Genomic DNA, 72,089 nt, shown 5'->3' on the forward strand with positions numbered 1-72,089 from the left:
GCGGGGGTCGAAGAACAGTGAGGGTCGCCGCCTATGGTGGGGCGCCCCAGGCCGCACTCTCCACGCCGTCCTCGCGCACCTCGAGGGCGGCAACAACCCGCCATTGACGTACCCCGCCCGCCCCAGTCCCCCGCAGGAGCGGCGACCAATGGATGCCACACCGGGCCGACTCCTCTTCTTCCTCCCCCCGCTCATCCTCCCGCTCCTCTGGCTCATCCGCGTTGCTCGGCGTCAAGGCCGAGCCCGCGGAGACCACCGAGACGTCGCTCGGCCGGCGCACCCACAATGCCGGCATCGTCATCAACGAGGGCGGGCGCGCCTCCTTCTCAGCTCCTCCCCGCTTCGTCAAGCCGAAGACGGAGCTGGGCCTCGCCGTCGTCAAGACGGAGCCAGGGCTCGCCGACTTGAAGGCGGAGCCAGGGCTAGACGATGAGACGACCTTGAAGTGGGCGCGTGAAGACTGGGCGCAGACGAAGCTGGAGCGCCAGCGCCGCACCTTTGAACAGTACGCCGCTCGGTGCCGTGGCCGCGACGAGGGAGGCGTCGTCGTCCTCGACGACGACAGCGGCGACGACGCGCCGCGTCCGCCGGTCCGCTAGGGCGACCCGGGCAGGGGTCCAACAGTGGCGTCCGCGTAAAGGAGGAGAAGGACGACTACGACGGCAGCGACCTCGCCTCTCTTAGCGCGTTTTTCGGCCGGTAGTCGCGGCCCTGTTTTGTTTTTTTAAGTATTTACCTATGTAAAAAACTATTTTGATTCACCGAGATAATCTAATGTTTCACCGAATATTTGTCTCGTTCGCCGAATTTAACACAAAAAAATGTTCAATTTTTTTTAAAACAGCCGCTTGAGGCCGAACCTCAGGGCATCGGCTGGGAACCGGATCGTCCCAGACCGATTTTAGCGCCGGTTCGTCCACAGACAGCGATTTTTCGAGCCGCTTGGGGGGGCCAACGGCTGGAGATTTTCTAAATACTGGTAAACCCCCCTCCCCTCTCCCCCAACCCACCACACACACAAGACAGCGGCCAGAGAAGAGGAACTGAAAAGAAAAAACGGGGAAGAAAAAGGAGGCAAGCAGTGCACAGGTCTAGTGGAAAATGGCGGAGGCGGCGTGCTCGACCTCGGGCACGTAGCTCACGCGCAGCTCATCGTTCCCCGTCGCGTTCTCCAGAGACCCCGCGCCGCCGCCGGCGACCACCAGCTCCCCCGTGCGGCGGCTCCGCGTCTCCACCCGTCTCGTTCTCCCGCTAGGGTTTCCCCCGATCCCCAATCACTGTAAGCCGCGGAGACTTGTCTCGCTAGTTTCCTTCTGGTTCAAGCTCACGGGAGCGTGCGTGTGGTCCCCGAGTGGGTGGATTTGGGGGTCGCGGTCTCGGATCTTGAGCGATCAGTGTAGCTCTGTTCTCAGCTAGGGTTAGTTCGTAGAAGCATAAGTTGGGAACTGGGATTCGTGGAGCCTTATGTGATTTGGGTCAGCGAGCTGCTTCTGTAGCGAGAACTTATAAGCTCTGAGCGCGCCATGTGGAGTAATTGGCCTATTCTGTGCAATAATCTCATCTTTAAACATTTCGTCTTTTTCCCGGTTCCGATAGGGATTTTTTGGGTGTGACTTGGGTTTATTCCTTGTGTGCATTGCCTAGTTATGACCTGATTGGTTAGCTTTTGGTTGCACTTAATTGGTCTGTGAATTGTGTTATAGGTTGGGATGTCTTGTTAGTGAAGCTTGATCAGTATCACGCATCTGATTGCTTTTCTCAAAGAGTGGCACTATTTTTGTAGACCAAATGAGTGGCGCTATTTCGTTGTTATTCACAGAATTTGTAGCATGTGGAGTGGTCCCACGCTATCATGAAGCAAGAAATACCATTTTTTAACTTTAGCTCAGCATATAGTGATATCTCTGCTACTTTCTTCAGAGCAGCTTGAATGCATGCCATTGTGATGCCTGCTATTAATTTATATAGCATTACATGTATAGCAACTTTTTTGGAAGTTCTGTTATTGGTAGCTATGTAACTATAGAGTATGCCTGTTTGCAATTTACTAAACCTGCTGCTCTGCATTAACAGTTTGCGTCTACAAAGATTAGCTCTGAAATTCATGCTGCTGTATCTGTACTCTCTTTCGAATTGGATCCATAATATTTTTCATTCCAAATTTTGAAGACAAAATCTCTAAAACCCTCTGTAAGCATCCATTATTTCTCAGACTAAAAATAGGAGGGGCATGGCAGCGATCCCCATAATCTGAAAACAAAGGAGTATGATCAGAAACCTCCCTAGCAAAGGCTTGCAACATAGACAAAGGACAATGTTCCTCCCATTTAGGGCAGAAGAATACTCTATCTAGTTTTCCAAAGGTAGCATCCTCCAAATTATTTACCCACATGAAATTTCTCCCAATTTAAGGCTTCTCTCTCAACTCGTCGTGTTAAAAATGATGTATTAAACACAAAACTCTAGTGATCAGTATCATTGGATTTGTTTTTTTCACAGCTCTTTCCAATTATGTTAAAATCCCCACCTACTAAACATGGTAGAGGATTATCATGATATATTCTAGCCAACTCATCTAGGAAGTTAGCTTTTCCTTCCAAGTGCGCATTACCATAAACAGTAATGAGATCCGAATTAAATTTGGCAATCTTATCAAAAAGTAATATTCTAATAAAGTACTCTCCCCTCTCCACTTGGATAATATCGAACACATTTTTACTAATACCCACTAAAATCCCACTGGACCTCCACCTAGGATGATTTCAATGCCACTATTTTTTTTCTACCACTCAAAGAGTGTAGTTCATTGTTAGAAAAAAATGTTTTGTGGTTTCCAAAAGACCAAAAAATCCAATCTATGATCAATTATCATTTCCCTAACATATCTCTTTTGGAGATCTTGTCCCAAACCTCTAACAATTCAATCCAAAAGACATCTCACGTTACAACTTGGATGGACCTCAGGCATGAGTCCGGGAGAAGGTTTCGAGGAGTCGCATCACAAGCCTGCGACCATCCACCCCATCCCACCAAGCCTTCCTAACGCAAGACTCCGTGCTTTGTCAAGACGACGAAACCTATTATTAAAATATTGTTGTATTTGTTTTTGTCCATGTACGTATGCACCCAAGCTAACTATACTTAAAACCGAGTTATGAAGAATACCTCTAGTTGGAAGTTGTTTTCATAACAACAAGCCTACAATTACACCTTGTTATATTTCGTTGAGATGGTCCTAGATTTATGAAAAGGAATTTGATCCTGAATTTTTCGTTTCCACGTCAAAAGTGTATGTGTCACCTTGAATTGGAATCGTGATTCCACACCGATTCCAACATTTGCTTTTCGAGAACAAGACTCCGACCCAGTTTTTCTTTCGTTCGATTCTCCTAGAATCTTGAGAATCGGGAAAAGAACTTGGCCTCCGATTGTTTAGGGATAACACACCATGGCCCTGGCCCTGGCCCCAACGAAGCTGAAAGCCCAGCCCACTGGGTACCCACGGCCCTCGGCCCTCACCCATTTCCACTAGCTAAATACTGGTAAACCCCCCTCCCTTCTCCCCCACCCCACCACACACACAAGACAGCGGCCAGAGAAGAGGAACTGAAAAGAAAATAAAGGGGAAGAAAAAGGAGGCAAGCAGTGCACAGATCTAGTGGAAAATGGCGGAGGCGGCGTGCTCGACCTCGGGCACGTAGCTCACGTGCAGCTCATCGTTCCCCGTCGCGCTCTCCAGAGACCCCGCGCCGCCGCCGGTGACCACCAGCTTCCCCGTGCGGCGGCTCCGCGTCTCCACCCGTCTCGTTCTCCATCTAGGGTTTCCCCCGATCCCCAATCACTGTAAGCTGCGAAGACTTGTCTCGCTAGTTTCCTTCTGGTTCAAGCTCACAGGAGCATGCGCGTGGTCCCCGAGTGGGTGGATTTTGGGGTTGGGGTCTCGGATCTTGCGCGATCAGTGTAGCTCTGTTCCCAGCTAGGGTTAATTCATAGAAGCATAAGTTGGGAACTGGAATTCGTGGAGCCTTATGTGATTTGGGTCAGCGAGCTGCTTCTGTAGCGAGAACTTATAAGCTCTGAGCGCGCCATGTGGAGTAATTGGCCTATTCTGTGCAATAATCTCATCTTTAAACATTTCTTCTTTTTCCCGGTTCCGATGGGGATTTTTTGGGTGTGACTTGGGTTTATTCCTTGTGCATTGCCTAGTCATGACCTGATTGGTTAGCTTTTGGTTGCACTTAATTGGTCTGTGAATTGTGTTATAGGGTGGGATGTCTTGTTAGTGAAGCTTGATTAGTATCACACATCTGATTGCTTTTCTCAAAGAGTGGCACTATTTTTTTAGACCAAATGAGTGGCGCTATTTCGTTGTTATTCACATAATTTGTAGGATGTGGAGCGGTCCCATGCTATCATGAAGCAAGAAATACCATTTTTTAACTTTAGCTCAGCATATAGTGATATCTCTGCTACTTTCTCCAGAGCAGCTTGAATGCATGCCATTGTGATCCCTGCTATTAATTTACATAGCATACATGTGGTGAACATGCAAATTCTATAGCAACTTTTTTGGAAGTTCTGTTATTGGTAGCTATGTAACTGTAGAGTATGCCTGTTTGCAATTTACTAAACCTGCTGCTCTGCATTAACAGTTTGCGTCTACAAAAATTAGCTCTGAAATTCATGCTGCTGTATCTGTACTCAATGTACTGTATTTGATTATCGAAATCTATAACGTTTGTTTTCCTACATTAACTACTGGCGTACTGGTTTGCCTCTTATAACTTATAATTTATAAATGTTAGTTGGATTACGGTTTATTTATCTTCTTTTTGATTGATCTTATTTTGATGGCAAGCAGAGTTTGCGAATGGCTTCATCACAGCATGTTGAAGTGGAGGCTGCGAAGCTACTTCAAAAACTCATTCTGGAATCAAAGGATGAGCCCGCTAAATTAGCAACAAAACTTTACGTGGTATGCAGCGCAACCGATATACAGGACATGAAAAGCCTTAACTCAACCATAACCTTGTTTCTTTGTTCAATGTTCTAGATATGTCAACATATGAAGTTAAGTGGAAAAGAGCAGTCTCTTCCCTATCAGGTCATATCTAGGTAAATATTTCTTTTGTTCTTGGCTATCTTTTCAGAAGTTTTTTTTGCCATCAATTTTACTTTAAATATTAGTCAAATATTCTGTTAGAAAAACACCACTCCCTCCGATCCATATTAATTGATGCTGGTTTAGTTGTATTAACTTTGTACTAAACCAGTGTCAACTAATTTGGATTGGGGGGAGTAGTTAAAGTTCTACCTTGTGTCTTACACATGCTATCTTGTTATTCTTGACTTTCAGATTTGATAATTGTTGATGTGTTGTTCTTATGTTCGAAAGTTCTGCTTATTTAATTATAATTATGCCATCATCAAACTAGATTTCACACATCAGTTAGTACTTATTGTCAATTGTGGAATAGTATACAAGGAGGGGGCCTAACCATCTAAATGCTGTTGCAGCGAGGTTGTAGCTTGGTACTCTCCCTAGGTACTAAATGTTGCTCCAACTAGTTTAGGTGAAGAAAATAGGAATAAGCAGAAAGACCAGAGGCCCCTGGACACAGGCTCAATGAGGGAGACAGGAGGATATTGAAGCTCAGTGATGGACACTTTCCTCATCTATGTAGTGAACTGTTAATACACACTTACACAGTAGTATGATATCCACAACCCCAAAATGCATGGGCAAATTGGAGTTCAACATCCTCCCTCTGAGCAGCCTTTCTCATGGAGATGGAGATTGAGGAGGGAGAGAAGTCGTTGGAGGATGGCAAGAGGGAGTGGCAGAGAAGTGCAAGTAGAAGTAAGATGGGAGTAGCGAGCTGTCATTTGGAGGCTTACCACTGATAATATTTTTCTTTTGGTTGACATGTTAGCCTGTAGTAATAGATCTCGATTCTTGAAATCCTCTATCCTTGATGGAAGTAGCGAGCTTTTAAAGACTATTTGATTGTGTTTGGCTGGGCTGTGGATTTTCTGAAAGCAGATGCAAGAGATGTGCCATGGGAAAGCTGCTGTGGACTGTGTGTTGTGAGAAAGCTGTGAAGCCATTTGGCAAACTAGCTGTCTGAAATGCGGCTGCGGGAATAAATGTCTGAAATACCCTTAAAAGCCGAGACATTGGATACATACTGTTTAATGGTAAAAACATCATTACAGGTTGACCTAGTTCGTAAATATAGCTATTCAACCAGTTACCTAGTTAATTATTTCATGGAGTTTTTGTTTTATTGCATATTAACGAAAATGCATATAGCTCTACATATCACAAAATAGATGCACTAGTGCCATACAAAATTTACATATCAACAGACACATTAATCTGGTTCCAGTGGGGCATAGGCTACTACTGCCATACAACATAAACATATCACCAAAAAATGCAATGGTCGTACATCTCCAGTGGGGCAAATCTGGAGAAAGGAACGACATGTACATGGGCGAGGGAAGCGGCAGTAGCACACCTCGAATGGGGGATGTAGCAGAGGAGGTCAGGCACCCATGGTCGGCGGCGGCCTTGCTCGTCTGAGTAACCTTGGGCACTGGTGGAGGTAGATGAGGGGGTGGGGGTGGAGCGGGGAAGAGGAGGCCAATTGACCGAGGTGGATGAAGGAATGGAAGCATCCACCGGCGGTCTTGCGGCGGCGTGCCGTCAGCGACATGGGAGCGAGCTGGTGACCAGCAGCTGGCCGGCGGTGCTAATGAACCCTAGAATCGCCAGAGGTGGGGGACGAGAAAAGGGCCTTGCTCGATGGGCTTGGTAGAGTTGTCTCTGGTGGACGTACCGGCTGGATTATTTTGGCGGCAAAGGTGAGTAATTTGATCTCAAGTGGATGTAGGTTCGGGCAGCCATGCAGCCAAAGCCAGAAAAGCACCTCTTCGGCCGCTTTCACCCGTACATGTGTTTTGCGATGGCTTTCAAGGGAACCGCGTTCGCTCATTTTGCCGTTTGGTTGTGATTTCAGCTGTGAAGGAGAGAAATCCACAGCGAAAGCCAAACCGAACGCAGCCTTTGCCTTGGACAATTTAAGAGTGTAGAACCTTGAGCGCACCTTTTGTCTGGAATCAATCATCAGTGTTGTCAACTGAAGCTGTCGTTTTCCATAAATTTGGGGTTGTTTATGCACCAAAAGAATTAAGTATCTTTTGTTTGTTAGAGCTTATACTCCATTATGATATTGAGTGCGCTATGGTTTATACTCTATAGTAGGTGGTGCCAGATGATTTACCAGATGTACTGTTTGCAATGTGTAGTATAAGTATAGTAATACAAATAATCCAGTTTGGTTAGGTCTACTTCACCTGATTGTTTGTAATTTCAAATGAAAGGATTCTGCGTATGTCAGAAAGTTCTATTTTTGTCTACTTCCAATTTTTCTCTAGCTTGACTTCTCTCCTCTTTCTAGTTTCTAAGATGCCCGTAACATCCGCAATTTTTGTCTGCAGGGCCATGGAGACTGTTGTAAGTCAACATGGAATTGATATGGATGCATTGCGATCATCACGAGTTCCATTTGCCGGCGGTCCACAAGCAGTAGATTCTAGTGGCCTTATGTCTAAGGACAAGGAGGTCATTGGTGGTCAGTCTTCCATGGTTGGAAGTGATGCATCCCAGAGCAGCGGTCAAGCTGCATTATGGCATTTGCCACCAGGTAACCAACCAACTTGAAAAGGAAACTGCAGCCACTGTTTTGGAGATGTGATATGATTTTTTTATATTATTAGGTTCGGCAGATATGGCAAGGCCTGGGGTGTATATTCCAGGCAGGGTTCCAGCAGGACAAAATAGGGGTGATGTCACAGGATCTGATATTCATCAAGGCTCCATGTCGCAAAAGAGTGGCCGGTCCTCTGGAGTCGAAAGCCCTGCAAGTCTGCAAATGGAGGACACTAGATCTATGAATTCACATGATTCTTTGAAGTCCGATGAAAAAACAAGCAAGAAAGCTTCCTCTTCCAAGAGAAAAAGGATGGACTCAAAAGCAGCAGGGGATATGCAATCTGAAGAAAATTCAAAATCAGATGGTATCTCAAGTGGACAAAATATTAGAAAAAGGAAACAGGTTGGCAAAGCTGGTGCACAAGGTCAGCCCTCCAGGGGAGCTGAGCCTGAGCAATCACATATACTGCAAGGTGCTACTGCTCAGGTGCCACCCTTACCTGGTGGTGCATCATTTTTCAGGGCTCACCAGGAAGGTCCACCAGCTTCTGCTGGGAGGACTATTGACAATACTAAACCATCAAACCCGTTCGCAATGTCACAAGTTTCAAATTTTGCTGAAGGGCTGGCTTCTGGTAGTATCCCCACTGAGTTGCAGAAAAGTATACTGGGAGGAACAAATATGTTTAACACTGGTTTTGGCTGGAATCAAAGTTCACAAGGTTCAGCTATTAAGAATACTCAAGGTTCTGTTGCCAACTTAATGCGGCCAGGAGTTAATGTTGAAGGTACTTCCATTAAAAAATAATGACATAACAGCATATTTAAAGACTTGAATTACAAATATTTACCTTAATGAGCTTGCTTACACTGCAGGGAAAATTAATGTAGGGTCACAAGGAGCTTTTAACCCTACTCCCACATCGCAGATGGATTTCCCCAAAATCCCTCCTTACATGTCTTCTTCCTTTGGAGGTGGCTCACAGTTTCTGGACAAGGGCAAGGACTCGGCTTCTGGCAATACCGGCACTGAACTTCATTCTGCTGCTAAAGTTGGAGTTAACATGGGGATTGTGCATGTAAGGCCTGTAGTTTAATCCTTAAACGGGGTGTTAACATGCTATTTCGGCTACAGTTTGGCCCTTCTGAAAAACCTTTTAATTGAAAAGCTAATATTTTTTGCTGTGTTCGCCAATGGTAACTTGTTACGGGAATGCCTAGTAGTAATGGTATAATGCAGGGTATTCATTTGCATAAGATTGTAATCGAGCTTCGAACACAAGTGTATTATTGCATGCCAGTTTCGTGTATGTCTATTTGCGTGCCTTGATAGACTTTCTGCCAGGTTTTAGGTTGATCAACCGATAAATAAGCTGTTTCTGCCTGCAAGATTAAGAATTTTGTTGTCTGGTCATTTAATGATATGTTAATTGATTTTTGTATCTCAAGTAGAGGTGCTTTATTTGATGCATCCATGTAATACGACTTTGCAGGGCAGTCCAATTCAAGAAAGGCAAAATATTACCAGAGCACCACAGAGGGCCGAATCATCTTTGCAAGAAGCCAGATTGTCTTCGCTCCCGAATAGAAATGTTGGGCCATATCAAACGTCTCACATCTCTCCAAACACACCTTTCAAAGAACAACAGTTAAAGCAGCTCCGAGCACAGTGCTTAGTATTTCTTGCATTCAGGTACATGCTTAGAGCACTGTAGGATGATTGGTATCCGAAGTTCATCTCTGTTGTACTAATTTAGCTACTCTTTCTTGTAGAAATAATATGCAGCCCAGAAAGGTGCACCTTGAAATTGCCTTAGGTGGAGGCCCCACTGCAGAGGGTAAGAACTAAGAACAGAAAACATTGTGTGAGTTGACAGGGTTTCTGTACTCATGATGAGCTTATAATTTTATAAACAGGTGGCGGCGCAGGTCAGGGAGGTAATGAGAGCAGAGTGGCTGATGGTTCTGTAAGGGAAAACGGAAACAGTCAGGAAAACTCTGCTATTTTCGGCAGCCAAAGTGATATGTCTAGACTCCCGTCCACATCCGCAGGCAGCATTGCAGAGGCTGATTCTTCACTGAAGGACTCGGAAATTAAGAAGAAGATCAATATAGCTGAACATGAGAAGTCATCGATGGAAATAGAAAATATCCAGCAAGCTGTTATGCAGGGAACTGGTTCAAGTTCTGAAATGCGCTCCCAAGAAATAGCATCCCCTGTGCCATCTGGACCACAGCAGTCATACTTTCAGGGAGATAAAAGAAGAAATGCCCCTGAGACCTACAGGACGGATGCAGAAAATTTGAACAGGAATTTAAGTTTCGGAGGCCAGGGACCATCTTCTTTGGGTGGTAATAGACAACATCCAAATTTTGAAGCTGGTGTCTTGACCAAAGATCGATTACAGGATGAAGCATCTAAAGAATCATATCCACCTTCGAGGCTTCATCACATGCCTATCGATGGTTACAACTCCAATTTACCAGGAAAGGATCTAACTCCAGATACAGATAGAAATGAGGTTGAACATTGTACCCAGATGGGGGAGATGTCTGATCGATCAGCTGATGAAGGAGATGACGATCTATTTGAGCATGATGATTTTGCATCAACTCCTCCAAAATACACAATGACTGAAAAATGGATCATGGATTATCAAAAGAGAAAATATGGAGAAAATGAAAAGAAGGTATTAGAGCAGCAGAGCGCACATAAAAGGATGTCAGCATCCTATCAGAAGTTAAAGGTCTCTCTCTGCGAGTTCCTGTTTCATATGTGTACATATTTATGAGTTTTTGCGAGTTCCTGTTTCATATGTTCAGTTTTTCCTCACTGTAGCAGCTGTAATTGTTGGTTGCAAAATTTTAAGTTCTTGTTCATCCTACAGGAAAGTGTTAGTTCATCTGAAGATCTTACTGCAAAGACAAAGAGTGTCATTGAATTGAAAAAGCTTCAACTTCTCTCACTTCAACGTCGTGTGCGCAGGTTTGCTTGCCATTGGAGATCATCAGTCTTCAGTTTCTCTCCTTGTGCTTACCACATGTTTCTATGGCTGTAACTTCCCTATTCTAATTTCTTGCTTATATTTGGCAGTGAATTCTTGTCAGACTTTTTCAAGCCTAATACAGCTGATTTGGAGCGTGTAAAAGCAGTAAAGAAACACCGGCATGGACGCCGTGTGAAACAGCTTGAAAAAATTGAACAGAAAATGAAGGAGGAAAGGCAAAAAAGAATACGCGAGAGGCAAAAAGAGTTCTTTGCTGATATAGAGTCTCACAGGTTGGATGACTATATTTGATTCTTCATTCTGACCCCTTTAGTATGGAGATGTTATTTAAATTTTTTCTTACACAGTATTCTCAAGTATTTGTGGCATCTATGCTCTGTTTGTACAGTACTGATGATTTGGGGTCTATTTGCCAATGCAGTGACTATCAAGCTTTACTTTCATTTTGGTATTGTGTATAGGCTAATATCATCTGCATTAGAGCCACAACAAAAGCAGTTTACATTATTCTTGCAGCTAAATAAAATCCATGGTGGAGCACAGCAAAAACAAGCTGGCCCTTAAATAATCAAACATAAGTAAGCTAAGCTGAAATAAGTAAATGGTGGTTTCTTAAGTAAATATATTGCTAAAAGAACTGGATCGGAATAGCTGATTCAACCTAGTCAGTAGTCACCTTTGTAAACGCTGTCTGTCTGTGTTTACACCCCATCAACATTTTACCCATGTCATTTGGTAATAATGCCTTGCCTTTGTAACTTGCAGAGAGAGACTGGAGGATAGTTTCAAGGCTAAAAGAGAGCGTCTAAAGGGTTTCAATCGATATATAAAAGAGTTCCACAAGAGGAAAGAGCGAATTCATCGGGAGAAGCTGGATAGGATCCAGCGGGAGAAAATTAACTTGCTTAAGAACAATGATGTCGAAGGGTATCTTAGGATGGTCCAGGTGAGTCTTATTTGCTTTGTTTCTCATCATGTTCTTCTATATTAGCTTAACCCTTCACACGTCAAAAAAAGAAAAGCTTAACCCTTCATTTTAGTTTCTCAATATTTATTGGACGAAGTCACATCTGCTAAGTGTTGCTGCTTTGCAGGATGCAAAATCTGACCGTGTTAAGCAACTACTACGGGAGACTGAGAAATATCTACAGAAACTTGGGGCCAAATTACGAGGTGACAGCTCAATGGACGGCCGTTCTTATGTTTCTGGTAAGGGCGTCACTGCAAACGATGTTGAAGACGAGAGCTACCAGCCGCAGGTTTTATTATCTCTTTGTTTTAGTCAACGTCTAGGTGCATTTTTGTTGAATATTTACTTAATTTTGTTCTCCTTCCAGAATTATCTTGAGAGCAACGAGAAGTACTATCAGTTGGCCCACAGGTACTACATGGATTAAATAGACTTTCATGCTTCATTTAGTAAATCCTTATCAATGTCTGCCTAGCATAAATTATGTACTACCTAACTTTCTAATCCTCCATCTTCTTCATACTTTTTTTTGAACTTTACCATCTTATTCATACTTCTTTGCCACTGAACTTTCTAATTCTTTTTTTTAGATTACTGAACTTACTAATTCTGCTTTGTATTCATACACATTTGTTTATTTTTTCTAGTGTGAAGGAGATTGTAAATGACCAGCCTACTTATCTTAATGGTGGGAAATTGCGGGAGTAAGTTGTGCTGCTATTTTCCCTGCTTTTACCTTCTCATTTTAAGTGTATTTTTGACATTATTGTTACTGACTTGTCCTGCTACAATCTGTTTAACCATCCAGTACACATTTCCTTGATCTATTACTTGCTGTATTACAGGTACCAGATGAACGGTTTGCGTTGGCTGGTTTCATTGTACAATAATAATTTGAATGGAATTTTAGCTGACGAGATGGGGCTTGGTAAAACAGTTCAAGTAAGATCCAGTACAACGCCATCTCAGCATTTATTGTTCGGCTTGTATGTTATCTGATCTAAACAAGTGTCTGAATTCTGCTTACACTGCCCTTGCTACTTTGTCAGGTAATCTCTTTGTTGTGCTACCTTATGGAAACAAAAAATGACCGGGGCCCATTTCTTGTGGTTGTACCATCCTCTGTTCTTTCTGGATGGGTATCTGAACTCAACTTCTGGGCACCTAGTATAAATAAAATTGCTTATTTTGGTCCTCCAGAAGAAAGGCGCAGACTGTTCAAGTAAATTCTGAATTTATAGTTCGATACTTTATCACAGTTCATGTGAACATTTTATTAACCAAGCTAATTTTTTCAGAGAGATGATTGTTCAACAGAAGTTCAATGTCCTTTTGACAACATATGAGTACTTGATGAACAAACATGATAGGCCAAAACTAAGCAAAATACAGTGGCACTATATAATAATCGATGAAGGGCACCGTATAAAGAATGCGTCTTGTAAGCTCAATGCTGATCTGAAGCTTTATCGGAGTTCTCATCGGCTATTGCTGACAGGAACACCTTTGCAGGTTCTAAAGCTTGCACTTATACTTTCACACTTGATCCTGTATTTGTTGCTTTTCAAGGAATGCATGAACGGCTTGCTCATATATTTATTTAATGGTCTTGGGTCTCTGTATGAAGTATTCTATTATGCATATATTTCAAGTTGCTAACTTCTCGTAACTTCTTGAAGAATAATCTTGAGGAGCTGTGGGCACTTTTGAACTTTCTGTTGCCCAATATATTTAACTCATCCGAAGATTTCTCTCAGTGGTTTAACAAACCATTTGAAAGCAATGGTGATAACTCAGCTGATGAGGTAAAGCTGCCGTTTTTCATGATACAACATTGTTTTCTTGGAAGGAAACTGTGTTTGACTCCAATCATCTTCTTTCTTAAAAGGCCTTACTTTCAGAGGAGGAAAACTTGCTGATCATAAACCGTCTTCACCAAGTTCTTCGGCCCTTTGTACTCCGAAGACTTAAGCATAAGGTATTGATTTTATTCGCTATCTTTATGCTTGTGTTGAAATCACTGGCACTGTAGGAATTCACCATGCAATTTATTTGAAATTCCAAGTTCCAACAGGAGATCTATGCTATGCTTAGCTATTCAACCTCATTATCTCAAACTGAGGGAGTTCCAGCCTTCCAGAATTGCATCCACTGATCACATCGGCAGAACCCTTGCTTCTAACCGAAACCTAGTCATAGTAGGGAGACAGATAAGAAAATAATTGCTTGATGTCTTTATTGATGTGAGGGCCTAGCCTTATATAGCTGGCTACATAGATATATGGAAATAAACTAACAATCTTGGAAGCTTAACTAGTTATTTAAAAGAAATCTAATAACCAGTAACCAACTAGAGGTGAAATTTGTTACGTATTTGCTTAAGGCAGAGCAGGGGGTTAGACTTGAGGCATTGGCTGTATGCCTGACCCCACTTGTCACACATTATAAGCTCATATTATATGAGTAGTACACATGTTCCTTAAATATGTGTGACCTATCAGGAGTTACTCACAGCATGTAATTCGGCTTTCAGTATGTCAGCTGATTCAGTAGACATTGCTTGATGTTCCTTACTTCTTTTTCCATTTGAAGTCTTTATATGTTGCATTTGTTCGGATGATTCATATTTTTGTATTGTACGAATGCTGAGCTGGGCATTGCAGTGGTGAAGAGCTAAATATTGTCCATAACTAGGTTCAACAGCACAACGCAACACAATATAGCAACGTCAAACTGGTTCTTTTTAGCTTTGTTGCTCTACATGATCTGTAATTTAAAAATTCCATGGACAAGATTTCTCTATGTGCTTGTACACATCCATCTAGCTGCCTGAATGCCAAAAAATGTTGCTTATTCTGTTTCTCAATATATGCCACTTTGGCATATCAGTACAAGCACGGTCACACTTTTCAAGTTTGACCACCAACATATTAAAAACATCTAGATTTTCACATCAGAAAAACACTCGTAGCTCTTCCACTAGAGTTGCTCTACAAATTGTAGATACTTTTATGAATGTGGATTTTCTCAACTAGTTGCCGCTGTACCCTACTCTAGCATCCATCGCGAAAAGTTTTAAAGAGATGGGAATTTCGTAGATGTACAGTTTTGCTATAATATGTGCAGCTGATAAATGAATGACCATTTGTGTATTGTGCAAAAAATTAAAAGATGAGTGTCTAGTATAGCAACTATATGTGCACACATGGTCACACTCACCCTTAAAGCATATGTGCGAGTATTTTGCATATCTATGACTTTTTTTTGCTTTTTGATAAAGAATTACGTGCTTTCCACCTTCACATTTTTGTGAAATGCATAAGATATAATTTTGCCAACTACTATACAAACATATACTCCCTCCGTCCGAAAATACTTGTCATCAAAATGGACAAAAAGGGATGCATCTAGAACTAAAATACATCTAGATATATCCCCTTTTATTCATTTTGATGACAAGTATTTCCGGACGGAGGGAGTAATCATTAAGACCATGAACAGGAAAGCATCTTTCATTTATAAACGGTGAGTGCTCCATATTTCTTAGTTTATGATTACTAGTAAAAGGTACTAACTCTGTTCCTAAATGTAAGACGTTTTTAGAACTGCAAAAACATCTTACATTTATGAACAGAGGGTAGAGTATACGATTCGAACAGAAATCATGGTATTTGGCAATGTTCAAAAAATCATTAACTGGTAGCTGCTTGGTCGGCTGGCGATAAGGGATTTATAGGTGAATCGGCCAGTTTAATGGCAAATATATCAGTTAATTGGCCTATAAGTCAATTAATCGGCTACTCGGTGACCCACTGAGTAGGGATTAATTGGCCAGTTAACTGATTTACCGGCCGATATTCTGACAATACTTAATTATGATAATTTTCGACCATGTGGTGTAGACGTGCAACTTTGTTTTTTAGAGGTTGGTGAACCAATCTTGCAACCGGTTCATTGATTTTTAAAATTTGATATTTGAAGCAAATTTGTTACTCCAAAAGTCAAAATTTTGAATATGAAAACTGACTTTTTTGTGATAAAATTTTCACAAAAGAATAACCGAAAGTATTGAAATTATGCCTGATAATTTCAAATAGTCAAGAAAACTCGATCAAACTACATATTAATTGGTTCTTATGCTAATGACCAGCTGAAAAATTGGTTTTGGCAGGAGCACTGTAGATGGTGTGTAAATCAAGTTCAAAACTGCTGTTTACAAGTACTCCCTCCGTAAAGAAATAAAGAGCGTTTAGATCACTAGATCTAAATGCTCTTATATTTATTTACAGAGGGAGTAGTAGAGATTATGATTACTTTAAGTTGCAACTTAGTTAAAAAGCAACTCATATGTCCATGCCCCCTTTTCTCTTGGTTTTGAATTGATTTTTGTTTAGACTTTAGAACCGTTGATGTCGAATAAATTTGAAAGAAGCACCAATCATTGGAGCTCCAACCATTTGTACTTCTTTCAAACTTACTCAACATCAACGGTTCTAAAGTCTAAACAAAAAGCTACTATTGTGATGCTGTGTGGGAAACTAGCTCGTCAGGTTGGGGACTTGATATTGTTTCCCAATTGTTTCTCGTCTTTGTTTGTATCTAGATCATCTGGATGGTGCAATAGTTTCAATTGTGTTTTACTGTCTTCAGGTTGAAAGTGAATTGCCAGGGAAGATTGAAAGACTTGTAAGATGCGAGGCATCAGCTTATCAGAAACTTCTGATGACAAGGGTGGAAGACAACCTTGGTGGAATTGGAGCAGTTAAGGTGCGTAGCGTGTGACTGTTCGAGTTGTTTATTTTAATGTTTCACTTGTCAGATATTTCACAGGTTCTTATTTGTAATATGTGTCTTAAATTTTTTAGGTCCGCTCGGTGCACAATTCTGTCATGGAATTGAGGAACATATGCAACCATCCATACCTTAGCCAGCTTCATGTTGAGGAGGTAGAGCATGATTCTGCCCTGTCGCCACATTCTGGCTATTTTTGTTTCCTCTTGGGCATTACCAGCCATATGGATTTTCTATGCAGATTGAGGGTCATCTACCTAGGCACTACCTGCCATCTATTGTGAGGCTGTGTGGGAAACTTGAGATGTTGGACAGATTGCTACCCAAACTCAAAGCTACTGGCCATAGGGTAAGTGGATTTTATTGGTAGTGTGGTAGGTTTGTAAAGGCCTCCTACTCGTATGTCGCATGAATTGTATTTTCTTGAACAAGTCACACATCAAACTTGCATTATCTGAGTTGAAGTTGTCGTTCGTTCCTTGTTCCTTGGCATGCAGGTTCTACTTTTTTCTACAATGACAAGATTGCTTGATGTGATGGAGGATTATCTGGTATGGAAAAAGTATCAGTACCTTCGGTTAGATGGACACACTTCTGGGCATGAGAGAGGAGCACTTATTGATAGATTTAATGATCCTGATTCTCCAGCTTTCATTTTTCTGCTAAGGTAAAATATTGGTTCAGTATATTGTGCTGTAGGAGGTATTATATAAATAGAACATAGTGAACTCATGAATCCTTATCGGCCAATTTGATTAATTAATATTTGATATCTAAGGCCTACTTCACCCCTATTTCTGTAGTATCCGAGCAGGAGGCGTTGGTGTCAATCTTCAAGCAGCTGATACTGTCATCATATTTGATACTGATTGGAATCCTCAGGTAGCTAAAGTTCCTTCAGTGTTGTCACTCTATGTTGTAAGATTTGTTTTACATAAATATATCTTTTCCTTGATTATTTCAGGTTGACTTGCAAGCACAGGCTAGAGCCCACAGAATTGGTCAAAAGAAGGAGGTTCTTGTTTTACGTTTAGAAACTGTAAGTGCACACTGACAGTTCGCTTATCACCTGGAGTAAATATGTAGAAACCAAAATGAACAAGGAACATTTGTTTGCTAACAAGGAAATGGTAGTTAACAAATAGAACAAGTCGCCAGTTGAGTCCTTTGTGTTGCATAGGGTTTGTTTGAGCATCTTAGATCAATAGTTAGATATGTGGCTTATGTGGTATTCTAAATGAAGAACTGGTCCAGATTTACTCAATGCCACTCCACCATGGGGATGTGCCCCCATGCATGAACAGCACCCTGCTTGCACTTTCTTCCTCACTTCATGTAAAAGGGTTAATTCGGAGGTGCAATGTTTTGACTCATCATGCATTATATGCTACTATGCCCACACTGGAATCTGGATTCCAAACCCACTAAGGTCACCACTCTAAACAGGCTGGATGTTGGAGCCTAGATACATATCTGTACGTCACAGTATTGTCTTTATTGGTGATGATAAAGTCATCCTAGTATTGTTTTTATCTAAATTTGAGTAATTTTCACGACTGCAACAACAAAGCCTTTATAATTTTCACGACTACGTATAAAGAATTAAGAACCAGCACCATTGCTCGCACAAGTTTCTGGAACACTCATTAATAAACTGTAAGGCTGTAGCTGTCTAATTTTGTCATATAACTCACATTTTTCTTGAAAGCTTCTCAATTATATACCTGAAAGTGTCCTTTGTTTTATGTCATTTTGTGTATTTAGGTATTTTGTTGGTATTTAATATTGCTTGTTTTCAGATTTATTCAAGAAATTAGTGATGTGCCTGGTCTATCTTCATTGTATTATAGCTTGGGTTTTCCTCTCTTTGCGCCAATTTGTGGCTGTTGTGTTGCTGCGCTGCTTTGGAACCTAGCTATAGGGATCTTTACTGTTTTCTTGTATATTTTGGTGATATGACTCCAAAAGAAGTTACTTTCAACTGCCTCCCTCGGAGAATTCGCTTCTGAATATCTGTCCATGGAGAATATCACGAGTGTAGTTATTGCTGTGTTTCCAGTCTATTCTTAAATGCTTTGTATCTGTCAATTAGTAGGGGTACGCATGGTCATTTCTCATTAACTCTCAGATTTAGTGCTCTCTTTGTCCGTTCGCTTGATGAAGTAACTATCCATATGTGGAAAAAGTTACTGCACTAGCTACCAGATCGCGACTGCTCTCTACGGAGCCTTTGTCTTCTTGGCTGTTTATTTTTCTAAGCTTGGACAGAACCCACTAGCGATTTATGACACTGCCACAAATATGATAGGAATAAATGCTGCCTGTTATGTTCTAACCAGAACCAATGCATTGTATTACTTCAACTGAAAATTTCAATACGCCTGTTCCTGACTTGGATGTACCTTGTTGAATTTAAGGTCCGAACTGTAGAAGAGCAAGTCAGGGCTTCGGCAGAACATAAATTAGGCGTTGCTAATCAGAGTATAACTGCTGGATTTTTTGACAACAACACAAGGTCAATTCTTCTACTCGGTTAAGATTTTAGCTTTTCTAGCTCTCTTTTTTCCTTTCCTTCATGCTAGGTGGTAACAATTGCAGTGCTGAAGATCGGAGGGAGTATCTTGAGTCACTTCTACGTGAGTGTAAAAAGGAAGAATCAGCTCCAGTGTTAGATGATGATGCTCTGAATAATATTCTTGCCCGCAGGTAAGACTGAGTTTGCTGTTAGTATTATTTAAGCATTGTTTTAACAATCTCTGTCACTCCTGATACTTTATCTAATTGCATGACATATCACTTTTCTCTCCTTGCAGCGAAGATGAGATCGACATATTTGAATCTATTGACAAGCAAAGACTAGATGATGAAATGGTATACTAAATTCCTTTACTTTGTACATGCTTATTTCTGCTAATATTTTGTGCATACCAATTTAATTCTTGTATCCCTTGTAGGCTGTATGGCTAAAGGTTGTTCAGGATGGTTCAGTTAGTGGGCTAGACCCCTCAGTATTGCCACCCCGCCTTGTGTCTGATGATGATCTGAAGCCCTTCTGTCATGCTATGAAGATTTACGAGTCTTCAAATGTAAAAAATGTGAAGGTAAATGTGAGGAAGAAGGGCGAGCTTGGTGGCCTTGATACAAAGCATTACGGAAGGGGAAAACGTGCTCGTGAGGTCAGTTGCATTATCATCTTCTATACGTCTCTCTATTATTGGTTGAAGTATTTGTTTGCTAATTTCATTATATATCCTTTGTAGGTCCGGTCTTATGAGGATCAATGGACCGAAGAAGAATTTGAAAAACTTTGTCAGGCTGAATCTCCTGACTCACCTCAACCTGGTGGTGCATTGAAGGATATAGATATCTCTAAAGAGAGTAAGTTGGAGGTACCTGCAGAAAGTTCAATAGACCCAAAAGAAAGTTCAATAGATCCAGTTGAAGCCAAAACGGTACCAGTCCTGGCTGTTCCAGACTCCTCACCACCAGTCCTGTCTGTTCCAGACTCCTCACCAGCTAAGCGGCGAAGAGGTAGACCTAGAAGGTCAGACGTTTCAGTATCTCCTGTTATGTCCCCAGCAAAAGCTGTCCAACAAGAGGCAGGAACTACACTTGGCAGTTCTGCACCAGCAAGTACCATCGATTCTGCAGCACCAACTGCTACCATCCATTCTACTGGTCCAGATGTTACCACCCATTCTGCTGCACCAGTTGCTGCCATCAAACCAGTTATTGGTACAGAAGTTAAGGCTACTGCTTTTGTTGCTGCTGTACCAACTGCTACCATGAAACCCGAGATTGGTACTGAAGTTACGGACCATGTTGTTTTGGAAGGGTCTATAGCAAAGGAAGTTGGTCCGGCGGTAGAGAGCGGTCATGACCCAGTAGCTGCCAGTGCAGCCCCTCATCCACCAGCTCCTGCTACGTCTAGAGGCAGAAAGACCCAAGCAGTTGAAACCCCTCGCAGACGAGGCCGTAAACCAAAAACTCTTTCCTCATCTAGTGCTGGTGATGTTAATACAAACCCTGTGGTTGCAATTGGTAGTGGACCTGCTTCTGTGGGTTCTCCATACCCTCAAGGGGATATGCCCTCATCACATGCAAGTCTCATGTCAAGATTTCAGAAGGATTTGGTTACAGGTAGGCCTGTTACGTCATTGCCAGAGGGAGTTAAGGGCATCTCCGCCCCTGAAGGTACGACACCTGTTGCCGAAGGTAAACACACTGGAACTGCAATAAGCTTGGACAATGCCAGCTCACTAATGCCAAAGATCATTCACAACGAAAAAGTTGGATTTGTTCAAGCGAGCTCTGAGCAAGTTTTTTCTGCATCAGTACCTACTTTAACTGCCGTCTCAGGTGGAATATTGAAAGCATCACATGTTCTCTTGGCAGATAAGCCTGCAGAGAAGCAAAGTGCTTCACGCCGTCGCAGAAAGAAAGCGCCTGGTGGTGAGGATACTGGAGTAAGTACTAGGCAAAGAGCAGCTATGAAGAAATCTGATGGTATTCCTGGTACCACTGACAATGTTGGCGCGGACATGAGCACAGCTGAGAAGCTAGGAGCAGTGAATGTAAAAGATGGCAGTTCACTTCAAGATACTCCCAAGGAATTACCAAATATAAACTCTCCTCCATATGACAAGTCTGGGTATGACTCTCAACCAAGAACACCAATAGCAGTTCCCATTAGTGAAGCTGCAGCTCCTAGTGGTTCCGGTAATGCCCATGTTGCTTATTCTGATATAACTCCTAGGATACCTACCAATCCTGATGTTCAAGATAAACCAGTAAATCTGCACACAGGAGCACCTCTAGCCGCAGCCTCACAACCTGTTGCAGTGTGTTCTGTGGTCACTACCACACATTCTGAAACGGTTACTGAAAAACCATTGCTAAATCCTGTTAGTGAACTAGCAAATGTCCAGGTCGAACCACCTAGTTCTTCACTTCATAATTCAGGTGAGAACATCAGTACAGTGCCTTCAGAGGTCAATAGTGTCGCTCCCAGTAAGGCATCAGGTAGGAGGAGGAAAGGTCCTGCCTCTGAACCACGCACCAGAAGTAAAGCCGCAACAGCTGCATGTGAACGTCGTGCTCGATTAGCTGGATCAAAGCAGACAAGTGATGCGAGAAAATTAGAAATATCGGCAAGCCCAAGCACGGTGGTTTGTGTTTCTTCAGTTGAGCAACAGGAAACCGCCCTGGCAGAGCCTCTCACTGCTTATGTCTGCGAACCGCAGAAGAATGCTGAGAGTCATGTACGTGGTGGAATGTCTACTCCGATGGGGATACTAGATGCCCCAAAGCAAATTGCTACCCAGTCAATTACAGCATGTACTGAAGAAACAAATAGCAGTTTAAGCACTCAGACTCCTGCACTTCCCATATCCAGAAAAAGTAATCTTTCCATGGGTGACAAGCAAGGTTCTCTCTCTCTCTCTCTCTCTCTGCTGTTATTATTCATTGTTTGGTAGTAACAATGGCTCATGCTGATGCTCATGATGCCTTTTTCAGGTGTTGGAGTTGATACCATACATGGACAAACAAATATGGTTTTGGCTGCAGAACTGGCATCTGCAAATGATGAACATAAGCTGCATGAAGTACATGATAAGACTGCTGATGGTAATATACTCCAACACAGTGCGGCGCATGACACACTCCAGGATAAAACTGATAGCATTGCTGGTTTGAACCTAGCTTCTCGTCATAGAATTAGTGATTTGGAAATGGAAAAGGATGATTCTAATACAGTGATGTTACCAGACTGCCAAACCCCTTTTGATGCCTCAGTTAAGGATAGTAAGGATACTCTTGCCCCCACAGAAGCTGATGTCAGTGATCTGCAAAATGAGGCTGCTGCTATTGATGTGACTAGTCCTAAGCAAGATACTATGGTAGTTGAAGCACTGCACACTAATTCTGGAGGTTCTGCTAGTCATCTGCCTGCTGCTTTACGATCAACGGGCTCAAACCAGCATGCAGAAGGGAAAGGAAGTTCAAAGAACAGTGGCTCTAAATTTTTTGCATCTGGGAAGAAAACAGAGGAAATGGAAGGAACTTTGGATAAGAATACGGATCACAATCTTATTCAGGCAAATGCCAATATAGCTTTAGGAAGACATTCTCCTTCAGATGACAAAAGAGAGGACAGTTGTGCCCATGTAGTTGATGGTGGCCTGTCGGGAAGCAAACAAACTCTTCCTGAAGTCGTTTCTGCAGTAAACACTGATGGCTCTGAGGAAGCACTCAATGCTTCATCTACCCATTCGAATAAAGATGCCACCTTGGTTTGTGAAGTAACAAAGGATCCTGAGAGCCATGTATCAGTGTCTGTACTGGCCTCTGCTGCTATGAACGCTGGTGATGACTGTGCGGAAGTTCACAATGTTCCATCCACCCATTCTGAAAGAGGGGGCAGCATGGTAGAAGTTGATGCGTCTAGAGATGATGCTACCTCTATTTGTGAAGTACGCAAGGATCCTGAGAGTAATGTATCTGGTGAGTTGTCGATGCCAGTAGGGTTAGCGGAGCTCGAGTTAGAACTGCCAAACCAATCCAAATCTTCTAGCCAGTCTAGCGCAGTAAAGGCTGATGAAACAAAGGCCAGTATCAACATTCAGACTACTTCATTGGTAGAATCAGGAGAACAAAAATCACCCAGAAATGGTGCACATGGTACTCCCTATCTCTATCCCCTCTTTCCCCCTCCCTCTCTCACCAACCATGATCCTGTACACATTCCCCGGTGTATGCTGATTGTTATTCTTATCCAGCTAGTGTATCTTTTTTATGTTTTGCCAGAAGAGATGGAGTTGGCTGGGCCTAAGATTGAGTGCACAATACAAATGCTGAGTCCTGATGATAAGAGTATGCTCTGTTATTACTTTCTGTTGTAGTAGAGACGGGCCAGGGGGCTCATGCACATCTGCACCTTTTCAGGTTCTGAGGCTCATAGTTTGGCACAACGCGAGATGGTTTCGGGTGCAGAACAAGCATCTATGAAAGGTATAATCTGGTTTTAAATTTCTGAATTAATTAACGCATGGTCAATAGTTACTCATGGGTAGTTTATCTAACATATGTACAGATGATAGAGAAAACAAGATGGTTGATGTTATATTTTTGTCTGGTGGGGAACAAGAAACACAGCGAGCTGATGTAGACTTGCCCACTAGTCCAAGATATGCAGATTGTGAGGGTGAAAAGGACCATTCCCCTAAAACTATTTTGGCAGGCAGCCAATCTTTTTGTGAAGCCTCAGATAAGGACGTTGCCCCAGTGAAAGATGATCACACTGATCCGCAAAGTGAAGTTAATGTTGTTGATATGAATGGTACCAACCAAGACTCAGCTGAAACCGAAGCTATGCAGATTGATGGTGTCTCCAAAGGATCTTCAAGTGATTTGCCTGCTGCTTTACGATCGACCAATTCAAATCAGCCGGCAGAACAAGATGGATTAGAGAATAGTCCCTCTATATCTGCTTGTCCGAAAGAAAATGAGAAATTGGAAGAAACTTCTGATGAAATTGGTGGTGGCAATTCCAATCGTAGTCGGACTGATGGTGATTCTCATATTATGAATCTAGTTGGTTATTCGGAAGACTCAGATGAGGACGATTCTATCCAGGTAGCTGATGTTGGTGATGTGGGATGTAAAGAAACTACTCATGATGACATCTCAGCTGTCGCTAGAGGAGCAGAACCAGGAGATGGACCCTGCACAGAGCCTACTTGTGAAACTGCTGTTCATGTGCCTGAAGCTATTTCTGAGGATGGTCATGGCACAACGGCCCTTGGCAGTGTCCAAGTGTCTACGACGGAAATAAAGGATTTGGAGAGTGGAAGATGTCTAGAACATGGAACAGGTATTTCTTTATCTGCTTGCAATGTTCATCAAAGCCCACTGAACAAAGAACTTAGTTATGCTATTTCAGTAATTCCTGACCCTGTTGAGCATGATGGCACAGGAACCCCTGTGGTTCTTCAGGAGGGAACTGCTGTCGCTACAGAACCAGAAGCAAAGAAAGAGGTCGACGAACCTACTCAAAATGAAGATGTTGAGCCGGCTGCCATAAAGCCAGAGGCAGTGGAGCATGCTGGTACAGAAGCTGATCCAAGTAAAGAAGCATCTATACCTCCACAAGAGGAAACCGCTGCTGTAGCCTTGGTTACAGGACCGGAACAAAATGAAGAAGCAGATGCACCTACTCAAGTCGAACCCGTTGCCATAGTGCCAGATTCCATGGAGCATGCTAGTACCCAAGTTGATCAAAGTATAGAAACAGCTGTGCGTCTCCCAGACGAAACTTCTGTTATACCTGGTACGGAACCAGAAGAGAAGAAAGTAGAGGCATCCCCCCAAGAGGATAATGTTGGAGCAGTTGCCGCAGAGCCAGAACCTGCTGGAACCCAGGAAAATGCAGAAGTTTCTACTCAGCCTAGTCCTATGGAGATAGAGTTGGCTCAGGAAACAGCTATGCTGGGAGAAGCTGAAACCAGGCAGCAACTGCCACTTCCGTCTGCCGAGGGCGTGATAGCCGAGGCTAGTGAACCTCCAAGCACAGAGGTGACTGCTATGAAGGAACCAGAGTTGCTGAGCACTGAACCAGCACCCGATGGTGAAAACGCGAAGCTTGGAGAAGCCGAAGCTGAACAGCTGTCGCAGCAACCTTCATCCTGCGAGGCTATGGCAGTCACAGGAGAGCTTCCTAGCACAGCGGGAGCGAAAACGGATGGAACTTCAGACGTGGTGGCGTCTCCTGCTGTCGTGGGAGAGGAGGTGCTCAACACTGAAACTGCACCTGATGGTAAAAATCCAAGGCCGAGCGAGGCTGATACGGCGCAGTCCCCACCTTTGCCGGAGGAGGGCAAGGCCGTGGCAGCTACTGAGCCTGCCAACCTTGAGGAGGCGGAGGCTAATGATGGAAAGTAGTTAGCGTGCAAGGATGGAAGCAGATGTTGCGTTGAAGAACCTTTGCCGTTAGATCAGACAGAGCATGCTTGGGATCAAGAGAGAGGATCTAGGGGCTGTTGAAACTGAGAAGTACCGTAGATTTTATGCAAATGTTGTATGTAAAACATAATTAAGAAACCTGTTGTATTCGAAGGAGTGGAGTTGTTGGTACATAAGTTATAACTACCTAGTCGCTTTGCAATACTAGTACCTTGTTGCACCTGATGCATTTGGTTGAGATCCTCTAGGGCAGTACTACTGCCGATGACACGTCGGGTCTGCACCCTGATGCAGCAGCTGCAGTGCCAAAACGGCGTGGTTTTACGCTGTTTTGCCTGCCATCAGCAGCTGTTGAAAGGTCAGCCTGAACGCCATCGAGACCTATGCAATGCAAGGTGCTGGACGACGCTCCATCCAGCCCCTTGCCGGATCAGACGGTTATCTGCCCTTCCGCTGTAGATTTACCGTTGCCCCTGCGCCCCCCGTTGGCTTCCGACACTGAGTTCTGTCTAATGTTGGATTTTGGCTTTTCTTTTTCTGAGAAAACTTTCAGTGTATTCATCTTTAACCATGGTAGTACAACGAGCATCAGAAATAATAAAAGTTACATCCAGATTTATAGACTGTCTAGCGACGAGTACAAGTACTAAAGCAAGCCGAAGGCATGCCGCCGTTGTTGCCCATCGCCAAAGTCAGTCAAAACTTATTATAGTAGACAGTCAAAAAGTCGTCGTGCTAAGGCCCATAGGACCAGCGCAATAGAATAATAACCACCGGCGATGAATAATAGGGTAGAGGATGATCTAACCTGAAGACACACGAATATGGATGAATTATGACTAAATCCGAGCAAACCCACCAAAAACAGATCCGTCGGAGACACATCTTCACACACCCACCGACAAATGCTAGACATACCGCCAGGACGAGGGCTACGCAGGGAGAGCTTTATTCCATTCTTGTCTTCCTGAGCATATACAAACTCTAAGAAAACTCGAAGAAACATCTAAAAACGAAGCCCTCCCGTCAACAAGGACCGGGATCCACCGCATCACCACGTCCCTAAAGCCACCGGAGACGAGGTGGACCGGCGCCGGTGGGAGGCAGATCAACCCTAGGCTCAGCTGCGCTAGGGACTTCTACCATGGACTTTGTATGGATCTAAGAAATTCGAGAGCGATGTAGCAGAAATCGCACGCTGTTTGGTTTGGACTACTGATGGTCAAATCAAGCTGACCTTTGCCTTTGCATTCATCCCGATGTCCACCAGCTTCGTGAGCCCTAATTAAGCTCAGCATTTTATGTTTACTGGGAAGTTCAGTCCTAATCAACTGCGCACTTTGGCGTTCATAGTTGGATCAAACTGACCTTTACCTTCTGCACTTGCGGTTGATTGACAGAGGTTTCACACCAACAACAACCAATCTGCACTGTGTTATCTGTCTATTCTGCTCTACCAGTTACTTGCAATGGGGTAAATAAAATACGATATCCATAAAATACACACGCTTCCGAATCATTCACCACCCCCACGCGAACGTGAGAAATAAACATCGCCACGTGATGCACGGTTTTGTTTACCCCAGGCAAGTCGTAGCAATGATACGACAAGGGACCCGTGCGCGGTTGTCTCCGAGCGCCAGGTCGGACTGAAATTGTGACATAAAGAACATGCGGTGTCGTCGTTGAAGGACCGAAAGACATATCGCCTAGAAATTGGCCCATCTTTACTGTTCACATGATGCTTGTTGTTCTTATGTGTAAGTAGTCCATAGTTCTTGGGATATAGACGAACCTTGGTATGTGTAGGATCTCAAATGTATAATGTGGATACGAGATCACCTGTTGAATGCTTAGTTTGATAACTTCGTGAATGTTGTGAAGGGGCCCCACTCAGCATTTCTGCCTTTATAGGCCATGAAATACATCACTGTCAGTTTGGAAAACAACACTCCTGCAGGTGCATCAAGCTCCGGAAATGCTGCTGGGAATAGGAGTATCTGGGATGTTATATGGAAACTGAATATGCCAGAGAGAATTAAGATTTTCGGATGGCGCATTGCAACGAACACTTTGGCTACAAAACAAAATAAATTCAGACATACTATTGCTCATGATAGTGTGTGCGAAATCTGTGGAAATGGGGATGAAGATGAATACCATGCTGTTATTTCGTGCACAAAAAGCAAGGAACTGAGATTCGCCATGAGGAAAGAGTGGACACTCCCGGAAGAGAAAGAATTCTGGTATACGGGATCAGACTGGTTACAGATCCTGCTTGATAGATATGACATGGAGATGAGGCGGAAAATACTGCTGTTATTGTGGAGAGCTTGGTTCCTGAGGGAGGATTGTGTTCATAATACGGGCAAAGAAACTGTGTCAAGGTCGGTGCTTTTCCTAGTCCAGTACGAAGAGGAAATCAAGAACCTGTCATTGTCAAATGATGGGCACAAGGGCAAAAACTGCTGGACTTTGTCTGCTACTTGCCCCTCCAATACTAAGAATCTCTCGGAGGATGGTACGTCGGCCCAATGGAAGCTCCCACCATCAGGAGTGGTAAAACTGAACACTGATGCTGCCTACTTGGCGGAGACGGGACAAGCGTGGGCTGGCGGGGTTGCTCGAGACCACAGGGGCCTAGCCCTCTTCTCGTCGAGCACCCAAATGAGAACTTGCAGATCAGTTGAAGAGGCAGAGGGACAAGCTATTTTGACAGGCCTAGTGGCGTTAGCGGGGCTGTACCGGGGTCCAATCATCGTTGAAACAGACTGCGCTATGATTGCCAATGAACTGGGAGAAGGCAATACTAACCGGTCAGAGTGCTTCGGTACTGTCAGTGAGACAAAAAATGCTCTTCAGCTTTTCAGTTCAGCCAAAATTTTAGCTGTTAAGAGGAAGCAAAACTGCCTAGCTCATGAACTTGCGGCTAGAGCAAGACGACAGGGAGATCTCCTGACAACTGCGAACGTGCCGGAGGAGCTCCGGTCACTGATGCTATCTGAAAGTACCAAGTGATTTTGGTACCTGTTTCTAGGTAGTCATCCTCAAAAAAAGAAAAAAAAAGAAATACATCACTGTCTTTGCATAGGTTTAGGATGTGGAGGTAATTCGAGGTGACAGTAAAAGCCTACTGCTCCTAACCTTTACAAGTGACAGGGAATCACGGAGAACCCTTAGTGAGTTCGCGTCCACGAGATAAACCCTTAATTGTCATGAGATGTAACCCTATGGGGGAGGCTATGACGATGGCGTGCGTGGCATGAAGTCTACCACGAGTAGAACGTGTTCTGTACCTGGCTCCGCCCAGCATAATCGTCAACAGTGGCACACATATCGGTAGTAGTCGACTTATTTTATGGTGGTCCACAAAGTAAACGAGCTTTAGATCTTGCCTTTAAAGGTTCCTTTTTGGGAACCAAGATATCAGATGCTTGGAACTTACTTGACAGGATGAGGTACAACGTTGAGAATTGGTACTTTTGTTCGAAGGAAAAGAGTAAAGCTGACCCTGTTTATGATATCATTAAATCTTTCCTTATAACTTCCAAAGTAAAATGTTTACGTCGTGAGCTAAATATTGGAACTAACCCCATGCTACATGTTCTTAAAGATTTTTCTAAGTTCTTAAACTTGCCAGAGGAGAAGTCTTGCCAGAGAAGCCTATTGCATGCCCAATGGTAAAAAGCCGGTAGGTGCACCCTCAAAAAAGGAGAAGAAATTTGAGATGGAACAATGTGGGATTCCCCCTTATGTCAATGTGATAAAAGAGCTTGCCACACCTATACTGATGGTGAATAAAGAGATCTATTTGGATAGGGACACTACTTCTTATCTCAAAGGGTGTACCAAAGGTAAAAATGTAGGTAAGCAAATGTTATCATGTTCCTTTGGACGTAAGGCATATTTTGGATTATGTGACCCCGGTTCACCGGTTAATATTATTCCTTATAGTCTTTATGCTAATATTTATGATGAGATTGATCCTTGTATCCTTGAGCCTACTGACGTTATTATCAAGCTTGCAAATAAAACCGAAAGGAAATCCTGTGGTATCCTCAAAGACGTGATAGGCGTCAATATAATAATAGGGTCTCTCATTTAACCCATTGATATTTATGTACTAATGATCTTCGAGGATAAAGATTGTCCTATTGTGTTTGGAACCTCCTTTTTGAATGTTGCAGGAGCTTACATAAAGAAGAAGTCTATCTCCATGAAGTGGGGGATGAAATGATAAAGTTCCCATTCTCCTTTATGTTAAGTAAGCCATATGACGAGGAGGCTTGGGATGATGAGGAGCAGGAATTAAATAAACTAGCTGAAATCCATCTCCAAACACCAAAGGATGAAGTTGAGCGGATATTGGTAAGTCTAGGATCTTTATATGAAGATGAAGAGAAAGAGGAGATTGAGATGATAATGGATGCTACACCAATAGTGTGCCCGAGCCTTAATAAAGTTTATGAAGCACTCGAGACAAAGAGAGACGAGGATTTACCTCGTCCGATTTTAAAACCACTACCCAAGGGGTTGAGGTATGACTTTATGGATAATACAGAGAGATTTCCTATTATTGTTAATGTTGACCTTTCAGGTAAAGAGAAATAAAAGCTCTTAGCAGTACCGAGTAAGCACCGAAAAGCTTTGGGTTATTCAATCTGGGATGTAAAATGAATACATCCTTCTATATATGCTCATGCAATATCTATTGAAGAAGGGGCTAAGCGAGTTATCGAGAGCCAAAGGAGACATTATCTCGCGTCCAAGAACGTGGTAAGAAAAGAAGTAATATGTCTCCTTGATGCAGGGGGTAATATATCCCATATCAGATAGCAAATGGGTAAGTCTGGTCCATTGCATTCCAAAGAAAGGAGGGGTTTCCGTAGTAACTAACCAAAACAATGACCTAGTCCCAACTAGGGTAGTTATTGGATATGGAATGTGTGTCGATTTCAAGAAATTAAATAAATATACGAAGAAGGATCACTACCCGTTGCCATCTATAAATGAGATATTGGAGAGGTTGGCTAACAATTCTTATTTTTGTTACCTTGATGGATATTCTGGGTTCTCTCAGATACCAACCCAACACGAAGATCAAGAAAAGACCACTTTCACTTGCCCGTACGGTACATATGCATATCGTAGAATGCCATTTGGTCTATGCAATGGACCACCCTTTTTTCAAAAATGCATATCTAAAATCTTTCCTAGTTACATTGAAAAGATTGTTGAAGTGTTCATGGACAATTTTTCTATTCAAGGCACATCCTTTGATAATTGTCTCTATAATCTAACAAAGGTTTTGCAGAGATGTGAGGAAATAGGTTTGGTGCCAAACTGGGAGAAGAGTCACTTCATGGTCACTGAAGGTGTTGTGCTAGGACATAGAGTCTTAGGAAAGGGTATTGAGATAGACCAAGATAGAATTGAGGTAATAGAAAATTTACCTTACCCTCAATATGCGAAAGGTATGCAAACTTTTATGGGACATGCTACTTTCTATAAAAGATTTATCAAGGACTTCTCCAAAATTTCTAAACCTCTGATTGACCTATTGCACAAAGACGTGCCTTATTGTTTTGATAAGATCTGTGTGCAGGCTTATGGGAAATTAAGAGATGCCTTGGTCACAGCCGCCATCATCCAACCTCGAAACTGGGATGCGCCCTTCGAGATCATGTGTGACGCTAGCAATCATGCTGTTGGTGCTGTTCTAGGATAGCGAGCTGATTAAAAACTTAAAGTGATCTTTATGCTAGCAGGAGTTTGGATGAAGACCAAGTACACTTGGTAACCATTGAAAAGGAATTGCTAGCTATTGTTTTTGCTTGTGACAAATTTCGTCCTTATATTATTAACTCAAAAGTGATAGTCCACACCGATCACCGTGCTTTAGTTACCTCCTTAAAAAGAAGGACACTAAACCTAGGTTGATCAGGTGGATATTACTATTTCAGGAATTTGATTTGTAGATAGTAGACCGCAAAGGGGAGGACAACCCAGTAGCAGACCACCTATCATGCATGGAAAGAATACCTTTCGATACAGTACCTATAAATGAATCCTTTCCAGGTGAGTGTTTGGCTATGGTTAAAATGATAGAACCTTGATTTGCAGATTATGCTAAATTTATTGTAGGAAAGTACATGCCGCCCGATATGAGTTATCATCAAAAGAAAAAGTTCTTCAGTGAGCTGAAGTATTACTTTTGGGATGACCGATTCCTCTATTGGCATGGACCAGATGACATGATAATGCGTTGTGTTCCAGAACATGAAATGGATACTATATTGGAGGGGTGCCATAGCAACCCTTATGTAGGAGACCATGTTGGAGATAGAACCGCCGCCAAGGTACTTCAATTAGGATTTTACTGGCCCACACACTTCAGAGATGCTCACAGGTTTGTTAAAAATTGTGACGCATGTCAATGTACAGGTAATATTGAAAGGAGACAAGAAATGCCTATGAACTATAGTCTAGTTTGTGAACCTTTCGATGTTTGGGGATTGGACTATTTATGACCTTTTCCTGTCTCACATGGGTACACTCATATTCTTGTGGCTGTAGATTATGTCACAAAGTGGGTTGAAGCTCTTCCTACAAAGCATGTAGATGTGGCTACTTCATTGAAGAAGATAAAGGATTTCATTTTACCCAGGTTTGGAGTTCCAAAATTCTTATCACTGATGGTGGATCTCATTTTATATAGGGAATATTCGGAAGAGTACTTTGTAAGTATGGGGTGACTCACCGAATAGCTTCACCATATCATCCACAAACTAGTGGGTAGGTGGAACTTTCTAATAGGAAAATGAAGACAATTATGCAAAAGATGGTGCAAGAAAAGATTGGGCAATGAAGCTGAATGAGACACTCTGGGCTTATTGCACCGCCTACAAGAATCCTATGGGGATGTCACCATACAAAATGGTGTATGGTAAGACTTGTCATCTACCTTTAGAATGAGAGCATAAAGCTTGTTGGGTGATCAAAAATATCAATCCCAATCTTAAAGAAGCTGGAAAAAGGTTGTTGGATATGCATGCTCTAGGTGAACTTCACAATAGTGATTACGAGAGTGCGGGGCTGTTAAAAGAAAAGGTTAAAATGTGGCATGATCGTAAGATACTGAAACAAACTTTCACTACAGGGACAAGTTCCTCCTATTTAACTCTCATCTCAAGTTGTTTCCAGGGAAGCTTAGGTCTCGCTGGGAAGGACCTTAGGAGATAGAAGAGGTGTACAAATCCGGAGTTGTTCGTCTTAAAGAAGGAAAGAATGGTCCTTGCATCATGAATGGACAATGCTTAAAGATATACCTTGCTGACGAACAAAAGAAAGAGCAGGATATAAACACTAGTGCAGCGACCTGTTATACAAACGGTTTCTAACCCCTTTCTGCAAAGACATTTTAAATTGTCGCCTTGCTTGTGTGTGCGATAGGGGAGGGGGTCCTTCCCACACGACCCATAAACCGTCGGCGATAGGTCCTCCAGTCACACACGCGGGGCAAAAAGAGCTTGTGTGCAATCGGGCGAGCCTTCACATACAATTATACATGCCCAATCGTTTCCGTTCGTAAATACATCCCACATAGTGAATCCCAGACAAACGTTTCTATTCGTATGTACATCACACACAGTGAATCCCAGACAAACGTTTCTGTTCGTACGTACATCACACACGATTTCCCCCATCACATCGTTTGTGATAGCGTTGCCATTGCAGACGATATTAATAATTTTATTGTTTGTGTTATTGAATGCCTCATGCATGGTACCTACAAGAAACTGTGTGGCATATGATATCCATCACACACACTTTTTATGTGGAAAACGTTTGTGCAAGGTGGCCTAACGCAAACAGTTGTCCAGACAAAGTCGTGTGTGATTGTTGAGTGATCCAACATGTTTACTTCCTAGAAACTGTGTGGGTTGTCTGAGGTCATCACCCACGGTGTTGTATCAATAACCGCTTGCAATAGAAAACCCCAATTAGCACTCTAATTGGCCTATTATTTTTAATCCATTTAGTAATCAAATTGACATTTCAGATTAAACACACAATATATTTCATTTTCGTATTACGGAACCAGGATTTCATAATTGAAATACATCAAAGTACAACATCATATAGCTTCAGCACTCAGTTACACCATATAGGCATATAACTAGCTACCAAGTTTCACATGCAACATCTAAAACCTTTGGAAATTTGCAACATAGACGGTAGATACACAAATGAATCTCATCTGGAAAACTGTTGAAACGGAAGGTGAATATTGAGCCTTCAATGATGTTGAAGGTCCTTGCAACTTTAGGCCAGTGCCCGTGGATGATTGACCGCCCATCCTTCTTCCTCCTGAGGAAGACTTCAGTATTGTACCATGGGTGTTGTATGAACACCTTCCTCGCCTCTTGACCATACAGGTGGTTTGCGAGGTAATCATCAGTAAGCTGCTTTGGAAAGGCCTGAAAACAAATATATGCATAAATATCCTCTCTAAATTTTGAAATGGCGCAAAGGAATTAAAAAAATAAGGTATAAGACTTAGTACCATCCTGTAGTTCACTAATGTCTTATTCACTGTGCAGACAAAGATCTTGTTGTTTTTCGTCGCTAATTTCTTTATCCTAACAATCTTTCTGAGTTTATTGACTTGACTGATATTCATGGACATCTCATTTCCCCATATGCAAAATGGGTCGAATAGTGGTTCAAACCCTCTGATAGCAGGGCCTACGTGTGCAAGACCAAATTGTTAAAAAACTAAATATTAGAATGGTTCCCGCAATTGCACAATAATGTGCTATTAGACAAAGGACCATGCATGTGCACCTCGATGGTAAAGCTCAGTGCCTCCCATTGTTTCCATGCAAATGCATATAAGGTCATTATTGATCAGGTTAAGTGAGGGTTGGCTTACTATCAATAAAATATGTTGATGAAAAATAAACACGTTGCACATTCAGCACATTAATTCGATCCATATGGAAAAGCCATTTATCCAAACCAAGCATGCTTAAGAACTAAGAGACATAGCAATTGTGTATGTTTCTCATGTATTTAGTACAACCAAATTCATTTTATTTCTTCTATGCATAACAATACAGAATTGTATCCACAACAGTTGAACATCACATTGCAGAATTGAACCAAACAGTTAAGTAAGCACCACAACAAGTGAACCAAACAATTAACTGATCACCACATTGCACAATAGAACATACTAGAAGATTGGTCAGTTAACCAAACCTAGTATGCTTAACAACTTGGAAATATAGCAACTTTATTTGTTTCTCATGTATTTTGTATAGCCAAATTTGATTTATTTATCACATGCAAGAGGATACAAAATTGCATCCACAAGAATTGAGCATCATATTGTAGAACTGAAACAAATAGTTAACTGAACATGACAACAAATTAACCAAACAGTTAACTGAGCACCACATTGCACAATAAATAGGACATATATACCAGAGGATTAGATTGCATAGTAACAATATATAGGACAATTCACTAGAATTTATACAAGAAAGGTAGGAGCAGCACATGCAACAGGTAGACCGAACATGCTTAACCAACATATCTAGCTAGCTGAACATAGGTCCTTATAGTGAGCTAAAAAGACAAGCTACTCCTTGTTGTCGAAGATATCGATGACGACAGGCTCCTTAGACTAGGAAGATGGCGAGGCCTCCACATCGTGGGTGCTCTCCTCATAGTGGTGAGTCGCCTAAGCCGCTCCGAGCACCAACCTACTGGCTCTGGAGTTGATGTAAGCACGGGCACGCTGAGAAAACACCTCGTAGTCTTCATCGAAGGCACCGATGGTGGCCTCAAGAAAATGCCACGAACTATCGTTTAAAGCAGCCAACCGCGTGGCGGCGTCCGCGCGCGAGATGGCGACGGTGGCCTTGATGTCGAGGTGCTTCTCCAAGATCTGGGGTTCGGCACCAATGGCAGCCATCACGACCTCATCCACGCGTGCGGCCGCGATTTGCTTCTCCACTGCCAAATGCTCCTTGAGCTCCTTGCTATACTATGTGCACCATGGCCTAGGGTGGCACTTATTTGGGAGATGGGTCAGTGATTTGGGAGGAAGGCGTCGCGCTAGCGGTCGGGGCATGTGGGATGTAGAAGGAGGAAGATGATGGGGTCATGTGTGGATTACCTGACTAGATCGACGAGGCCGAGCAGCGGGAAGGAGCAGCGCCAGCGAGGAGGCGACCCTGCAAGCAAGCAGTGAAGGTTTACACTTGGAAAGAAGGCGGAAATAGAGGAAATGTGGCTTTTGTTTAGGAGGAGAGGGGGTGGGGGGGGGTAGATATTTCTGCGGAAGCCAAAATTTTTCGCTCAGTGCAGCAAAAAACTGGCGCGCAAAGTGTCGTCAGACATAGTCCCTTATTCAACACTGTGTATGATATGTGAACATCACAAACGATTCATATAGCTTACCCCGTGTGTGATGAGTTTGCACGTGCAAATTTTGGTCCGAATTTCCTTGGTTACAGTGGCCATCCATGTCATTGCATAATCTGGGTACACAAAAGAGCCTACAACACACCACACTTCTTACTCAAGCAAGTTCAGCAATTAAACAAAGTTAGCTGACCTAAACATTACTCTAACAAAAGACCAACACTCTAAACAAAGACTACTACTCCGATTGGCGCAAGTCGATCTCCACCGCCTCCTCCATGTCCAGTTCGCGCCCAACGATCTCCTGGGGAAGGGGCTCCATGGCATCGATCGCACCATACTCGACAAGCATTTCGCCATCCGCGTCCGCCATATCTTTGGAAAAGGCCACCGCGAGATGGGCGTGGGCGGCCGTGGTCTGGGCTTGGACGGGCTCAATCGTGACAAGGTATGCCGCAAATGAAGAAATGACTGCTTGAACGCTCTCGGCGATTGCCAACCTTCGGCCCTGGGTTGCCGCCCATTGTCGGAGAAGCTTCGCACAATTTGTGCGGTGACCACGAGGAACTGGGCATGGGCGGCCTCGACATGGGCGTGGGCGGCCTCCATCAGGGCTAAGGCGACCGTGGCGAAACAGACAACTGTTGTGCCATTCTCGCCATTTGCTATCCTCGTCATAGATGTTGTTGCCGCCATCTAAGCTGCAATGGCGGCCGAGACGCCCAGTCATAGATTGCGGCCGCTCTCATGCAGGTTGTTAGCACGCTCGTGGTAGCTGCGGCCGCGCTCTCGCCGGAGTGGGCCGCCGAAGTTGCCCTCACAATGCGGGTCCACGTCCTTTGACTGACGATGATTGAACAGTTAAATGATATTTGGGGAGCTAGTGTGCTTGACACGCCGGTTGTGGACTATAGCTGACGAACCTTCTTGCGTAAGCCATGTACTATGACGATGCTCAAAGATATTTTGTATCGCATCTCACACGGTTGGTGATAATGAACTGTGTGTGATGTACTTGATTTTTCGTCTTGAATTGAAATATAGAATGGGGTCACCGCAGCAAAGGACGATATTTTAATTGCTAGAACATTTATCTGCAGTGAACATGCAACTTGGAGTGTCGTATTTTTTTTAAATTATTCAAGGTTTGTTTGGACATTTTTATACATTAACTGAGTTTTCTAGGTATTTAAGGTGTATAATTCCAAATTGAGCTACATGCAGATGCTTTGATGCACCAAATGGATTGTACAATCATATATGTGTCCATGGGTGCATGCTTAGGTCCTATGGAAGAAATGGGAATGAATTTCAAACACCTCGGTATCGTAGCTCGACCGCAAACATTGAGATACTTGGTTTTAAAATTTTAGTTAATACAAAACTCGTCTGAAATTAATGAAATGGCACAAACATGTTGTGGTAATTTTTTTATCTAATTTGGGGCAGGTTTTGGTATAAGCTTCTCACAAGAAGCCTTGTGGTTCTGGTAGAGAACGTGTCACCTTTGTGGACGAAATGACATTCGTTGCATCTTCTTGCCTTGAATCTTTTTTCTAGATGCAACATAGACCAATAAGAGGGTCGTGTTAATATTTGGAATTATTCAGGGTTCATTTAGACATTTTTATACATTAACTGAGTTTTCTAGGCATTTAAGGTGCATAATCCAAAATTGAACTACATGCATATGCTCCCGTGCACCAAAATGGGTTGTAAAATCATATATGTGTCCATGGTGCATGCTTAGGTCCCATGCAAGAAATGATAATGAATTTCAGACACCTCAGCATTGTGGCTCAGCCGCAAACATTGAGATACTTGGTTTTGATATTCTAGTAAATCCAATACTCGTCTGAAGTTCATGAAACTTGGCATGGTATCATGAAATGGCAGCATCATGTTGTGGTAAATTTTGTATCCCATTTGGGACAGGTTTTGGTATGAGCTTCTCACAAACCAGAGCTTCTCACAAGAAGCATTGTGGTTCTAGTTGGGAACATGTCACCTTTGTGGACGAAACAACGTTCATTGCCTCTTCTCGCCTTGAATTTTTTTCTACATGCAAAATAGACCAGTAGGAGTGTCGTGTTAAAATTTGGAATTATGCAGGGTATGTTTGGACATTGTTATACATTAACTGAGTTTTTAGGCATTTCATGTGCATAATTCAAAATTCAACTACATGCACATGCTTCGGTGCACCAAAATGGGTTGAAAAATCATATATGTGTCCTTGTGTGCATGTTTAGGTCCCATGCAAGAAATGCGAATGAATTTCAAACACTTAAGCTTCGTGGCTTGCTAGTTATGAGCTGCGATGGGATTTCCTCGAAGAGGAGAGGATGATGCAGTAGAATAGAGATAAGGATTTCCCTCAATTAAGAACCAAGGTTATCAATCCTGTAGGAGAACCATGCAACACTGTGTAAGCAGTACCTGCACACTCGATAACAAATCCTTGCACCCAACGCGAACAGGGGATGTCAATCCCTTGGCGGTTAATTGCAAGATTAAATTGTATAGTGATAGATAGATAGATTGCACTAAATATAAAATGAAATAAATAAAGAAAAAAGTAGGAAGGTATTTTTGGATCTTAATATATGATAAAAGTAGACCCCGGGGCCATAGTTTTCACTAGAGGCTTCTCTCGAGAAAATAGCCTAAGGTGGGTAAAAAAATTCCTGTTGAGAAATTGATAGAAACACAAATAATCATGATGATATCCACGGCAATGATTATATATAGGCATCATGTCCAAGATAAGTAGACCGACTCCTGCCTGCATCTACTAATATCACTCCACACATTGACCGCTATCCAACATGCATCTAGAGTATTAAGTTCATAAAGAACGGAGTAACGCCTTAAGCGAGATGCCATGATGTAGACAAGATAAACTCACATATGAATAAACCCCATATTTTTACCCTTAATAGCAACAATACATACATGTCATGCCCCCTACTGCCACTGGGATGGAGCACCGTAAGATCGAACCCATTACAAAGCACCACTTCCCATTGCAAGATAAATCAATCAAGTTGGCCAAACCAAACCAACAAATTAGAGAAGAAATACAAAGCTATAGCGATCATGCATAAAAGAGTTCAGAAAAACTCAAATAATATTCATGGATAATCTGATCATAAACTCACAATTCATCGGATCCCAACAAACACACCGCAAAAAGTCATTACATCAGATAGAACTCCAAGAACATCAAGGAGAACATTGTATTGGAGAACATCGAGAGAGAATAAGCCATCTAGCTACTAACCACGGACCCGTAGGTTTGTGATAAACTAATAACGCATCATCGGAAGGGCAGCAAGGTTGATGTAGAGCCCCTCCATGATCAATTACCCTTTGGCGGAGTGCCGACAGAGGCCTCCAGATGGGATATCACGAGAACAGAAACTTGCGATGGTGGAAAACGTATTTCGGGAGGCTCTCTGTTCTGAGGGGAATAGTTGAGTATTTATAAAGGTGGAATTAGGGTTTGGAGGTGCCACAAGGGGCCCACAAGCCCGGGGGGCGTGCCCCCCGGGCCGCGCCCTAGGGCTTGTCGCTCCCTCGTGGATCTTCTGGCCTTCTCCCGAACCTTCTAGGGCCTCTTCTGGTCCAGGAAAAATTAATCCAAAGTTTTTTCTCCGTTTGGACTTCGTTTGATATTGATTTCTGAAAAGGCAAAAACATGCAGAAAACAGCAACTGGCACTAGGCACTAAGTTAATAGGTTAGTCCCAAAAAATGATATAAAGTTTCTTGTAGATGAATATAAATCATCCAAGATTGATACTATAATAGCATGGAACAATAAAAAATCATGGATATGTTGGAGACATATCAAGCATCCCCAAGCTTAATTCCTGCTCGTCCTCGAGTAGGTAAATGATAAAAACAGATTTTTTGATGTGGAATGCTACCTATCATATTCATCATATAATATATCTTTTGTTGCATTGACATTAGAATTTGAGTGATTCAAAGAAATAGTCTATAATTTTACATGAAAGCATCAATACTCAAGCATATCAACAAGCAACCATGTCTTTAAAAATATCAACGCTAAAGAAAGCTATCCCTAGCCCATTATGCTCAGTCATTGATCCAACCATGAAGCACACCCGAATATTAGCTACATCCAATACACAAGCATGACAATAGTGTTCCCTTGTTGGTGCTTTATAAGAGAAGATGGAGACTAAAAAATAAAAATAAAATTTGCATAAAATTAAATAAATAGGCCCTTCACAGAGGGAAGTAGAGATTTACAAAGGTGCGAGAGCTCAGATCTTAAAATGAGAGATTACAATTATTTTGAGAGGCATGCTTTTCCTATCAAGGCTACGATCGAGAGTTCCCAACATCTTCCATGCTAGACAAATCATAGGCGGTTCCCAAACAAAAAATAAAATTTATTTCTTTTCCACCTTTCTTTTCACAAGCCATGGCTAGCCGTATCCATGGGTGCCTTCCATACCATCACTTTCCAATGAATTTACTATTATCATATTAATTCTTTCTTTTTTTCATTTCAGGACTAGGCCTCCCCATTACCTGCCACACTCTCGTGCAATGACAAATGAATGAACACTCATCATGAGAATAACCCACCTAACATGGAAGATATCGGCCACCCCCTACCGCCACATGAGCCGTACTGGCACACTAAACGGAAATTTATTTTGAATAATAGAATTGGCACATGCAAATTTACTTAGGACGACAGGGAAATACCACATATAGGTAGGTATGGTGGCTCATTTGGCAAAACTTTGGGTTTAAGAGTTTGGATGCACAAGTAGTATTCCCGTTTAGTACAAATAAAGTCTAGCAAATAGGTTGAGAAGTGACCAATCAAAAAATGAAAACGGTCATACACATGCATTGAACATAAGTAACATTGAATAATGCACCAAAAGAAGGATGCAACTTCATTGCATAACTATTGACTTTCATGCATAATCACTCCCCAACATGACTCACATATTATCATCTTCATATTGCAAAACTATTGCAAGGAATCAAACTTATCACATCCAATGATCTTTATGAAAGTTTTTATTATATCCTTCTTGGATATTCATCATATTGGGACTAAATTCATATCTTTTGCAAATTACCATTACTTTTATCAACTCTCAAAAAGATATAAGTGAAGCATAAGAGTGCAAATATTTCTTCAAAATATAATCATATCAACTCTCAAAAGAATTTAAGTGAAGCATGAGAGTGCATTTCTTGAAAATGTAGCCACCACCATGCTAAAAAGGATTTTAGTGAAGCACTAGAGAAACTGCCTAGCTAATTTTTTTAAGTGAATCATATAAAGCATTCTACCAAATCATGATAAACATGTGGCTCTCTCAAATAGGTGTGTTGAACAATGATGATTGTGACAAACAAAAAATCAAAACAAGCAAAGACTCATATAATACATGACGCTCCAAACAAAACTCATGACATGTGACGAATAAAAATATATCTCCAAGTAAAATTACCGATGATCGTTAGAAGAAAGAGGGGATGCCTTCCAGGGCATCCCCGAGCTTAGTTGCTTGGGAGTCCTTGAATATTACCTTTGGGTGCCTCGGCTATCCCCAAGATTAGGCTCTTGCCACCCCTTATTCCTTCATCCATCGTGATCTCACCCAAAACATGAAAACTTCAGTCACACAAAACTTAACAAAACCTTCATGAGATCTGTTAGTATAATAAAGCAAATCACCACTTTAATTACTGTTGAAAACCCATTCATATTTTTATTGCATTATACCTATTGTATTCTAACTTTAGCATGACTTATACCCCCCGATAAAATCCATAGATTCATCAAAATAAGCACACAATGCAACAAAAATAGAATCTGTCAAAAACAGAATAATCCGTAGTAATCTGAACATTGACCATACTTCTGTAACAATAAAAGTTCTAAAAAATTAGGACAACATGGACAATTTGTATCTAAATTATGTGTAAACCATTCTGAGCAAAAGCACATTTCTGTGAATTTACAAAATTCCAGAGCTAGGCGAAAAAGTTTCTGCCTTTTACCAGAATCAAGTCAACTATCATCCAAACCATCCTAAAGGCTTTAATTGGCACAAACACTAATTAAAACATAAAAATCACAATCATAATAGTAGCATAATTGTGTGCTTACTGAAAAACATAAAAATAAACAAGAAAATTAAGATAAGTATTGGGTTGCCTCCCAACAAGCGCCATTGTTTTATGCCCCTAGCTAGGCATAATGCATAGTTTCAAGTGTTGACATCTTTGGTTCCCAACTCCTCAATCACACATCCAAAATCTCTAGGATTTCTAGCATGCATATTTTAATGATTACGCTCCTAGGAACAAAGTTAAGAAATTCATTCTTGTAAGTAGGTTTCTTTATTAATTCCACAAAGTTGGGGTGAAAACTAATCATTTTAAGACCTTCGTTGTTGCTGCTAGAAGTGACAACTTTGTTTTTAGGAACATAAGTAAACTTGCATTTCTTACTAGGAGGAGTTTTTTCAATAGTTTTGACGGAGGAAAAAAGCGGAACCCAAATTATTAATAATTTCTTCCAACTTATCAATCCTAACGGGACTTTGTTCCACTCTTTTATTAATTATTGGTTCTTTCTCCTTTAGCATCTTAAGAATAATCCCTACCTTTGATCCAATTTGAGTGACATGGTTATGAATCATTTTGTTGAAATTTTCAATATGCTCTATGGTAGGCATTTTCTTCTCAATAGCACCTAACCTTTCCATAACATGTTCCGAAGTTAAGATTGTTTCATTAATAGCGAGAGGTGGTGATGCCACTAAATTTCCCATAGCATTGAAAGCATCCATAGGGTGACTACTCAAGTAATTCCCTCCGGTAATAGTATCAAGCACAAATCTATACCAAGTAGTGATTCCCACATAAAAGTTGTGAAGAAGAACGATAGTGAATTGTTTACGAGCTGATGTATTAAGAGCATCACAAATCCTATACCAAGCATCCTTTAAAGTATCTCCTCCCCTTTTCTTAAAATTCAGAACTTCATTTTTAGGGGTACACGTAAGAAGAGAAGAACTAGCCATAACGATAAAGCAACCAAACATGCAAATAAGAAAAGGGCAAACGAAAAATATTTTTGTAATTTTTGTAAAACCTTTTTGGAAGTGGGTGAGATGAAAACGAGAGGCAAATGGCAAATAAATTAAATGCAAGGAGATGAAATTTTATGCGTAGGTACTTGATAGATGTTGATGATGTCTCCCCAGCAACAGCGTGAGAGATTCTTCCTGCTACTTATGAGTTGCTTGGGATTTCCTCGAAGAGGATAGGATGATGCAGTACAGTAAGTATTCCCTCAGTTAAGAACCAAAGTTATCAATCCAGTAGGAGAACCATGCAACACTATGTAAGCAGTACATGCACAAAAGATAACAAATCCTTGCACCCAACACGAAGAAGGGGTTGTCAATCCCTTGGCGGTTAATAGCAAGATTAAATTGTATGGTGATAGATAGATATATCACACCAAATATAAAATAAAATAAAGAAAGGAAAATTGCAGCAAGGTATTTTTGGATTTTAATATATGATAAAAGTAGACCCCGGGGCCATAGTTTTCACTAGAGGCTTCTCTCGAGAAAACAACATAAGGTGGGTAAACAAATTACCGTTGGGCAATTGATAGAAAAGAAAATAATCATGACAATATCCAAGGCAATGATCATATATATGCATCACATCTGAGATAAGTAGACCGACTCCTGCCTGCATCTACTACTATTACTCCACACATCGACCGCTATCCAGTATGCATGTAGAGTATTAGGTTCATAAGGAATAGAGTAACGCCTTAATAAAGATGACATGATGTAGACAAGATAAACACATGTATGAATAAACCCCATCCTTTTACCCTTAATAGCAACGATACATACGTGCCATTTCCCCTACTGTCACTGGGATTGAGCATCGTTAGATCGAACCCATTACAAAGCACCTCTTCCCATTGCAAGATACATCAATCTAGTTGGCCAAACCAAACCAATAAATCAACGAAGAAATATAAAGCTATAGCAATCATGCATAAAAGAGTTCAGAAAAACTCAAATAATATTCCCAACAAACACACCACAAAAGGTCATTACATCGAATAGAACTCCAAGAACATCAAGGAGAACATTGTATTGAAGAACATCGAGAGAGAAGAAGCCACCTAGCTACTAACTATGGACCCGTAAGTCTGTGGTAATATACTCACGGATCACTGGAAGGGCAGCAAGGTTGATGTAGAGCCCCTCCGTGATCAATCCCTCCTCTGATGGAGTGCTGACAAAGGCCTCCAGATGGTATCTCACGAGACAGAAACTTGTGGCAGCGAAAAAAGTATTTCGGGTGAGTCTCTGATCTGAGGGGAATATTTGAGTATTTATAGAGGTGTAATTGGGGTTAGAGGTGCCACGAGGGGCTGACAAGCCTGGGGGGGGGGGGTGCCCTCCTAGGGCTTGTCGCTCTCTTGTGGCTCTTTTGGCCTTCTCCCGAACCTTCTAGGGTCTTTTCTAGCCCAGAAAAAATTAATGCAATGTTTTCTCCATTTGGACTTCGTTTGATATTGATTTTCTGGAAACCCAAAAACATGCAGAAAATAGCTACTGGCACTGGGCACTAAGTTAATAGGTTAGTCCCAAAAAATGATATAAAGTTGCTTGTAATGAATATAAAACATCCAAGATTGATACTATAATAGCATGGAACGATAAAAAATCATAGATAAGTTGGAGACGTATCATGGCTCGGCCGCAAACATTGAGAAACTTGGTTTTTAAATTCCTACAATTCCAAAACTCATCTGAAATTCATGAAACTTGGCATGGTATCATGAAATGGCACCGACATGATGTGGTATTTTTTGTGACCAATTTGAGAGAAGGCACACGAATTAAAATCCAACACATGCATTTTGAAACAAATAGCTGCCACGTTATCATCTCAAGCATTTGCACAATTAAATCGTGGGCATTCGGTAACCATTCATGGGACCCACATGTCACACTTTTATTGTCTCGGAGTTGCCGTGCAGGCAACTGCTTGAGTAGACGGGAGGCGTTCGAGCGAAAGTCCACAGCGCATGCTGACCGGGAGGCATGCGAGCAGTCCTTCGGTGCACAGACTCACCGGGAAGCGTGCGAGCAGTACATTGTGCAGGCTCACGGGAAACGAGCCCTTTGACCTTTGACACCGCCAGCCTCACTCCCTACCTCTCCATTAATGATGCCCGAGCTGTTGTTTAATAAAGGCGGGTTTACTCTTCACCTCCCATTCCCCGCTTGTCCGAATCCTATCTCCCATACCTTCACCAACGCCATGGTGCACAAGGATCATCTGCCACTAGTCTTCCTGTTTGGTGAAGTCGACTCTGAGCCGGAGGACATATAAAATAAGGAGGAATGGGGCCACATGGACATGGCCGTGGCGGATGTTGCCCCCGCGCCCGTCCCAACTCCCATCCTCGCGCCCTGGCCAGCGACCATCCTGGTGGCATTGATAGGCTGGTCGTCGAGCACCATCACAACATTGGAAGCCGCGGGCGTCAACGAGTTCCTCGCGGACCCGTGCAAGCTCATGTACATGCGAGTGCCACCACCCCTGCCTGTCCTCGTGCGCGCCCCAGCACCCATCGCGACACTGGTCCTCGTGCGCTTGCCAACACGGCAACACCCGCCGTGCCCGTGCCCATGTGCGCGCCAGGTATACCCGCCCCCTCAGCGTCATGTGACGTCGCCGTCGACCGCCACCTCACAACACCGTGAGTCGCTGCCCCCTACCATGCGGCCGTCGATCACGCGATGAACGACTCTTGGATTTGCTAGTCCAGAATATTCTGGGCTGGCTTGAAGACTTGAACAACGGCGTCCCGGAGGACGACAACGCCGGCGCAGCACTCCACCGCCACCACAATTAGTTTTTATATTTAATAATGTATCTCAATCGTTTGGATGTAAAATCACAGTTTGACTGAATGTAATCTATGGTTTTGATCAACTTAGCATTTTTATCTGAATGTACAAACTTATCAAATAAAATAATAATAAAAACATCAATGTTTTTCTCTGAATAAAACACTCATCACAAACGTTTCACATTGAACACCCGTATGCAAATCGAGAGCTAGGTATCTTCACCACTAAGCCAAGGAAAAATGTGGCATGCAGGTTTTTTGAATCTCTTCATCGCAAATGATTTTTGCATGATGACCCGTGTGCAACCACGTACAAACAATTTTGTAAGATTTGCATCTGTCATGTTGGGTATATTGCCATTTGTCAAATTCAAAAAATTGGCATTTGTCGATCTACTAACATTGCCATTTGCCAACCTTGTAACACTACCATTTGTGATCCTCGAAAAAAACACTACCAATTATCAAATTGGGCAGCTAAAAATCACTAGTATTGTCTTATTTTTACAAATGAAATTCAGTAAACATATATTTCATTCATAGATTAAGTAGTCGTCCTTTATTAAAACAGTTCAACTCGACAATTGAACCTAAGAAACTTTTCCCCAATTGTTGCCAACCATGTACTAAAATTGCTTGTTCAACTATATATACTAGCTAATTTTAAGTACGTAGTATAGTTCGACCATATCTATAGTCAGATGAACTGAACAAAATAGCCACTAAATACGACTACTACGGAGGAGCTTTGTACTACTTCCAACAACCTCTCCTTTGCCAACGCGCTCAGTAAGAGATAGAGGAGGAGGGGCCTACCGACTTGCTGGGGAAGTGGAATCCGGCGCCTGCCGCTACTGCACCTTTAGCGATGGCCAACTCGACTGCCTTCTGCCGCTCCTGACGATCCCTCTTGAAGCAGCGGGACTCCTTGTAGATCTCTGGATCCCGTGCCTCTGCGGAGGCGTGTGCTGCGGCCACAAAGGCAGAAATACTCTTTGCATGCTCGACCAGGCGCTCCTCATCCTCCCGCAGGAACTCCATGTAGCAAGCAAGGTCTCTAACACACATGCGTGCTTCCACCTCCCGGCTTCGGGCTGCGACGGTGGAGCGATTGACGACCCCAGAAGTCGACGGAGGGGTAGCAGCCACGACGGCCACGATGGCCACCTCCCGCCTTCGGGCCGTGGTGGTGGAACGGGTGATGACCACGAAGGCTGATGGTGGGGCGGCGGCCATGACAGCCACCTCCCGCCTTCAGGCCGCGGTGGTGGAGTGGGCGATGGCCCGGGCGGCTGACGATGGGGCAGCAAAAACGGTGTCCGGTGTCACGGGAAACCACGACCACCTATGGGACCAAGATGGCCCCTTGCTGGTTCGACAGGGGGGAGTCACCTTGCACAAAGAGCAGACGGACGTGAGGCAGCACGACAGAGATCACACGCAGTTTGACCCAGGTTTGGGCCGCCGCGAGGCGTAAAACCCTACTCCTGCTTTGGTGGATTGATGGTGGAAAATGTGGTGATGGAGCGTAGTACACTTGGCCGACAAGGGTTGCCTCAGGGCGACAGTGACTATGCGCGTATGGGGGTGTGAGTTATCCAACCCTCTAAACTCGCGAACCCCTTCTACCGTTGCCATGGGCCTCCTTTTATATGTTAAGGGGTCACCAAAGTGGCAAATTAGTCATTAGACACTGATAAGATAGCAAATAGTGCTATCATACCTAATTCTGCAGGCTGACAGAGTGTTAATGCGTCGCTTAACGTCACGTTGTTGGTTGCCCGGCAAGGCTTGCCGGGCTATCTTGCCAGCGCCACGCCTGCTCGTCTGACACGTCATAGGACGAGTGTCATCTGTGGGTTTTCTTGGTAGAAAGGGGCTTCCATGTGGCGAATGGCTGCCACTTAATCACTCTGCATCTTGACAGCACCTGATCGACGATGTGAGTCGTGGTGGGGTGGTCGGTGAGGTGATTTGGCCTCCGCAAGTCCCGGCAGTCCCTGTCGAGACACCTTGGTTGCCTTCTTCTAGGGGTGGCCTCGCCCCTTGGCATGCTCACCTGCCCAGCAAGGGAGGAATCTCTCTTGATGATGTCTTGCTTCTCTGGCTTAGTCTTGGTCCCTCTGATCTGCTTGTTGGTCCTTTGAATCTCTTGGCTTCTTGTACTCCGTCTTGGGTTGGTGCTTCAATCTTGATCCCATGCCCGTGCATAGTCAGGGCAACAGACCCAAGGTTTGTTGCATGGACAGAAGCCCTCGGGCCTGCCCCGAATGTGCTGCTGAGCATCGTCGGGGTAGGGCCTAATAAGTGCACATGCAGGGTTGCTGAAGAGACCGGGCTCTTGATGTCTCCTTGCTTCTTCATTAGTCTTGATTTCGGGCCAGTTTTCAGTTTTCCCGCGCATCATGTAAAGCCAATAGTGGTGGGGCTGCTCCAGTAATGGTCCGAGAATGACTTTAGCGCGGGGGGTAGAAACTGCCAATGCACTCTTCCCACCACGCCCTTTTCCTTAGCCACATATGCTGCATGCATCGCGCGAGGTAGGTAACGGAGGTGCATGTTGCGGGAGAGCATAATGGCGAGGGCTCGGTTTCCTTGAATTGTGGAGGAGGGCGGTGGTTACTCATGGCGGAATCAGCCCCCAGCCCCCTTCATGCCTATAAAAGGAAGAGCAGGGGAGGAGTGGAGGCATTCATCCGCATTCTTCTTCTCCTCTGCCTTGCTCCATCTTGGATAGGTTGGAAGGGAGAGCCTGGGACTGGCCCTCTTGCTTTAGTTTAGAACTTTTTGTGGTTGAAAGGATGCTCGGGCGGCACGACGGTAACACTGGAGGTGGCAAATCTAGCGCGCTTGTCATCGTGCCGCCGTAGCCTTGATTCTGGTGGGAGGGGATGCGAAAGACACCACGCCGAGGCCCGCAGCGGGTGCGGGGCGTGGTAGTCGGTCGCTCCCCATTCTTCGCTCCTGCATGACGTAGAGTGTGAGCCTTGGGGAGTTTTGCCATTGGATTTGGCTCTTCCGGGCGTCTCCTTATGTTTGTGGAGGAGGGCTTCTCGTCTTCATACACGTCTTCGAAACGTGCGGTGATTTCTGACGTCAGGGCCATTGGGGACGACCATGCTCTCTATGGGGTAAGCCAGAGAGCATGGCGTTCGGTTTTGCTGACGATCTGAGGTCTTCGGGTGGTAGTGATGTGGATGGCGGCGCAACCCACGACGCGTCAAGAACATGGGCGACCGTTCCGACGAGTCGTGTTTGCCGGTGACTCAGTGTCTTCCATATGGTCCTCTGGAAGCGTCACCATCCGTGTCCACCCCCCGGTTTCTTCTTCCTTGCCGAGAAGCGGCGCCATCCTGATCCTGGGGAGGCACCGAATCACGGCTGGGTTCGCCTCCTGCCTCTTCGACCTCGTCTTGTAGGAGATGGACATGGGAAAAGGCATTACAGGCACTATCGGATTACGGGTTCCGCAAACCCTTGAGAGATTCGAACTCTGGGGTGCGTGCGGAGATCTCAATGTACCCACCCTGCCTACTCGCGATCCTCCTAAGCCTAGCGCGTCAAGCTCAAAGAGACAAAGAGACACAACAATTTATCTTGGTTCAGGCCACCTCGCGGTGTAATACCCTACTCCAGCGTTTTGGTGGATTGCCTCGGAGGGCAGAGGATGAACTAGTACAGTGGACGAACTGGCCTCAGGAGGAGAGGTGTTCTTGAGCTCGAGGGAGCTGGTGTGGTGTGAGCTAGTTCGGCTTGTTTTCTTATCAGATGCCCCTCTACGGTGGTGGCTAGTCCTATTATAGTGGCCTTGGTCCTCTTCCCAAATGTTGGCGGGAAGGGATCCCACAATGGTCGTATTTGAAAGGGGACAAGTAGTACATCTTATCCTGAGAAAAGTAATCTTTGCTTGCGAAAAGCTTCTGGTCGTGACGCTGCGGTGGGCTCGTCGATGACCTCCGTCCTGGCGGTCTTGGTCCAGTCGCACCATAATGGAAACCTTTGGCTGATTCCTCGGGACTCCACGCCTGCTGCTTGCCTCCTTTGCACCGAAGAGGAAACCTGCGCTCTGCGCCCGCCTGGCGCCTGCCTGGCCTTGGTCGTCATGGCTCATGTCAGCTGAGCCTCGTGAGGTAAACCTTGCATAGAACTCTCTGCCCCTCGGGAGCCATCCTGAGGAGGCCGATCCCTTCGGGGGTCTTGGCATCGTCCGCCTCGCGAGGCTTGGCCCCTCGCGAGGGTCTTGAGTTGTTGATGTTGAAGCTGGGCCATACCAGGCCGTCGATGGAGCCATGTGGTGGGCCGTAGGCAGGCAGGGCTGGATACCCCCATATCCAGGACGCCGACAGTAGCCCCCCGGGTCCAAGGCGCGCTCGGACTTGGCTTCCAGGAGAAGCCAAAGGGCAAGTGCAGAGCGCTGCGGGACCTAACCACCTGCAGCCTTGATGACGCATGGAGATTGATGGGACGTGGGAAACTCCGCTTCCCCATGCTGCCTCGGTAACTGTTTGACTTGAAGGGACGATGCGGCATGCAGACGGTCATGATGGCGTGAGGTCATGGAGGCCGGCGGTTGGCCTCCCTTGGCTATAAATGCGAGGGAGGGGCAGAGCCCCTCACCCATCTTTTCTTTGTCTTGCTTCCGCCTGCTTCTCTCTTCTTCGTCTTGCCTCCATGGCGCCGATCAGGAGGTATTCTGTGGCCGAGAAGGGGAAGGCCCCTAGGGAGGGGCCCGACCCTCTCCCGCCGAAGAAGCGGCTCCGCCTCCTTCACAACACCAGCGCGGGGCGAGAGGTGACCAGGCCTTGGCTGTCGAGGCTTCCACCTGGCTTCCCTCTCCCCATATACGCTCGCGCTCAGGACGAAGGTGTGCACCATCGGGTGGAGCCCGACGATGATGGCAGGGCCGCCATTGCCCTGCCGACCATGTCACGGACCCACGCCGAGGGTAGCTCGCGCGAGTTTGTGGTGTGGGCGACGAGCCCCTCGATACCTGGATCCGGCTCCCGTGGTTCTTCGCCAGCGATCTGCCTCCGAAGGGGCCCTGCAGCTCGGCCACCAGAGCTGAAGTCGAGGTGGTGCCCCCCTGAGATGTTTTCATGATGCGCGAATGGGGTGAGGTCGCCCGGGCTTGCCGCGCGGAGGGAGCCCTGGCGATCCACTTCGAGTATGACGACGCGGCTACCTTGTTCTTCAAGGTCTTAAATGAGGAGGGGCGAACGGCTGGAATGCTGCCCCGAAGGAAGCGGCCCACGGGACGCTGCAGTGGGTGCTAGGCCCGCCGCTATCCCCCTTGGTGCATCGTCCAGCAGCAGCGGCGACTCCTGGGAATCCAGCGACTCTCCTGAGCCTACTGAGTCTCCATAGTCGAGTGACGAAAGCTATGTGCCGCCCAGCTCCCGCCGGCGTTGGAGTGCGGCAGTGGTTGCCGCTCGGTGTCGCCAGCGATACCATAGGGCTTAGTAGATGCTTTCCTTGTGCAGAATGAAGATCAGCCCCCATGGGGTTTGTAAGGATCGGAATGTACTCAATATCAGGGTTGCTTCTTTTCAATTTGTGATGAACTTGCGTATCCCAGTTTGGCATGGTTCCTCCCTTTTCTTTTTCCTTGGTAGTGTGGCGCTCTACGCCGACAAGTCCCAGTCCCTAGGTAGGGCTTCAGCCATTGCTAGTATGCCAGGTTGCAATGCCGTGGTCAAGGCTAGGAGGTGAGCAGCCCGAGGTCCGGTAGAGCTCATGAGACGCGATGCTCACGAGGTCCCCTTTGGCATGCAAGCAGCTGCCCAGAGAATTGAAAAGGGGGTGGAACTGCCAAAATGGGACTGCGAGGCGGGGTGTGCGGGGAGTGAAGCTAGTGCCGCAGCGAACTGGGACTTATCTTTTGGTGTCTTGGTCCGTTAGGATGATGGTGCTTGCTCCCACGGCTGCGGCGGTACCATTGGGCGCAGCCTGCACCGGCCACCTTACTGCCTCGCTTGCCTAGGTGCTCTACACCCTCGGGACACGGCCCTCGAGCGAGCTCAGCCGTCGCTGGGGTATGCCAGGTCGCGATGCCGTGGTCAATGCCAGGGGGTGAGGGCTGGAGAGCCAATATGAACTCCTGAGACGCGATGCTCGAGAGGCCCCCCTCTAGCGTGCAAGTGACTCGCGAGGCCAGATGGTGGTCGACCAAGCCGACCCGTGGCCCATTGCTAGATGAACCTGCAGGTTAGATGACAGGAAAGACCGGGAACCCCTGCGGAGCGGGAATGCAGCCCAGGGCGTAGGACAGAGGTACCGGGGACCTCCGAGGTGGTGTGTGCGAGGCGGGTCGCGAACCAGAGCTTGGTCCCCGGGTTTGTCAGCGTTGCAGGGATGGACCCAAGCACAAGCGTCATGCCTATGTGATGCAGCGATGAAGGAGTGGTACTAGCCAGCGAACACATGGGGGGCCGCGATGGCGGCGGTCATAGGGTGACAACCATAGGTAAACTCACATAAATAGTTAGATAGTCCTGGTGAATGCAAATGATACACGCCTTAGGGACGGACCCACACGGACTGGGGATGATGCAGCCTGAGGGGCGCCCCCAGACTGAACGAACTAGGGAGATGTCACCTGGTACCGTCGCTGAAGAGGTGTTGAAGTAGCCAAAAAACGCGCGCTGCTAGAGTCGTTCCTCACAGGCCGCTCTAGTGTCGAGCCTCGGGAGACTCAGAGGGCCCGGGAGGCTTCTAAAGGTGCTCCTCCATCTCCACCAGGATCTCCTGATGCCTGGCCTCGCGAGCCGCCAGGGCGTCCTTCATGCAGCGCTGGAACACCACAGTCGCGCCAGGCAGGCCAAAGGGCATGCAGATGTAGTTGTGAGGTGTACCCTTGCATCGGCCGACACGAGTCGGCCAGATGAGCTGCCGAGACGTGGCCCTGGTGAGCCCAGGGATGTCGATGCAGACGCGGAACTCCTTACCCTCGCCAGGGCAATGAGCCGCGCCACGCGGCAGGCAACGATCGCCTTGCAGAACGCTTGCTTCTTGTATCTCCTTGATTGCCTTGCTGATGAACTCCCGACCACCTGGTGCCTCACGCCTGCTGCCTTCTTCTGGGAAGCGCGTTTTGAAGAGAACCTCCACATGGTGCCCGAGCGCCTCCCTCATGACCCTGGCTAGGTCTGAGGCCCTCCAAAGTAGAGGCCCCGAGCCCAGCTGAGAGGGGCGCCGGGCGCGCCTTCCTATGCGATGGGTGAAGGTGCCGCGTCTAGGGACGCGAGGCTCAACGCGGCGTCCTCGAGCGGTGCTCCTTCACGACATCCTTGTCCCTACTGCAGCTTCTTTGTCTTGGGAGCAACCTCAGGAGGGAGGACGCCGCCCTTGTCTTCAGGGTTCTCAGCCGCTGCAGCCTGGAAGGCGTGCTCGAGGGAGCACACTGCATCCTTCTCTTGGCACACGACCGTGATGACGCCGCCACTTCCTGGCATCTTGAGGACTTTGTAGCCGTGGTGCGTAGCTTCCATGAACTTGGCCAGTGCTGGGTACCCTAGGATGGTGTTGTAGGGCAGGAGGATGTCGGCAACGTCGAAGTCGATGAGCTCAGTGTGGTAGTTGTTGCGCTTGCCGAAGGTGACAGGGAGGCGGACCTGCCCTATCGGGTGTGTAGAACCGTCGACAACTCCTAAAAATGGCTTGGTTAGGTGAAGCTGGTAGTATGGCACTTGGAGCCTATTGAACGTCTGAACAGACAACACATTGAGCCTATCTCCGCCATCGATGAGAGTCTTGGTGATGACCACGTTGTTGATGACGGGGGAGCAGAGCATAGGGAGCGTGCCAGTAGTGGCCGCGCACTTGAGCTATCTAAGGAGTTGAAGATGATGGCGCACTTGGACCACCTGAGAGGGCGAGTTGCTTCGGGCTTGGGGAGCGCCGCATTCACCTCGTGCGTGAACTGCTTGAAGATGTGGTGGGAAGCCGGGGCCTGTGAGCCGCCCAAGATGCAGGCGATGGCTCGAGGCTCCTGGAAGCCCCCAGCCCCCTCGTCCTGGTGGTGATCGTCGTTCCTTCTTGGTGGTGGAGGCAGAGGAGGCATAGCTACATTTCCCTGAGGACGCTCCTCACGAGGCTGGTCCCTCCAGGCGCCCTCACGAGGCTGGCCTTGCCAGCGGTCCTCGCGAGGCTGGTCACGCCACTCCTGATGGCGGTCGCGTTCGTTCCAGCGTCCTATACCTCGGCCGCCTCCACGACTGTAGCCTCGATCGTTGCGCTCGAGGCGTCGACCAAGGCGCCCGTCGCGGAGGGATCTAAGCTCCTGACAGCCGTTGGTGTTGTGGCTGTGAAGATTGTGGAAGGCGCAGAAGGGTCGGTTGCCCTTGGATGACTCGGGATGGTCGCAACCGGTCTTCGTCTCTGGTTCGGCCACAAGCATGGCTGGCCCCTTGCGCTTCACGTCCTTGGTCTTGGTCTTCTTGTCTTCTGGGACAACATCTGGGAGCTCGAGGAGGGAGAGGTGCCCCTGCTCAGCTCTCGCGCACTTGTTCGCCATGTTGAACATATCCAGAGCCGTGCAAAGATCCTCATGGATTGCTAGCTCCTCCTTCATTTTGACATCGCGGACGTCGTCAGAAAACGCTGAGATGATGGACTCTTCCGACACCTTGGGAATCTTGAGGCGAACATTGTTGAAGCGCTGGATGTACTTCTGTAGGGTCTCTCCAGGTAGCTTCTTGATGCGTCGCAGGTCAGCCACGACTGACGGACGGTCGCGAGTGCCCAGGAAGTTGGCGATGAAGCGGCCGCGTATCTCCCCCCAAGAAGAAACCGACCCCTCGGGTAGGTTCAGGAGCCAAGAACGTGCGCCATCCTTGAGGGCCACCAGGAACCAGTTTGCCATGATCTTCTCATCGCCGCTGGCCGCCTCAATGCTCAGCTCATAGAGCTGCATGAACTCAGCGGGGTCGGTGGTGTCGTCGTAGCGCGGAGGCAGGTCAGGTTTGAACTTGCTTGGCCAAACGACGTTGCGGAGCTCCGGAGTGAACGCGCGGCATCCTGCTGTGGCCACCGGAGGTCGTCGAGGGGGTGGATACTGGTCTTGGTGCACGCGCATCGTCGCCTCCTGCGGCGGCACGCGGGCCTGGTGCTGGGGTACTGGAAGCGCGCACGCTTCTCCTTGTGGTCGCTGCACCACCTGACAGCTCACGTCCTCCCGAGCTGGCGCCGAGCGCAGCGGGTCGCGCCGTGGTGCTGCATGCCTTGGGCCACCGCCGACGCCCTGGGCCGAAGGTGGTGGAGGAGCCCCGTGCGCCACGTCGCCCGCTGCAGGTGGCTGCTAAGGCAGCGAGCGAGTCAGCTCGGCGGAGCCCCCATGCGCAACGCTAACGAGCTCAGCGATCCGCTCGAGCCACTCCTTGTAGAGGTCACCCACCGAGTGGTAGCGAAGGAGCTCTCACGCCATGAGCAGAGCGGTCTGCGCGTCCTCCTGGCCGCGACGCACGTGGGATGACGAAGCTGCTGGGGCCAGTGACGGAGTAGCGGTGCGCCCGTCGTGACACACTGATGGGTGCAGCGATGAAGCTTGCTGCTCGTGGACAGCAGGGCCCGTGGCGGCGTTGGCCACCGCAGATGGAGCGCGACGGGCACAACCATCACCCGCCGGAGCCGTCTGAGCGACGCAGGCGGCGACTGCGACCTGATGCTCGATGCGAGCTCGGCGCATCGGTCGTGGAGGTGTCGGAGTGGCAGGAGACCGGTCGACGGAAGAGAAGATCCGACGCACCCAACCTGGTGCACCAAATGTCGGATTATGGGTTCCACAAACCCTTGAGAGGTTCAAACTCTAGGGTGCGTGCGGAGATCTCAACCTACTCAGTCTGCCTACTCACGATCCTCCTAAGCCTAGCGCGTCAAGCTCAAAGAGACAAAGAGAAATAACAGTTTATCCTTGTTCGGGCCACCTCACGGTGTAATACCCTACTCCAGCGTTTTGGTGGATTGCCTCGGAGGGCAGAGGATGAACTAGTACAGTGGATGAACTGGCCTCGGGAGGAGAGGTGTTCTTGAGCTGAGCTGGTGTGGTGTGAGCTAGTTCGGCTTGTTTTCTTATCAGATGCCCCTCTACGGTGGTGGCTAGTCTTATTATAGTGGCCTTGGTCCTCTTCCCAAATGTTGGCGGGAAGGGATCCCACAACGGCCGGATTTGAAAGGGGACAAGTAGTACAACTTATCCTGACAAAAGTAGTCCTCTCCTGCGAAAAGCTTCTGGTCGTGACGCTGCGGTGGGCTCGTCGATGACCTCCGTCCTGCCATCCTGGCGGTCTTGGTCCAGTTGCACCAGAATGGAAACCTTTGGCTGATTCCTCGGGACTCCGCGCCTGCTGCTTGCCTCCTTTGCACCGAAGAGGAAACCTGCGCTCTGCGCCCGCCTGGCGCCTGCCTGGCGCTCGCCTGGCGTTGGTCTTCATGGCTCACGTCAGTTGAGCCTCGTGCGGTAAACCTTGCATTGAATTCTCTGCCCCTTGGGAGCCATCCTGAGGAGGCCGATCCCTTCGGGGGTCTTGGCGTCATCTGCCTCACGAGGCTTGGCCCCTCGCGAGGGTCTTGAGTTGTTGATGTTGAAGATGGACCATACCAGGCCGTCGATGGAGCCACGTGGTGGGCCGCAAGCAGGCAGGGCTGGATACCTTCACATCCAGGACGCCTACATGCACATCTTTTTTCAATCTTAAACCTGTAGGCAGTTGCCAAATTTTAATTCAAATAATGCAATCTCTCGAGTCCATGTTTGTGTTCTGTAATGCTTGTACTTGTATCAGCATGTTAATGAAAAAGATAAACCTTGTCGGGAACCCGTGCATGTGTATGCCCATGTAGAGGTGAGATGCCTCCTTAGTGTAGATAAATGAGTTTTCCCGGCAGGCTACCTTGTCGGCACCCTTTTTGTCTACCGGAGAGCGACATCTGCCGGTTTATAGACAAAGGGACCAACCCCCCGCCAACTTCTTTTTTACCAAAGGCCACTGCGACCATTCTAACCGAAGCAACGTTCGAGTCAGGGATGGGAGCACCTAAGTTTAAAAAGAGCGGCGAGGTTTTCTAATGCATAAGTTATAGCTTTACAGAACACAAATGGGAAAGAGGTAGAACTTATCTGTCTGGCTTGCCGCGGATCGCAGTGTCGGGCAATCTTCTCAACTCCTTGTTGAATCCAAGTTCATGACAAGAAACTACAACTTCATGCAGATGAGAATGAATGCATGACGATCCTATCTATATGCATATGCAAATGCTCATGAAATGCTTGTGCAGTGGTCTAGAATGCTCATGCTCATGCATGCATGCAGTCTAGGTTGGGGCCCCCCTCTACAACGCTTCTTTATTTTCTCTTGCACGGGGCCATCGCCCTGGCTTTGTACAAGGGGTTACATGCAGCTGAGGCAAGGCCTGTACAAATGGGTGGCTTCCAAGCAGGGCCCGACAGCCTCGCGCCTTACGGGTAGAACTTGCGGAGATGCTCAATATTCCATGAGTTTTGCAACCGAGTGCCATCTCTGGGCTCCGGACGGACTGCGCCAGGTCTGGTGACTCGTACTACCCGGTAAGGGCCTTCCCACTTTGGTGAGAACTTGTGTGTACCCTTGGTGGATTGAACGCACCTAATGACAAGGTCACCTTCCTCAAAACACCATGCATGAACCCCGCGGCTATGATAGCGACGTAGGGCTTGCTGATAGCGTAGAACGCGCGTAGCATCCCAGAGATGGTTCTCCTCGAGTAGCACAGCGTCGTCACGTCGGTGCTGATCTTGCACGACTTCATCATAGGCAAGCACTCGAGGCGACCCGTAAATGAGTTCTGTGGGGATAACTGCTTCTACCCCGTAGACCAGGGAGAAGGGAGTCTGCCCGGTAGCTCAGTTTGGTGTCGTTTTGAGGGACCAGAGAACCACCGGCAGCTCCTCGATCCACCGCCTACCATGCTTCTGCAGTGTATCAAAGGTTCTTCTCTTGAGCCCATGCAGCACTTCAGCGTTTGCCCTCTCAGCTTGTCCATTGCTCCAGGGGTGTGCCATAGAGGCGAATGAGATCTTGCATCCGAGGGCATGAACATATTGCATGAAGGCGTGGCTTGTGAACTGGGTGCCGTTATCGGTGAAGATCCTTGTCGGAACCCCAAAATGACACACCAAATCTTTCAAGAACTTGATAGCTAACTGGGCAGTCACCTTTCTCATGGCAGTCACTTTCGGCCACTTTGTAAACTTGTCGACGGCAATGAACAAGAATTCAAAGCCCCCGATTGCTTTGGGGAAGGGGCCAAGGATATCGAGCCCCCAGACCAAAAATGGCCATGATAGAGGGATTGTCTGAAGAGCTTGGGCAGGCATGTGGGTTTTCTTGGAATGGAACTGGCAGGCTTCACACTTAGTGACTAGCTCGACCGCATCTTAGAGGGTCGTGGGCCAAAAGAATCCTTGCCAGAATGCTTTCCCAACTAATGCCCTTGATCCAATGTGGTAGCCACACATTCCTTCATGTATCTCAGCCAACAGTTCCTTTCCTTCTTCCCGGCAGACGCACTTCAATTTCACACCATTGGGCCTCCTTCTGAATAGAGTGTCATTGACAAACAGATACATACTGGCCCTCAGGGCTACTTTTTCAGCCTCGTCTTGGTCGCCGGGAAGCTCTCCGGTTTGGAGGAAGCGGACAATGTGCCTTGCCCAAGTTGGAGCCCGTGGCTCGGCAACGAGGACTAATAGAACCTCCTCCGCTGCGGGAGCACCAGCCTCGTATGTGGGGTCCATGGGCATGACTGGAGGGGGTGGTCCGGCAGGCTGCGAGGAGTTGTTTCCGGCAGGGTCTCTGCCGGGAGCGAACGGCTCTACCGGGAGAGGCTTACTGGTGTCCAACTTTCTCCTATTCTGGGCCATTGTTGATGGGGATACGGAGGGTTGAGTAAGACGGAGAACAAAAGTTCCTGGTTCCACAGGAAGCTTCTGCGCATCACACTTTGACAGATGATCAACTATGATGTTTTTCGCATGGAGTACATGCTCTGTTTGCAATCTGTCAAAGTGCTCCTCCAATCTTCTCACTTCCTTGACGTATGCCTCCATCAATGTACTTTGATAATCCTTGTTGACTTGTCTCACGAGCAGTTGTGAATCTCCTCGAATGATCAACTTCTTAATTCCCAATTCTACTGCAATCCTGAGCCTGAGAAGGAGCCCCTCATACTCTGCTGTATTGTTGGTTGCTTCTTCCCGGGCAAAATGCATTTGGACGGCGTACTTCAAGTGCTCCCCGGAGGGGGTGACAAGAAGCACGCCAACCCCTGCACCTTGTAGGGAAACAGCACCATCAAAATACATAATCCATTCTTGGGGTGATTCCTGGCTGGGGATAACTGTCTCTGTTGTTTCCTCATCAGGGGTTGGTGTCCATTCTGCAATAAACTCTGACAATGCCCTGCTTTGGACAGTTGATGTGCTTTCAAACTTCAAACCAAAGCTAGATAGCTCCAAAGCCCACTCCACTATTCTACTGGTAGCCTCTGGGTTTCGGAGTATCCGTTGCAACAGGAAACGAGTAACAACCGTGATCGCATGGGCTTGGAAGTAGTGGCGCAGTTTCCTCGAGGCCATGATGAGACAAAAAATCAACTTTTGCATGATAGAGTACCTCGACCTAGCCCCCTGTAACAAGGAGCTGACGAAGTACACTGGCGCTGCACCACTTTCGTCCTTGCCATGTCCTTGGGGTTGCCCTCGTTGCCATGCTCACTGTTGTCCTAAACCCTATCTGACTCTGCCGGTCTCTGCTCACTCTCTGACTCATCCACTTCTCACTATGCTACCAAGGCTGCACTAACCACTTGGTTGGTTGCTGCTAAGTATAGCAGCAGCGACTCATGGGGTTTGGGAGCAACCAAGGTAAGCACAGAGGACAGGTAGGCCTTCAACTCTTGCAAAGCTGCATCTGCTTCGGGGTTCCACTTCATAGGACATGCCTGCTTCAAAATTTTGAAAAACAATAGGGGCACGCTCGACAGACTTGGAGATGAATCTGCTTAGCGCGGCAACACATCCCGTCAGGCCCGTTACATCCTTAAGTGTCCTTGGCGCTTGGATCTGCTCAATGGCCTTGATTTGTCGGGATTAGCTTCGATCCCCCTGTGGGACACAAAGTATCCAAGCAGCTTGCCGGAGGGAACGCCAAACACACACTTCTCTGGGTTGAGCTTCAAGTTGATCTTGTGCAAATTTGCAAATGTCTCCTCCAGATCCTGGATAAGGGTTGCTCTGTCCTTGGTCTTGACCACAACATCCTCCATATAAGCTTCAATGTTTCTGTGCAGCTGAGGTTCAAAACCAATCTGGACTGCCCTTGCAAAGGTGGACCCGGCACTCTTTAATCCAAATGGCATGCAGACAAAGCAGTACGTACCACATGGAGTGATGCATGATGTCTTATCCTCATCTTCTTTGGACATGAAGATATGGTGATATCCAGAATATGCATCTAGAAATGAGAGCAAATTGCAGCCTGATGTGGAATCCACAATATGATCAGTACGCAGCAAGGGAAACGGGTCCTTCGGGCAAGCCTTGTTGAGATATGTGAAATCAATGCACAACCTTCACTTCCCATTTGCCTTCCGGACCACCACTGGGTTTGCTAGCCAAGTGGTATGTGGCACTCCTCTGACCAAACCAGCTGCCTCAAGCTTCTTGATCTCTTCTGCAATAAACTGCTGCCTCTCCAAGGCCAGCTTCCAGACTTTCTGTTTGACAGGTCTGGCATGTGGGTAGATAGCAAGGTGGTGCTCGATTAGCTTCCTGGGAACACTGGGGATATCAGATGGTTGTCAGGCAAACACATCGATATTCGCCCGCAGGAGGGCAACGAGCGCGCTTTCCTATTTGTCATCGAGGGTGGCGCTGATAGTGAAAGTACCATCAATGCCAGCCAGCCCTGCCGGGACCTTTTTCACTTGGGGAGCAGCAACCTTGGATCTCTTGCTGTTGGAGCACTCCGGCACGTCATCGACAGGTGCCGTGCACTCGGTGGGGGTACGCTTCCCGGACTCTTTGCCAGAGGTCCTTCAGTCCGTCTTGTTTCCTTTCCTTTCCTTGGCGGGAACTCCTGCTGCCACTGCCTGTGCCGCGACTGTATCCCGGTACATCTTGTCCACACAAATGATTGCATCCTTCACATATGATGGGATGGTGAGAACTCCCAACAGCCCAGGCATCTTCACGGTGTTGTAGGCATAAAGAGATGCCGCCAAGAATTTAGCCAGAGCCGGGCGTCCAAGAATCCCATTGTACGGCAAGGGGAGATCAACCACGTCAAGCACAATATTCTTAGTCCGGTAGTTCAGTTCTCCCCAAGCGTTACCGGCAACATGATCTTTTCCCTTCGGATGACTCCTGCCGGGATTAACTCCTTGAAACGTGCTTGTAACCTCTAGATCTTCCTATGCTATCTGAAGCTTGCTGATAACTATTGGAGAAATCAGATTTAGTCCGGCCCCGCCGTCCACCAACATCTTTGTGACCTTGAGGTTGCGAATTGTTGGAGAAACCAACAATGGCAAGTACCCTACCGCAGTGGTACGGCTGGGATGATCCTCGTCGTCAAAGATGATGGGCGTATGGGACCATTTGAGCGGCTTCCGGGCCTCTTGCGCTGGTCCACGACATTGACTTCTCGTGCCCACCGCTTGAGCTGACGGTGAGAGGTGTGCAGAGATGCACCCCCGTCAGTGCACAGGGCGTTAGTGGCCATCTGACACTCTTGCTCACTGGTTTCCTCTTCATCCCTTCTATCAGTCTCATCATCACAGGCTTCCTTCTCTCGACCCCTGGCGGGTTTTCCTTGGTTCCGAAAGGGCTTGCCAGTGCGATTTACTTCACCACCTCGGCCCTTACCTCCAGCAATATTCTGACACTTTTCCTTATCATGCTTCTCATATTCTACTCTCTGTCTCTTGACTAACTGCTCAACCTGATAGCACTCTTGAAGGTCGTTGCCCTTGGGATGATGGATCTTGCAGTACGGCCCATTGCCCTTCCCGGCCTTCTCGGCAGCCACAACTTCCCGGCAATCAGCGCACACGACAGTCTCCTTGCCGGAGACCTCAGCCTTGGCGATCTTGCCGGTACTAGGGGTGCCTGATCCTTCAGCAGTTATCACTGCCTTATCCCTTTGCTTTTTACTGCGCTTCTTGCTCTTCTTCTGACTGGTTGATTCATCATCATCCTCTGAATCAACATTGATGCAATCTTCCTCTCTCGGCAACTTCCTTCCCTCCTCCATCCGAGCACACTTATCCACTAGGGTGTACAGCTCCTTCACAATCTTAGGCAACCACACGTTCATCTTAGAACGAACTCGGCGGTTGCGCACATTAGACTGGAAGGCAGCTATCACAACTGCTGGATGGATATTTGGAATATTTCTATGAACTTTGTTGAATCTATTTAAATACTTATGGAGGGTTTCTCCTTCCTTTTGTTGGAGAAGCTGCAGGTCGATGGGTTGGCCCGACTCCTGGTGGCCACCGGTGAAGGCACTGATGAACTCATGGCACAGGTCTGCCCATGACGAAATGGAGTTCTTCGGCAGGTGCATCAGCCAAGACCTCACATTGGACTTGAAGGCCAAAGGGAAGTAATTGGCGAACACCTTCTCATCTCTTCCCCCGGTAGCTTGAACAGTGATGGTGTAGATGCTCAGGAACTCTGCCGGGTTCAGCCTCCCGTCGTACTTTTCAGGTATCTCTAGCTTGAACGTGCGAATAGATGACCAATGGACTTTCCACAACTCGTGGTCAAGGGTAGGGCAACCAACCTCAAAAGGTAGGTATCTTCCATTACCGAGCGCGGGCTCGTCGACGTCGGGGCCGGCGCGTCCGTCGGTTGGGCAGATGTCATCGCGACGTTGATCAACGATGCACACATCTCCTCTCCGCCTCTCCTCCGGGGTTTGTCGTTGGCCTAGACATGCTCGAGGGTCAGAGGAGGCCATCGAGACATTGTCGGGCTCTCTATTTGGTCTGCACCGTGGGGACCCCTCCATACAAGCAGCAACATGAGCCGTCGTTGTCGCTTGGGGAGGCCGCGGTGGGTCAGCTCGCCGTAAGCCCCAGCTTCGGTGAAACCGAGTAGACTTTGGATGGTGGCACACCATTAGTCCATCTTCTCGGCTGCCGGCGGAAACCTTAGCAGCAACTGAGCCCGTGCCATGGCCCCTGAGGCTGTACTTGGCATTGACTAAGATGAAGTTGATCGCGCCGTTGCTCGGCTCCTGACTAGCCAGCGGTGGCAGCACCGCTGGCCCGCTGTTGCAGTGCAACCACCTGGATGGCAGGGTGGTGCGGCGAAGGCGCTTGAGGGCCAGCGGCTCCATTGGGCGCAGTGTCTTGGTCGACTCGCCCAGGGGAAAGCGCACACGTAGCGGTCGAGACTGCGACAGGGGTGGCCAAAGGGCGGCGGTTCGTCCTATACCGAGCGCCGTCACTGCAGCTATGCCTGTCACCAAGCGGAGCGTGGCCTTCGAGGTGTTGTTGATGCTGCTCTCCCCCGGTGCCTCCTACTCCTGTGTCGGCCGTGGGGGAAGTGGTGGCGGTGCCACCTGCTCCGACCACATCCCCAACCGCGTTTGCGTCCTCGTGCGTCTCCATGCCCTCAGCAACGTTGGAGGCTGCTGGCGGCGGGGCCTTCGAGGTGGACGAATGAACCGAAGAAGCTGGTTTCTTCTTGAGCGCAATGGTCGATGGCGTCGTCGAAGATGTAGATGGCGATGAAAGCGACGCGTTGTTCACGTCTTCAGGTTCGCGCAAGCGATCCCCCTACCTGGCGCGCCAAAGATTTCATGGGAAACCACGACCACCTATGGGACTAGGATGGCCCCTTGCTGGTTCAGCAGGGGGGTCGAGTTGCAGAAAGAGTAGACGAATGTGAGGCAGCATGATAGAGATCACAAGGGCAGTTTTACCCAGGTTTGGGCCGCTGCGAGGCGTAAAACCCTACTCTTGCTTTGGTGGATTGATGGTGGAAAATGTGGTGGTGGAGCATAGTACACTTGCCTGGCAAGGGTTGCCTCAGGGCGACAACGACTACGCGAGTATGGGGGCGTGAGTTATCCAACCCCCTAAACTCGCGAACCCCTTCTACCGTTGCCATGGGCCTCCTTTTATAGTTTAAGGGGTCACCACAGTGGAAAATCAGTCATTAGACACTGATAAGAAAGCAAATAGTGCTATCATACCTAACTCTATAGGCTGACAGAGCGCATTTAATGCGCCACTTAATGTCACGTCATTGGTTGCCCGGCAAGGCTTGCCGGGCTATCTTGCCAGCTCCATGCCTGCTCATCTAACACGTCATAGGACGGGTGTCATCTGTGGGTTTTCTTGGCAGACAGGGGATGCCATGTGGCGAATGGCTTCCACTTAATCACTCTGCGGCTTGACACTGCACTGATCGACAACGTGAGTCGTGGTGGGGTGGTCGGTGAGGTGATTTGTCCTCCATAAGTCCCGGTAGGCCCTGCCGGGACGCCTTTGTTGCCTTCTTCTAGGGGTGGCCTCGCCCCTTGGCATGCTCGCCTGCCCGGCAAGGGAGGCCTCTCTCTTGATGATGTCTTGCTTCTCTGGCTTGGTCTTGGTCCCTCTGATCTGCTCGTTGCTCCTTTGAATCTCTTGGTTTCTTGTACTCTATCTTGAGTTGGCGCTTCAATCTTGATCACGTGCCTGTGCACAGTTAGGGCAACACACCTAGGGTTTGTTGCACCGACAACCGGCAACAGCTGCCGAAGGGCAGCGACGGCAGAGCATGTGGTTGCTGTTGTGCACAAACCGAACAGGGATGCCACATGCAGTACATGACCCCAGGGACTGCACCACCGCCGCGGTGTAGCCTCCTAGCTAGAGCTGTCCTCTGATGATGGCGGAGTGGTTGAGCGACGACGACGGGCCGGTGCAATTGGTGATTGTTGGATGGTGGGTGAAATGAGATGCAGACTCACCGGACATGAGAGTTTATATAGCAGGCCGGTAAGCATTCGAGTTTTTGGGGGATTTCGCCGGGTCGGGCGGGAATCTTGCGCGGTTGTGCACAGAAACTAGAGCGCTTACGTGGGAACGGTGTAAGTGCATCTAGTGCCACCCCTAGTTGGTTTTGGAGTATTGACGACAAAGTTGGTTGAGGGACTAATGCGTTTGTGAGAATTGCAGGATAACACAGGTAGTGTCCCTCATTGATTCGGTTTACCTACCGGAGATGACCCCTAAAAATGTATGAAGACATTGAAGACAATGGTGGTATGAGAAGATATTCATATTGAAGACTATGACATGAGAAGACATTGCATGAAGACTATGGAGCGCAAAGACTGTGTGGCTTCGTTGTTTCCTTTTCTTCTTTGTTGAGTCATAGGAACCACCGTACTGTTAAGTGGGGTCCAAGTGATCTAAGTCAGAGTGACTGAAGTGATGCTCAATCCAAATCCTATGTCTTCGAGCAAAGACAATGAGAGCAAATCTTATCCAGAGCTGGATGAGTCAGCTTTGCTTGTAGCCCAAGTAGAGTTGCCGTGTGTGTTTGAAATCTGACCGTTGGAACACGTGTCAGTTCCTTAGTGACCCAGGGTCATTTCGGACAAATCAGGTCGGGTTGCCTTGTGGCTATAAATAGCCCACCCCCTACACCATAAATTGGTGGCTGCTCAGAGTTAGATTACGGCTTTTGTCGTTTTGAGAGCAATCCACCTCGAAGCCTTTGAGAGAGAAATCCTTGCAAGGACAAAGCCCAAATACCCAGAGCCAAAGAGTGTTAGGCATCACTGAAGTCTTTCTGTCTGTGTGACCTGAAGACTTATTACACTTGAGGACTGTGTATCCTCCAGCCGGTTAGGCGTCTCGTTCTGAGCATCCAAGAGTCATTGTGGATTGCCGGGTGAACGGAGTCTGTGAAGGTTCGGAAGTCTACCTTGAAGACTTACCAGAATGATTGAGCGAGGACTGGGTGTCCTTAGCTCAAGGGGAATAAGGTGAAGACACGGTCTTCTGAGTTGAATCTCAGTCTCCCTAACCAAACGTACAGTTGTCACAGCAACTGGAACTGGTCCAACAAATCCTGTGTCTTCAACAAGTGACTGGTTCTATCTCTTCCCTCCTTTACTTTGAGTTTGTCTTCGTGAAGTCGTTGCTTATCTGTCTTATCTGATTGACTTCATTGCTTGACTACTATTGTTGATTGGCTTCATACTATCTTCCATCCCGATCCTACTACCTTGCTGCTATTAGTCTTCGTACGTTAACACTATTGCATACTTGACTATGGCTTGCTTGTTGTAGTTTATCTTCCGCTGCATATCAATTAGGTCATTTCTATTGTTTGTCTTCAAAACTTCCATGTTTTGAAGACTTTGATAAAAATCGCCTATTCACCCCCCCTCTAGTCGATAACTAGCACTTTCAATTGGTATCAGAGCAAGGTACTCCCTTGTTATGTGTGATTCGGTTTAACCACCTGGAGTTTCAGCTATGTCGACTGAAGGGATAATCAAAGTCTCCGCTGCTTGCCCCGTGTTCGATGGAACAGAATATCCCTACTGGAAGAATAAGATGCGCATGCATCTTGAAGCCATTGATGTCGACCTTTGGTATGTCGTCAAGAACGGCGTTCCAAAGACTGGTGAAGGTGTCACCCCTGCTGATGTCAAGAAGTTCATTCAACTGGACTCGACTGCAAAGAACATCATCTGTGGTCATCTGACCAAAGGACAGTATGGCCGCGTGAGTGCTCTGGAAACGTCAAAGCTAGTCTGGGACTGGCTATCCAAGGTCAATGAAGGCATCTCAACACAGAGAGATCAAAGGATTAGTGTTCTTCGCAACCTCTTCAACCGCTCCAAGAGAAACGACAATGAAAATGTCCAGCTCACGTTTGATCGCCTCACCGACATCACAAATGAGCTTCAGGCTCTCGGCGCCACTGAGATCACCAAGCATGAAATCGTCAAGACGCTGCTGAGATCTCTTGACAGCTCCTTTGACACACTTGCCCTCATGATACAAGAACGACCTGACTTCAAGACTCTCGATCCGTCCGATATACTTGAGAGGCTCAACACACATGAGTTCCAGCTTTCTGAGAAAAGAGATATCTATGGCCCCAACTATGGCCGAACTCGTGCTTTGAAGGCAAAAGTTGTTTCCTCATCTGAAGAAGAAGAATCTGACTGTGGTTCTGATGATCCTGAAGACATTGGAAGGGAACTTGCTATGCTTGTGAAGAAGTTCCAAAAATTCACCAAGAAGAAGGGCTTCAGAAAGTCTTCATGATCCAGTTCAAGAAATGATGAAGCTTCCACTCAAGACAACAAGAAGAGAACCTGTCACAAGTGTAAGAAGCCTGGGCACTACATCTCTGAATGTCCTCAGTGGGACAATGAGAAGAAGAAGAAGAAGAGCAAGGAATATGACTCTGATGACAAGAAGAAGAAGAAATCTTCGAAGTCTTCTTCCAAGTCCTCATCAAGGTCTTCATCTCACAAGAAGAGCTCATCTGGCAAGGCTCGTGCTTTTGTTGGCAAGGAATTGGATTCAGAGGAGGAATCTGCTTCTGAGGAGGCAGAGGTGGAATCTGAAGCTGAGTCCGACTCTGGCATTGCAAGTCTGGCCTTAGCCACTGCCTACGTTGCAAAGTCCATCTTCAACACTGAAGACAATGACTCCCACACCAACGCTGATGATGACAAGGATGATTCTGCTCCCACCTACTGCTTCATGGCACGTGGTGCCAAGGTAAAATCGCGCGATGCTTACTTTCAAACATCAAGTGAGGATGACTCTGATTGTGAATCTAAACCCAGCTACAAAACACTTGCTAAAATTGCTACTGAACAACAAAGGGCTATGGAATATACTCAAAAACTGTTAGACAAAAGCGATGACCTATTGGACGCGGAAATGACACGTTCACAGTCCTTAGTTGGAGACATAAAAAATCTTCATGCTAAGTATCAAGAACTTGAAAGTCTTCATGAGACGCTCTCAACCACTTATGAAAAGCTCTCCTGTGATTATCTTCAAAGGAAGCAAGAGCTTGAGAAATTGAAAGCGACTCATGAAGATCTTCAAAAAGAGAATGAGTCATTTCGTGCTCAACAGATCAGTCCCACTCAGGATGGATTTGAACCACCATGTTTAAAATGCATTGAGCGTGATAACGCCGCCTCTGTTGCTGAATGTTCCACTGCTACTACTATTGCTCTGTCTTCAACTACTGATGTGGTAACTAACCCCTCATCTGAGGATACCACTACTATTGCTGATGAAAATGCTAGGTTGAAGACATTGCTTGAAACAGGGATGTATAAAAGTCTGAAAGGGCATCAAACACTCTGCGATGTCCTCAAAAAGCAGATTCTGAATTGAAACCCTAGGAAAGAGGGTGTTGGGTTCGAGAGGAAAATGAATGCTGATGGTTCCTACTGGAAGCCTGAGCAGTTCCGAAAACCACATGGGTTGCTGCAAAGGAACCTTCAGTGGATCCATCCACTTTATCTGGCTTTACCTGTGCTAATCCTATTATTATTGATGAATCCTTTGATGCAAACTATAAACTGTTCAAAAATCAGAATGGTGAAGTGTTTGCCAGGTATATTGGTACTAACTGCAGGAATGGACCGCCAATGAAGAAGATCTGGGTTCCCAAAAGCTGTCTTGAGAATCTTCCGGTGAATGTTGTCATGACACCACCTGTGAAGAAGACAAACCCTAGACCAAAGGCGTCACATGGTCCAACGGCTTCATACGGAAACAGGACTCACCTGAGTCACCCTAACGCCAATGTTTTGCAGGGAAATCACACTCAAACTTATGAATATGAGCGTGTGTCTTCAAACCGCTATGTTCACAATACTAAGAACTTTTCTACCTATTCACATGAGTATCATTCATCTCCTGCAAGGCTATTTGCTAGGGCTCCAAAGCCGAAATTCCCATATGCTGCACTTAGACTCATTGCTTCTAAGCCACCCCTAAAGATGTGGGTGGTGAAGAAGAACTAACTCTCTTTTGCAGAACATGGTCTCCAGCCAGCAATCAAAGGCGTCCAATATTATTGCTGGGGACCTAAAACACAAAGGGACGCATGATAAAATGACTTACTATGTATTCCACATATGAATCGCTTACCTGTCATACCGTGTGCTAACTTTCATCTATGCTGTGATAATCCAAGTGTGCATCAACTGCTTATGCCTCACAACATACATTGTGAAGCCTATCCTCCTAACTGCACTGTAGGGCATGTCACCAAAAGCTTCAGAATGGATTGTTGATAGTGGATGCACAAATCATATGACTGGTGATCAAAGTCTTCTCATGGACTCAACCTTACGTCCATCCGACAAGAGTCAAATCACATTTGCTGACACTGGTAAAGGCAAGGTATTGGGTCTAGGTAGAGTTGCAATCTCAAAGGATCAACACATGGATAAAGTGATGCTTGTTGAATCCCTTGGATTCAACTTAATGTCTGTCTCGATGCTTTGTGACTTAAACATGATTGTGATATTCGGAAAATATTGTTGCCTTGTACTAATGGAATCTGACAAATCTCTAGTCTTTGAAGGGTATAGGAAAGGTGATCTATACATGGTAGATTTCTCAGCAGGTCCACAGCTTGCCGTATGTCTTCTTGCAAAAGCTTCAGAATGCTGGCTCTGGCATCGAAGGCTGGGGCATGCAGGCATGAGGAACTTGCACACTCTCGTCAAGAAGAAGCATGTCATAGGCATCGAAGGTGTCAAGTTCAAGAAAGATCATCTGTGTGGTGCCTGTGAAGCTGGGAAGATGACAAGGGCCATCCACCCCTCGAAGACAATCATGACGACATCTCAAGCCTTTGAGCTGTTGCACATGGACTTGTTTGGCCCTACCCACTACTCCACCCTCACAAAAACGACATGTCTTTATGGCTTCGTCATTGTTGATGACTACTCAAGATATACATGGGTGCACATAATTCTCTACAAGACTGAAGTACAAGATGTCTTCAGACGATTCGCCAATCGAGCAATGAACAATTATGGCGTCAAGATCAAGCATATCAGAAGTGATAACGACACTGAATTCAAGAACACCGGCCTTGATCTTATCTGGATACAATGGGAATCACTCATGAATTTTCTGCTCCATATACACCTCAGCAAAATGGCATTGTTGAGCGCAAGAACAGAACCCTCATTGAGATGGCTCGAACAATGCTTGACGAGTACAAGACACCAAGAAAATTCTGGCCTGAAGCCATTGATACAGCTTGTCACATCATCAATCGTGTCTACATCCATAAGCTTCTGGGCAAAACATCCTATGAGCTCCTTACTGGCAAGAAGCCAAATGTCAGCTACTTCAGAGTCTTTGGTGCTAGGTGCTGGATCAAGGATCCCCATCACAAGTCAAAATTTGAACCCAAAGCTCACGAAGGCTTCATGCTTGGCTACGGAAAGGATTCGCACTCCTACAGAGTCTTCAACCTCTTCCACTACAAAATCGTTGAAACAGTGGATGTGCGATTTGATGAAACCAATGGTTCACAACGAGAACTCCTGCCAAGCACACTAGATGAAGCTCCTTCCAGTGAATCTATCAAGCTGATGGGAACTGGTGAAATCATGCCCTCTGAAGCACAGCCTGAAGAGGAACTTATCATTTCTGCACCAAACCAACCTGAAGACAATGCTCAGACTGAAGACAATCCTCCCGATGATGACAATGATCAGCAAGAGCAAGGTCTTCGTCCAGTTCATCCTCATGTTGCAAATGAAGTACAAATCGAGAAGATAATTGATAGCATCAATGCGCCTGGTCCGCTTACTCGCTCAAGAGCAACACAGTAGCAAACTTCTGTGGGCACTTTTCATTTGTGTTAATATCAAAACCCAAGAAAGTTGCTGAAGCTTTTATGGAACCTGAATGGATTCAAGCCATGCAAGAAGAACTTCAACAGTTCAAGCTGAATAATGTTTGGGAACTTGTCAAGCGACCAGACCCTCACAAGCATAACATTATTGGAACAAAATGGATATATCGAAACAAGCAAGATGAGCATGGTCAAGTCATCAGAAACAAAGCACGTCTTGTGGCTCAAGGATATACTCAAGTTGAAGGAATTGACTTCGATGAAACATTTGCTCCTGTTGCTAGGCTTGAAACAATTCGCATACTGCTAGCCTATGCTAATCATCACAACATCTTGTTATATCAAATGGATGTTAAGAGTGCATTTCTCAATGGCAAGATTGAAGAAGAAGTATATGTTGCTCAACCGCCTGGCTTTGAAGATCCAAAACATCCTGATATGGTGTGCAAACTCAACAAAGCACTGTATGGCCTCAAACAAGCTCCTCGCGCTTGGTATGATACAATCAAAGACTTCCTGAAGAGCAAAGGCTTCAAACCTGGATCCCTCGATCCCACACTCTTCACGAAGACATATGATGTTGAACTGTTTGTATGCCAAATATATGTGGATGACATAATCTTCAGCTGCACCTCCAAAAGCTTCTCGTGTGAAGCCACTGGCCACTGCACCTCCTGAAGCCAGTGTGCAATCTGAAGATCAATCCCGCATCTCCAAGAAGAAGGAGAAGAAAAAGCAACTTGTCAGGCATACTGATCAAGCTCTGACTCCTGCTGCCATTCTGCGTGAAGAACCCATTGATCTGTCCAGTGATGAAGATCTTGCTGATGTTGCTCTTGAGAAACTGATAAAGAGCAAGGAAGAAGCAGAAATCTTCAACATTTTCCTCTCTTTGACGTGGCAATCATCCATAACTTCATTGATGAGTGGTTCGACACCCCCAATCTAAGCTTTGAAGATTTGCAGCTTCCCATTGGCCTCAGCGTCTCTTTCAATGGCGCCATTGCTTCTGAGCTAGCTCTTGCTCAGCGCATCGTTGAGCTGAAAAACAAAATTGATTATGAGAAGGCTCAATTCAAGAAGCATGTGGCGAAGCTCAGTGTTCAAGACGTCAGAAACTTCAAGGTCATGTTGCATGAGCTTAAAGAAGCTTTTCTGAAGAAGCGCCAAGAAGCTCAAGGCTCTCGTGAGCGCATGAAGAGTTTGGCAGATAAGTGTGTGCTTGCCTACAATGAGGCTGAGAAGCGCAAGTCACTTGGCAGTCCTGGCATTGACCCCAGGATGGCAGCAAAGAAAAAGAAGAAGCTTCATGCTGACCAGCCTACACCTTCAAGCCAAGAA

At 46.0% G+C, this 72,089-nt stretch overlaps 1 protein-coding gene across 2 annotated transcripts; it reads left to right on the top strand.

Moving 5' to 3' along the window:
* The first annotated feature begins 1,004 nt into the window (after positions 1-1,004).
* On the top strand, positions 1,005-25,672 carry LOC123155940 (uncharacterized). 2 transcript variants are annotated; one of them, XM_044574089.1, is made up of 36 exons: positions 1,005-1,279; positions 4,862-4,975; positions 5,054-5,115; positions 7,504-7,709; positions 7,783-8,505; positions 8,594-8,796; positions 9,211-9,410; positions 9,491-9,555; positions 9,635-10,464; positions 10,606-10,703; positions 10,812-10,997; positions 11,491-11,671; positions 11,820-11,984; positions 12,063-12,106; positions 12,343-12,399; positions 12,541-12,637; positions 12,745-12,917; positions 12,994-13,207; positions 13,375-13,500; positions 13,584-13,673; positions 16,346-16,462; positions 16,561-16,641; positions 16,728-16,835; positions 16,984-17,153; positions 17,290-17,368; positions 17,451-17,525; positions 18,904-19,001; positions 19,085-19,192; positions 19,300-19,357; positions 19,441-19,662; positions 19,747-21,913; positions 22,004-23,167; positions 23,294-23,359; positions 23,432-23,497; positions 23,580-24,359; positions 24,462-25,672. In XM_044574089.1, the coding sequence occupies exons 2-36, from the start codon at positions 4,871-4,873 to the stop codon at positions 25,424-25,426; spliced, it is 10,149 nt and encodes a 3,382-aa protein (XP_044430024.1). In that variant the 5' UTR covers positions 1,005-1,279; positions 4,862-4,870; the 3' UTR covers positions 25,427-25,672. The 2 variants fall into 2 exon arrangements, with proteins under 2 accessions (XP_044430024.1, XP_044430025.1); XM_044574090.1 differs by having other exon boundaries at positions 23,297-23,359.
* The last annotated feature ends 46,417 nt before the right edge of the window (positions 25,673-72,089 follow it).

The sequence above is a fragment of the Triticum aestivum genome, chromosome 7B, assembly GCF_018294505.1.
Source record: "Triticum aestivum cultivar Chinese Spring chromosome 7B, IWGSC CS RefSeq v2.1, whole genome shotgun sequence".
Lineage (NCBI taxonomy): Eukaryota > Viridiplantae > Streptophyta > Magnoliopsida > Poales > Poaceae > Triticum > Triticum aestivum.

Bases quoted from the DNA above. Each gene is read 5' to 3' on its own strand.
- LOC123155940 (XM_044574089.1), top strand. From the start codon at position 4,871: ATGGCTTCATCACAGCATGTTGAAGTGGAGGCTGCGAAGCTACTTCAA. The intron at 4,976-5,053 runs GTATGCAGCGCA...TCAATGTTCTAG, and splicing joins TAGCAACAAAACTTTACGTG to ATATGTCAACATATGAAGTT. The intron at 8,506-8,593 runs GTACTTCCATTA...CTTACACTGCAG, and splicing joins GCCAGGAGTTAATGTTGAAG to GGAAAATTAATGTAGGGTCA.